Source organism: Aristolochia californica, unplaced genomic scaffold (genome assembly GCF_029961685.1).
Source record: "Aristolochia californica isolate CCGP_79_NKW_82.1479 unplaced genomic scaffold, dmAriCali1.0.hap1 SCAF_11, whole genome shotgun sequence".
Taxonomy (NCBI): Eukaryota; Viridiplantae; Streptophyta; class Magnoliopsida; order Piperales; family Aristolochiaceae; genus Aristolochia; species Aristolochia californica.
In genome coordinates, this window is record NW_027181782.1 from 24,293,320 (window position 1) to 24,365,408 (window position 72,089).

At 37.5% G+C, this 72,089-nt stretch overlaps 3 protein-coding genes across 3 annotated transcripts in view; 1 reads left to right on the forward strand and 2 right to left on the reverse strand.

The window, feature by feature from the left end:
- Nucleotides 1-21,483: 21,483 nt before the first annotated feature.
- LOC137944208 (uncharacterized) lies at nucleotides 21,484-33,743 on the forward strand. Its single transcript, XM_068789788.1, has 15 exons — nucleotides 21,484-21,703; nucleotides 21,900-22,270; nucleotides 22,455-22,575; nucleotides 22,707-22,821; nucleotides 23,050-23,159; nucleotides 23,279-23,350; nucleotides 23,817-23,885; nucleotides 24,007-24,087; nucleotides 24,182-24,301; nucleotides 24,554-24,628; nucleotides 25,030-25,110; nucleotides 31,521-31,594; nucleotides 31,706-31,766; nucleotides 32,188-32,243; nucleotides 33,471-33,743. Exons 1-15 carry the CDS (start codon nucleotides 21,614-21,616, stop codon nucleotides 33,547-33,549), a joined length of 1,575 nt encoding a protein of 524 aa, XP_068645889.1. The 5' UTR covers nucleotides 21,484-21,613; the 3' UTR covers nucleotides 33,550-33,743.
- An 8,996-nt stretch (nucleotides 33,744-42,739) lies between these two features.
- Nucleotides 42,740-43,440, reverse strand: LOC137943657 (uncharacterized). The gene is made up of 2 exons (XM_068789099.1): nucleotides 43,126-43,440; nucleotides 42,740-43,006 (listed from the first exon to the last, which is right to left on the reverse strand). Exons 1-2 carry the CDS (start codon nucleotides 43,438-43,440, stop codon nucleotides 42,740-42,742), a joined length of 582 nt encoding a protein of 193 aa, XP_068645200.1.
- Nucleotides 43,441-69,296: 25,856 nt separating this feature from the next.
- LOC137943658 (uncharacterized) overlaps nucleotides 69,297-72,089 on the reverse strand; it is a 2,885-nt gene continuing 92 nt past the window's right edge. The window contains exons 1-8 of the mRNA XM_068789101.1: nucleotides 71,907-72,089; nucleotides 71,418-71,781; nucleotides 70,940-71,111; nucleotides 70,747-70,888; nucleotides 70,526-70,647; nucleotides 70,418-70,441; nucleotides 69,928-70,120; nucleotides 69,297-69,477 (exon numbers count right to left, since the gene is read on the reverse strand). The exon at nucleotides 71,907-72,089 is cut by the window's right edge and continues 92 nt beyond it. Of these exons, the coding sequence (XP_068645202.1) occupies nucleotides 69,297-69,477; nucleotides 69,928-70,120; nucleotides 70,418-70,441; nucleotides 70,526-70,647; nucleotides 70,747-70,888; nucleotides 70,940-71,111; nucleotides 71,418-71,781; nucleotides 71,907-72,089 (1,381 nt within the window). The remainder of the gene's footprint in view (nucleotides 69,478-69,927; nucleotides 70,121-70,417; nucleotides 70,442-70,525; nucleotides 70,648-70,746; nucleotides 70,889-70,939; nucleotides 71,112-71,417; nucleotides 71,782-71,906) is intronic.

Here is a 72,089-nt window from a genome sequence, read left to right on the forward strand (position 1 = left end):
GTCATTCCTTATAAAAATATAGCTTGTTATGCAAGGTAAATCACTTTACAATAATCTATGATCGTTAGGTGAGCCTTTTATAAATGGGCAAAATAATGGCTTGTTTGACTCGGATAAATATCCCATCCCATGTTCACTTGAGAATTCAATGAGCGTTTGTTATTCTCTTTAGAAGGTTCGGATCCATAGGTAATTTGCATCTTTAATATGTTTCAAGCATGTATATCCATAGGTAATTTGCATCTTTCGTATAAAATTTCAACCTATTTGGGTTTAACTAGTGGAATTTCCCAAACTTGGATAACAAAACTTTTGTGTTCATTTGTGGTGTGTGAATAAATTTTCTTTCCTTACATTTGTTATTGTTTTAAAAAAATTTCATACATAAACTCTAAAATTTTTATTTTGTTGTGATCTATTTGCCTTTTATCTCTTTTTTCTTTACAAGACAAAGGGAAAGTGAAATCTCAAGTTTTGATTTAAGAAAAAAGTACACATGAAAAATGGAAATGCACAATGCACAAATGTAGAGAGATATAATTCCAAAAAGTGTTTGTAGGTTTTATGGATTGCAATCTCTTTTTAGTTTTTACATATTAGGTTTTATAATCGTCGGGAAAAGGGGGAGGCAGAGGATTTTTAACTGAGTGTTGACTCCCAATCCATAAGTCATTATTTAAAAAAATATAGCCCGTTACGCATGATAAATCACTTTGCAATCATCTATGATCATTAGGTCAGCTTTTTGTAAATGGGAAAAGAATGGCTTGTTTCACTCGGCTAAATATCCCACCTCATGTTCACTTGAAAATTTAATGAGCTATTGTAATTCTCTTTAGAACGTTGGGATCCATAGGTCATTTGCATCTTTAGCATGTTTCAAGCACAAATATCCATTTTTAAAACATGTGTAGAAATCTCTTTCTTTTAAAATTCCAAGCAATTAGGGTTGAACTAGTGGAATTTCCCAAACACTAATAACAAAACTTCTGTGTTCATTTGTGGTGTGTGATAAATTTTATTTACTTACATTTGTTATTTTTTAAAATTTTTTCCATACATAAACTCTAAAATTATCATTTTGTTGTGATCTATTTGCCTCTTATCTCTTTTTTTGTTTCCGAGACGAAGGGAAAGTGAAATCTCAAGTTTTGATTTAAGAAAAACATATACATCTAAAATGGAAATGCACAATGCAAGAATGTAGAGAGAGATAATTCCAAAAAATGTATGTAACTTTTAGGGATTTTTATCTGTTTTTAGTTTTTTTATTTTAGGTTTTGTAATCGTCGGGAAAAGGGGGAGGCGGAGGATTTTTAACTGAGTGTTGACTTCCAATCCATAAGTCATTCCTTACAAAAATATAGCCCGTTACTCATGATCAATCACTTTGCAATCATCTATGTTCATTAGGTCAACTTTTTGTAAATGGGAAAAGAAATGACTTGTTTCACTCGGGTAAATATCCCACCGCTCGTTCACTTGAGAATTTAATGAGCTATTGTAGTTCTCTTTAGAAGGTTTGTATCCATGGTTCATTTGCATCTTCCACATGTTTCAAGCACACATATCCATTTGTAAAACATGTGTAGAAATCTCTTTCTTTAAAATTCCAAGCAATTAGGGTTAAACTAGTGGAATTTCCCAAACACTGATAACAAAACTTTTGTGTTCATTTCTGGTGTGTGAATAAATTTTCTTTACTTACATTTTTTATTTTTTAAAATTTTTTCCATACATAAACTCTAAAATTTTCATTTTGTTGTGATTTATTTGCCTTTTATCTCTTTTTTCTTAATGAGACGAAGGGAAAGTGAAATGTCAAGTTTTTATTTAAGAAAAAAGTATACATCTAAAATGGAAATACACAATGCACAAATGTAGAGAGAGATAATTTCAAAAAGTGTCTGTGATTTTAAGGGATAGTAATCTTTTTTTAGTTTTTATATATTAGGTTTTGTAATCGTCGGGAAATGGGGGAGGCGGAGGATTTTTAACCGAGTGTTGACTTCCAATCCATAAGTCATTCCTTAAAAAAATATAACCCGTTACACATTATAAATCATTTTGCAATCATCTATGACTGTTCGGTTAGGTTTTTGTAAATGGGAAAAGAAATGGCTTGTTTCACTCGGCTAAATATCCCACCGCATGTTCACTTGAGAATTTAATGAGCTATTGTAATTCTCTTTAGAACGCTTGGATCCAAAGGTTGTTTGCATCTTTAATATGTTTCTAAGCACACATATCCATATTTAAAACATTAGTAGAAATCTCTTTCTTTTAAAATTCCAAGCAATTAGGATTGAACTAGTGGAATTTCCCAAACACTAATAACAAAACTTTTGTGTTCATTTGTGGTGTGTGATTAATTTTCTTTACTTAAATTTGTTATTGTTTTAATTTTTTTCCATACATAAACTCTAAAATTTTCATTTTGTTTTGATCTATTTGCCTCTTATCTCTTTTTTCTTTCCGAGACAAAGGGAAAGTGAAATCTCAAATTTTGATTTAAGAAAAAAGTATACATCTAAAATGGAAATGCACAATGCACAAATGTAGAGAGAGATAATTCCAAAAAGTGTCAGTAACTTTTACAGATTTTTATCTGTTTTTAGTTTTTATATATTAGGTTTTGTAATCGTCGGGAAAATGGTGAGGCGGAGGATTTCTAACTAAGTGTTGACTTCCAATCCATAAGTCATTCCTTACAAAAATATAGCCCGTTACGCATGATAAATCACTTTGCAATCATCTATGATCGTTAGGTCAGCTTTTTGTAAAAAGGAAAAAAAATGTCTTGTTTCACTCGGATAAATATCCCACCGCACGTTCACTTGAGAATTTAATGAGCTATTGTAATTCTCTTTAGAAGGTTTGGATCCATAGGTCATTTTCATATTCAACATGTTTCAAGCACACATATCCATTTTTAAAACATGCGTAGAAATCTCTTTCTTTTAAAATTCCAAGCAATTAGTGTTGAACTAGTGGAATTTCCTAACATTGATAACAAAACTTTTGTGTTCATTTCTGGTGTGTGAATAAATTTTCTTTACTTACATTTGTTATTGTTTTAAATTTTTTCTATACATAAATTCTAAAATTTTTATTTTGTTGTGATTTATTTGCCTTTTATCTGTTTTTTCTTTATGAGACGAAGGGAAAGTGAAATCTCAAGTTTTGATTTAACAAAAAAGTATACATCTAAAATAGAAATGCACAATGCACAGATGTAGAGAAAGATAATTCCAAAAAGTGTCTGTAATTTTTAGGGATTGTAATCTCTTTTTAGTTTTTAAATATTAGGTTTGCAGTCGTCATCAAAAGGGGGAGGCATGGGATTTTTAACTGAGTACTGACTCATAATCCATAAGTCATTCCTTACAAAAATATAGCCTGTTATGCATGATAAATCTCTTTACAATCATCTATGATCGTTAGGTCAGCTTTTTGTAAATGGGCAAAATAATGGTTTGTTTGACTCGGGTAAATATCCCACCGCACGTTCACTTGAGAATTTAATGAGCATTTTTTATTCTCTTTAGAAATTTTGGATCCATAGGCCATTTGCATCTTAAACATGTTTCAAGAATGCATATCCATTTTTAAAACTTGTGTAGAAATCTCTTTCTTATTAAATTCCAAGCAACTAGGGTTGAACTTGTGGAATTTCCCAAACTTAGGTAACAAAACTTTTGTGTTCATTTGTGGTGAATGAATCAATTTTCTTTACTTACATTGGTTATTTTTTTAAATCTTTTCCATACATAATCATTTTTTTGTGATCTATTGGCCTTTTACCTCTTTTTTTTTTTTTTTACGAGATGAAGGGAAAGTGAAAACTCAAGTTTTTATTTAAGAAAAAAGTATACATCTAAAATGTAAATGCACAATGCACAAATGTAGAGAGAGATAATTCCAAAAAAGTGTTAGTAATTTTTAGGGATTGTAAACTCTTTTCAATTTTTATATTTTAGGTTTTGCAATCGTCAGAAAAAGGGGGAGGCGGGGGATTATTAACTGAGTGTTGACACCCAATCCATAAGTCATTCCTTACAAAAATATAGCCCGTTAAGCATTGTAAATAATTTAACAATCATCTATGATCATTAGGTCAGCTTTTTGTAAATGGGCAAAATAATGGCTTGTTTGACTCGGGTAAATATCCCACCACTAGTTCACTTGAGAATTTAACAAGATTTTATTTTTCTCTTTAGAAGGTTTGGATCCATAGGTCATTTGCATCTTTAACATGTTTCAAGCATGCATATCCATTTTAAAACATGTGTAGAAATCTCCTTCTTATAAAATTCCACGCTATTAGGGTTGAACTAGTGGAATTTCCCAAACTTGGATAACAAAACTTTTGTGTTCATTTGTGGTGTGGGAATAATTTTTTTTTACTTACATTTTTTATTGTTTTAAATTTTCGATACAAAAACTCTAAAAGTTTCATTTTGTTGTGATCTATTTGCCTTTTATCACATTTTTCTTTACATGATGAAGGAAAAGTGAAATCTCAAGTTTTTATTTAAGAAAAAAGTATACATCTAAAATGGAAATGCACAATACAGAAATATAGAGAGAGATAATTCCAAAAAGTGTCTGTAATTTTTAGGGATTGTAAACTCTTTTTAGTTTTTATATGTTAGCTTTTGTAATCGTCAGGAAAAGTGGGAGGAGGGGGATTTTTAACTGAGTGTTGACTCCCAATCCATAAGTCATTCCATACAAAAATTAGCCAGTTACGCATGATAAATTACTTTACAGCCATCAATGATCGTTAGGTCAGCTTTTTGTAAATGGGCAAAGTAATGGATTGTTTGACTCGTGTAAATATCCCACTGCACATTCACTTGACAATTTAATGAGCGTTTGTTATTCTCTTTAGAAGGTTTAGATCCATAGGTCATTTGCATCTTGAACAAGTTTCAAGCATCCATATCCATTTTTAAAACGTGTAGAAATCTCTTTCTTATAAAATTCCAAGCTATTAGAGTTGAACTAGTGGAATATTCCAATCTTGGATAGCAAAACTTTTGTGTTCATTTGTTGTGTCTGAATAAAATTCATTTACTTACATTTGTTATTGTTTTAAATTTTTTCCTTAAATAATATCTAAAATTTTCATTTTGTTGAGATCTTTTTGCCTTTTATATCTTTTTTTTTTTTTACAAGATGAAAGGAAAGAGAAAATTCAGGTTTTAATTAAAGAAAAAATATACATCTAAAATGAAAAGGCACAATTCGCCAATGCAAAGAGAGATAATTCGAAAAATTGTCTCTAACTTTCACGAATTGTAAACTCTTTTTAGTTTTTAAATATTAGGTTTTCCAAACGTCGGGAAAGGCGGAGGCGGGGGATTTTTAATTGAGTGTTGACAGCCAATCCAAAAGTCATTGCATACATAAATATAGCCCATTATGCATGATAAATCACTTTACAATCATCTATGATCGTTAGCTCCTCTTTTCAAAAATGGGTAAAATAATGGCTGGTTTGACTCTGGTAAATATCCCACCGCACGTTCACTTGAGAATTTAATGAGCGTTTGTTATTTTCTTTAGATGGTTTGGATCCATAGGTCATTTGCATCTTTAACATGTTTCAAGCATGCATATCCATTTTTAAAACATGTGAAGAAATCTTTCTTATAATATTCCAAGCTATAAGGGTTGAACTAGTGGAAATTCCCAAACTTGAATAACAAAAGTTTTGTGTTCATTTCTGGTGTATGAATAAATTTTATTTACTTACATTTTTTATTTTTTAAAATTTTTCTATACATAAACTCTAAAATTTTCATTTTTCTATGTTCTATTTGCCCCTTATCTCTTTTTTGTTTACCAAATGAAGAGAAAGTGAAATATCATGTATTGATTTAAGAAAAAAATATACTTTTAAAATGGAAATGCACAATGCACAAATGTAGAGAGTTAATTCCAAAAAGTTTCAATAATTTTTTGGGATAATAAACTCTTTTTTGTTTTTATATATAAGGTTTGGCAATCGTCGGGCAAAGGGGGAGGCGGGGGATTTTTAACTGAGTGTTGACTCCCAATCCATAAGACATTCCTTAGAAAAATATAGCCCGTTACGCATGATAAATCACTTTACAATCATCTATGATCATTGGGTCAACTTTTTGTAAATGGAAAAAAAATAGCTAGTTTGACTCGGGTAAATATCCCACCGCACGTTCACTTGAGAATTTAATGAACATTTTTTATTTTCTTTAGAAGGTTTGGATCCATAGGTCATTTACATCTTTAACATGTTTCAAGCATGCATATCCATTTTTAAAACATGTGTAGAAATCTCTTTCTTATAAAATTCAAAACTATTAGGGTTGAACTAGTGGAATTTCCCAAATTTGGTTCACAAACCTTTTGTGTTCATTCGTGGTGTGTGAATAAATTTTCTTTACTTACATTTGTTATTTTTTAAAATTTTTTCCGTACATAATCTCAAAAATTTTAATTTTGTTGTAATATATTTGCCTTTTATCTCTTTGTTGTTTACGAGATGAAGGGAAATTGAGAACTCATGTTTTGATTTAAGAAAAATGTATACATCTAAAATGGAAATGCACAATGCACAATTGTTGACAGAGATAATTCCAAAATGTATCTATCATTTTTAGGGATTGGAAACTCTTTTTAATTTTTTAATTTTAGGTTTTGCAATCGTCGGGAAAAGGTGGAGACGGTGGATTGTTAACAGAGTGTTGACTCCCTATCCATAAGTCATTCCTTACAAAAAATATAGCCTGTAACGCATGATAAATCATTTTAGAATCATCTATGATCGTTAGGTCAAATTTTTGTAAATGGGCAAAATAATGGCTTGTTTGACTCGAGTAAATATCCCACTGTACTTTCACTTGAGTATTTAATGAGCATTTGTTATTCTCTTTAGAAGGTATGGATCCATAGGTCATTTGCATCTTTAAGATGTTTCAAGCATGCATACCCATTTTTAAAACATGTGTAGAAATCTTTCTTATAAAATTCCAAGATATTAGGGTTGAACTAGAGGAATTTCCCAAACTTGGATAACAAAACTTTTGTGTTCATTTGGGTTGTGTGAATAAACTTTTTTTACTTACATTTGTTTTTGTTTTAAAATTTTTTCGTACAAGAACTCTAAAATTTTCATTTTGTTGTGATCTGTTTGTCTTTTATCTCTTTTTTGTTTACGAGATATAGGGAAATTGAAAACTCTTGTTCTAATTTAAGAAAAAAGTATACGTCTAAAATGGAAATGCACAATGGACAAATGTAGAGAGAGATAATTTCAAAAAGTTTTTGTAATATTTAGGGATTGAAAACTCATTTTTGTTTTTATATATCTGGTTTTGCAATCGTTAGGAAATGGGGGATGCGGGGGAATTTTAACCAAGTGTTTACTCCCAATCAATAACTCATTCCTTACAAAAATACAGCCTGTTACACATGATAAATCATTTTACAATCACTTATGATCATTAGGTCAGCTTTTGTAAATGGGAAAAATAATGGCTTATTTGACTCGGGTAAATATCCCACAGCACGTTCACTTGAGAATTTAATGAGCGTTTGTTATTCTCCTTAGAAGGTTTGGATCCATAAGTCATTTGTCTCTTTAACATGTTTCCATCATGTATATCCATTTTTAAAACATGTGTAGAAATCTCTTTCTCATAAAATTCCAAGCTATTAGGGTTGAACTAGTGGAATTTCCCAACCTTGGATAACATAACTTTTGTGTTCATTTGTAGTGTGTGAATAAATTTACTTTACTTAAATTTGTTATTGTTTCAATTTTTTTCCATACATAAACTCTAAATTTTTCTTTTTGTTGTGATCTATTTGCATTTTATCTCTTTTTTCTTTACGAGATGAAGGGAATGTGAAAACTCAAGTTTTGTTTTAAGAAAAAGTATACATCTAAAATGGAAATGCACAATGCACAAATGTAGAGAGAGATAATTCCAAAAATTATCTATAATTTTTAGGGATTGTAAACTCTTTTTTTATATATATTAGGTTTTGCAATTGTCGGGAAAAGGGGGAGTCATGGGATTTTTAACTGAGTGTTGACTCCCAATCAATAAGTCATTCCTTACCAAAAAATTATAGCCCATTATGCATAACAAATTACTTTACAATCATCTATGATAGTTAGGTCACATTTTTGTAAATAGGCAAAATAATTGCTTATTTTAATCGTGTAAATATCCCGCCGCACGTTCACTTGAGAATTTAATGAGCGTTTTTTATTCTCTATAGAACATTATGATCCTTAGGTCATTTGCATCTTTAACATGTTTCAAGCATACATATCCATTTTTAAAACATGTGTAGAAATCTCTTTCTTGTAAAATTCCAAGCTATTAGGGTTGAACTAGTGGAATTTCCAACCTTGGATAACAAAACTTTTGTGTTAATTTGTGGTGTGTGAATAAATTTTCTTTACTTACATTTGTTATTTTTTTAATTTTTTTTATACTAAAACTATAAAATTTTCATTTTGTTGTGATCTATTTGCCTTTTATCTCTTTTTTGTTTATGAGATGAAGGGAAAGTGAAAAATCAAACTCTGATTTAAGAAAAAAGTATACATCTTAAATGGAAATGCACAAGCACAAATGTAGAGAGAGTTATTTCTAAAAGGTGTCAGTAATTTTTAGGGATTGTAAACTCTTTTTAGTTTTTCTGTATTAGGTTTTGCAATCCTCGGGAAAAGGGAGAGGCCCAGATTTTTAACTATGTGTTGACTCCCAATACATAAGTCATTCCTTACAAAAATATAGCCTGTTATGCATGATAAATCACTTTATAATCATCTATGATCGTTAGGTCAGTTTTTTGTAAATGGGCAAAATAATGACTTGTTTGACTGGGGTAAATATCCCACCACACGTTAACTTGAGAATTTAATGAGCGTTTCTTATTGTCTTTAGGAGGTTTGGAACTATAGGCCAATTGCATCTTTTACATGTTTCAAGCATGCATATCCATTTTTAAAACATGTGTAGAAATCTCTTTCTCATAAAATTCCAAGCCATTAGGGTTGAACTAGTGCAATTTCACAAACTTGGATAACAAAGCTTTTGTGTTCATTTGTGGTGTGTGAATAAATTTTATTTACTTACATTTGTTATTGTTTTAAATTTTTTCCTTACTTAAACTCTAAAATTTTCATTTGTCGTGAGCTATTTGTATTTTATCTCTTTTCTTTTTACAAAATGAAGGGAAAGTAAAAATTCTAGTTTTTGATTAAAGAAAAAAGTTTACATCTAAAATGGAAATGCACAATGCACAAATGCAGAGAGAGATAATTCCAAAAATTGTCTCTAATTATTAGGGATTGTAAACTCTTTTTAGTTTTTATATATTAGGTTTTGCAATCCTCGGGAAGATGGGGAGGCGTGGGATTTTTAACTGAGTGTTAACTCCCAATCCATAGGTCATTCATTCAAAAAATATTGTCCGTTATGCATGATAAATAACTTTACCATCACCTATGACCGTTAGGTTAGCTTTTTTTAAATGGCCAAGACTATGGCTTGTTCGACTCGGGTAAATTTCCAACCGCAGATTGACTTGAGAATTTAATCAGCATTTGTTATTTTCTACAGAAGTTTTGGATCCATACGTCATTTGCATCTTTAACATATTTCAAGCATGCATATCCATTTTTAAAACATGTGTAGAAATCTCTTTCTTATAAAATTTGAAGCTATTAGGGTTGAATTAGTGGAATGTCCACCTGTGGATAACAAAACTTTTGTGTTCATTTGTGGTGTGTGAATAAATTTTCTTTACTTACATTTGTTATTGTTTTAAATTTTTTCTATACATAAACTCTAAAATTTTCATTTTGTTGTGATCTAAATGCCTTTTATCTATTTTTTGTTTACGAGATGAAGGGAAAGTGAAAACTCAAGTTTTGATTTAAGAAAATAGTATACATCTAAAATAGAAATGGACAATGCACAAATGTAGAGAGAGATAATTCCAAAAAGGGCCTATAATTTTTTCGGATTGTAAACTCTTTTTAGTTTTTATATATTAGGTTTTGCAATCGTCAGGAAAAGGGGGAGGTGGGGGATTTTTAACTGAGTGTTGACTCCCACACTAAAAGTCATTGCATACATAAATTTAGCCCGTTACGCATGATAAATCACTTTACAATCATCTATGATTATTAGGTCCGCTTTTCAAAAATGGGCAAAATAATAGCTTGTTTGACTCGGGTAAATATCCCACCCCACGTTCACTTGAGAATTTAATGAGCGTTTTTTATTCTGTTGTGAAGGTTTTGATCCATAGGTCATTTGCATCATTAACATGTTTCAAGCATGCACATCCATTTTTAAAACATGTGTAGAAATCTTTCTTATAAAATTCCAAGAAATTAGGGTTGAACTAGTGGAATTTCTAAAACTTGGATAACAAAACTTTTGCGTTCACTTGTGCTTTGTGAATAAATTTTATTTACTTAAATTTGTTATTTTTTAAAAAACTTCCCTCACATAAACTCTAAAATTTTTATGGTGATCTATTTGCATTTTATCTCTTTTTTGTTTACCAGATGAAGAGAAAGTGAAATCTCATTTTTGGATTTTAGAAAAAAGTATACATCTAAAATGGAAATGCACAATGCACAAATGTATAGAGTTAATTCCAAAAAGTTAATGTAATTTTTTGGGATAATAAACTCTTTTTTGTTTTTATAGAAAAGGTTTTGGAATCGTCGGGAAAAGGGGGAGGCGGGGGATTTTTAACTGAGTGTTGAATCCGAATCCATAAGTCATTCCTTAGAAAAATATAACCCGTTATCCCTGATAAATCACTTTACAATCATCTATGATCGTTAGGTCAGCTTTTTGTAAATGGGAAAAAAATAGCTACTTTGACTCGGGTAAATATCCCACCACACTTTCACTTGAGAATTTAATGAGCGTTTTTTATTCTCTATCTTTGCATACTTTTTCCATTAAACCGTATACCTCGTCCAGAATAATCCATCCTTTTGGGGAAAATGAATAGCCCATTGTGTTCCTACTCTGATACCAGTTGTTACGATCCTGGATCTGACACAAGGATTCTTTGGGATGATCTGGGATCTACCACGGGTTACGGGTCTTCCAGGCATTACTGTAGGGATAGTAGGAAGACATGGGGAAGACAAAGATCAATGGAGGATGAGACAATACGTGGGTTTTTAGGAAAACCCTAACCTTGAGATCAAGAAGGTGATCTCAAGCCTCTTAACGCTAGATTTAACCTAATTCTTAATACTTCAGTCCTCCCCTCTCTCATTAATCATACCCCTTAAATAGGGTGCACCCTATTAGGGTTTAAGATAAAATATTACAAAAATACCCCTATAAATAAAATATTCCAAAAATACCCCTATGGTAGTGATCCGTGCGTATGAGAAAAGCCCGGCCCCAGAGATAAGGCCTCTAATGTTGGACCACTTTGGCCAACCCAATCAATTCGCGCTCATAGACTGCTAGCTTGTGATGACGGACTGCCAACTGTCTGCTAAAATACGCAATATGATGGCCCAACTACTGTAAAACGGCCCCAATGCCCACGCCCGAAGCGTTGCACTCTACCACGAACAATTCGTCAAAGTTAGGAAGTTGTAATACTGGCGCGGATGCGAGGGCAGCTTTGAGTGCCGCAAACGACTTGGTGGCCTCCTCATTCCAAATAAAGGATTTTTTCTTGAGTAGACTGGTCAATGGTGTTGCAATTGGCCCATAGTTCTGAATAAATTTGCGGTAGTAGCCCGCAAGACCCAAAAAACCTCGTAATGCAGAACAAGATTGTGGCTGCGGCCACTTGTGAATAACTCGGATCTTCTCGAGATCCACTGTAACCCCCTCATGTGAAATAATGTGTCCCAGATACCCCACATGTGAAGCTGCAAAAGAACACTTTGAATGTTTCAAATAGAGTTGAAGTGCTCGTAACAAGTCGAAAACTATCCTCAAGTGTGCCAAGTGCTTCTCAACCGACTTGCTATATATAAGAATATCATTGAAAAACACAAGAACAAATTTTCGAAAATAGGGGCTAAATATCTCGTTCATCAAAGCTTGAAAAGTGGAGGATGCATTGGATAACCCGAACGGCATGACAACGAACTCAAAGTGGCCATGGTGCGTGCGGAACGTCGTCTTCTCGATATCGAAGGGGTGCATCCGGACCTGATGGTATCCCGAACAGAGGTCAAGTTTAGTGAATAACCACGACCCATGTAACTCGTCCAGGAGCTCATCTACTACCGGAATCGGAAACTTGTCTTTTACTATCTAGACGTTCAACTCCCGATAATCTACGCAGAACCTCCATGTCCCATCATGTTTCTTCACAAGTAAGACGGGTGAAGAGAACGGGGAGCGACTGGGACGAATAAGACCCTGTTTCAACATCTCTTGGCACTGACGCTCTATCTCGTCCTTCTGAAGGTGTGGGTAATGGTACGGTCGCACGACCACTACCTCAAATCCTGGTTTCAGACAGATCCTGTGGTCACAGTGCCTCAGGGGAGGCAAATCCGACGGCTTCTGGAAGAGGTCAGAGAACTCCTCAACCAGACTATCACTAGTATTGTCAGGTTGTTCCTGTGTCTGCAAAGTGTGCATGCGGTGGGCCATGTCCACCTGACAGCCCTATAAGAGCACCCGACTCCCGGCCAAATCAAAGCTCATGGTTAAAGCCAAAAAGTCCCACAGAATGGGCCCCAATGTTTGTAACCATTTAATGCCTAATACCATATCAAATCCCGTCAGGGGAATAACAAAAAATTCAGCATTAAACGAAGTAGAGCCAATGGAAAAAGTTACTACCTTACTAATCCCATAGCTAGGGACCTTCTCACCATTGGCCACTGAGACGGTGGTTGTCGGATGAGTGTGTATCTGAAGCTGGAGATGTTGTGCAGCTATCAAACTCAAAAAATTGTCAGTACTCCCCGAGTCGACTAGTCCCACCAGTTCTCGGTCGATGACATGAGATCAGACTTGCATTGTATTAGGCGATTTCTGCCCAGTAATAGCATGCAAGGATATCTCTGGTGATTCCTCCTCGATAATATCCTCTGGATCCTCTGAATCCTCCACCTCGAGCCAAAACAATCGTTTACATTAGTGCCCTACCCGATACTTCTCATCGTAGTTATAACATAAATTTTTGGATAGCCTTTCTGCCATCTCCGCACTCTTTAATTTTTTTATAAAGTTCGGTAAGGGATTACCAGGGCCGGGATCGGCTACCCGAGTCGTAGTCGGAGTGTGTTTGGATGGGGCTGTTGGAGATGCTCCCTGAGATGAATTATAGTGGCGCCCTTGCCACGTGGAGGAAGTGTTCCTCTCACCCGACCAACCTGGCTTACATTGCTACAACTGATGTCATTGTTCCATTGCTCAGGCCATATTCATTGCATGAGCTAAATCCGTAGGCATAAGGAGTTCTACCTCTAGTCGTAGATACTCATTGAGACCTGCTGTGAATAGGGAGACCTGTTGGTCAACCAATACCCTCTCACCAGCACGAGCCAACTTTTCCTGGAACAGTTTTTGATATTGTTCCACCGAACCAGTTTGTCGCAATAGGACTAACTCCCCCAGGGGGTTGATGTTGGTGGGAGGGCCAAATCTAATTGTGCATAGATTTTTAAATTCTCCCCAAGTCATCCATGGTCCATCTTTCTCTACTTGAGTAACCCATAATATGGCTTCATCTGTCATATGAAAAGAGGCTAGTTGCACCTTATCCCATTCAGTAGTCCCTTGGTTCAAAAAAAAATTCACATCTTTGCAACCAAATTAAGGGATCAACTGAACCATTGAAAGAGGAAAACTCTAACTTGGTGTACCTTGGAACTGTGCCTCCATGCTGGGGTCCTTGGACAGCAGTGCGCCCAAGCCACTACTCCCCTCTTCTGTGATATGGTTGAGCAACCTCTCTCACCTCTGGACTATGATGTCTCTCTGCCCTCAACTCCGTTAGCATGCTGATGACTCGGCTCATCTCTTCTTCCAAACCACAAACCTTCCCCAACACTGGTTGTGCTGTTTCAAGACTATCTTCTATCTTTTGTATCATGATTTGGATTTCTTCATTGCTGAGAGTATCCCCCATGTTACCCTGCTCTAATACCAAGTTGTTACGGTCCCAGGTCATGGATCGAGTAACACGGCGTGGGATTTGTGAATCTAGCACTGGTACTGAGTTGTTGGACTCGGTAAGGAGGGTTAAAGATCCCTTCTTTGGCTAATCTTCCACCAGTGATCAGTCTCCCTTTTTATGAACTCACTCTAATGCTAAAGTTATAGCTAGAATGGAATTAATTCAGGTGGAGAGATAATGGAAGAAATACCTGTTCTTGCTCACGTAAATCAGCCCTGATTTGGTGCAAGTCGTGCTAGGATTGAAGGCCTAGCTTAGGGGGGCAGCCTTGGCTCACGTTGATGGTTGTTCTTGCTCTGTTTACTTGATGATTCCCCAACAAGAGGAGTTGCTCTAGTCCTTCACGTGGAAGAACCAGCAACTCTTCCTTTTTGCTGCTCGTCAAGAGGGATTGAACCCCTACTTGTTGTTGACGCTGAAGAGGAGGGAAGACCCTCTCTTTGGGCTCGGAAAAGGGGCAGGAAGCTCCTCTTCCAACTAGGGATGATGGTGGATGAAGTTGGATGAAGATGGATGGCAATGGAGGGTGAAGGATAGGTTGGATTTTTTGAGTAAACCCTAAACTCGGGATCAAGAGGTGACCTCAGCTTGTTTACACTAGGTTATTCTAAAATCTCAAAGCTTACCTATTTCATTCATTCCTTTCCCTTAAATAGATCACGTCATGGAGTTTTAGGGTTAGGGTTACAATAATTCTCCATAATGCCCCTACATATAAAGTAATTAGAAATAACTCCTACTTAAAACAATATAAGAAATAAATCCTACTCAAAGTAATATAAGAAATAAATCTTATTGAGTGAGTTGTTGTTGCCTTCTTCGTTGTGTGACTCGGTGTACTATTGAGTCCATAACAGGTTCCAAATTTTTAGTTTGTCTGGTGCCCTTTGTTCTGCTTGTTCTATACCCTTGCAAAACCCAGTTTTCTTTACAATTGTTGATTTTTGTCCAATGGCAGACAAATGCATCTCTAGTAAAACAACCCGACATCATTAAAACCAAAGTTGTTGTTGCTTCAAGAAAGCCGTAAGTGTCCATGCACATAAGCCGATCCAGAAATAGGAAGCAGATGCAGAAGAGCTTTGCTCGGCGGGGACGGATGGAGCAGTGCTGCTCTCGTGTCTCTGGCATTTATATAGCCGATGAGCACCGCCAAAAATTACAGACATTGGTCGCCGAAAACCCTAAACTCTTAAACTCTTATTCCTCTAGTTTTCTCCCAATGGGTGTCTCTCTTTTTCTCCGTGATCTAAATTCATGGAGTCCTAAAAATCAACAAAACATAGTTCAACCTAAGGTAACAACTTTTGTCATTGCCTTCAAGAATTCAAGAAAGAAAGGGGGGTGACGAAGACGACGCGCGCCGTGAGGAAGACAAAGTGGTTTAATATTTCCTAAGTTAGGAAAAATTAAACCAGCGTCAAAAAAATAATAATTAATATTTTTTTTATAAAATAATTATTTTTATTTATTCAATATATTCATTTTATAATTATTGTATTAAATTAGTGATTTAATAGTCATAATTAAAATATTATTAAAATAAATATTTGTTGTGTACTTGAACTCGTCTATACTAGCACCCAAGGATGAGTTGAAGTTAAATCAATTCATTTAAGATGAATTATAATCTTTACTTCATTTCAAATTCATTGTGGACTAACGCCCCCAAAGGTATCACTTACACCTAGGGGCGGCATCGAACCAAGCTGGTTCGCGAGCGGCTCGAGCTCGTCTTGGTTCCGGTTCGATTCGATTCGATTTTTCTGAATCTCAAACCAAGTTTGAGATCCAGGAGGCTCATTTAAGGTAACGAGTCGAGCTCAACCGAACCATGGTTCGTTTCAAAAGCTCGCGAGTCGGCTCGTTAACTTAACGAGGCCCAGGAGGCGGGAGCAGGACAGGATGTCTTCGAGTTTCGACTCGTATCACCGATTCATCCCGACCAAGTAAGTACGTTTTGCCATCCTTCTATCTTAGAGTTTATAAGCCCTCCTCTCATGTGATTCTCTTCTTGTTACCTATGTGGGACTAATAAGCCTCTAGTGAAGAAGGGAAGGAAAAAAGAAAAGGAAAATGAAGGGGATAAAGAAAAATAAGGGGAAAAAAAGGAAAAAAATGGGAGAATAAGGAAAAAATGGAAAATGAAAAAAATGGAGGAGAGGGAAAAAGGAAAATAAAAATAAATAAGAGTTGAAGGACAAAAGGAAAAGGAACAAATAGCAAGAAGAGGAGAAGAGTGAAGGAAAAAATTAAAAATTAAAATATATATTTAAAATTTTAAAATGAATTAAAATTATAATTAAAGTGAAAATGAGGAAATAAATATAAACTATTTTATAAAAATATAAAGAAAATTAAGTGAAGAAAAAAATGAAAAATGGGAGAATAAGGAAAAAAGGAAAATGAAAAAAAAGGAGGAGAGGGAAAAGCAAAAGAAAAATAAATAAGAGTTGAAAGACAAAAGGAAAAGGAAACAAATAGTAGGAAGAGGAGAAGAGAGAAGGAAAAAAATTTAAAATAATATATATTTAAAATTTTAAAATGAATTAAAATTATAGTTAAAGTGAAAAATGAGAAAAAATAATGTAAACTATTTTATTAAAAATATAAATAAAAATTAAGGGAAGAAAAAAAGGAAAATGGGATAATAAGGAAAAAAAAAGGAAAATGAAAAAAATGGAAGAAAGGGAAAATGGAAAAATAAATAAATAAGAGTTGAAGGACAACATGAAAAGGGAACAAATAGAAAGAAGAGGAGAAAAGTGAAGAAAAAAATTAAAATATATATTTAAAATTTTAAAATGAATTAAAAATATAATTAAAGTGAAAAATGAGGAAAATAAATATAAACTATTTTATAAAAAGATATTTTTATACATGAGAAATATTTTGTTAATATTTTCTAGTACAATTGAGTCATGTACTTAAATCTTGTTCTTAGTTTGTAAGTTTCTCTTGTTCATAACTTAGAATGTATTTCAAGTATTTGTGAGGGCCAAATAGGTCCAAACCAGAAGAAAGTAGGGAGTAGTAGGTAAAGGAGATGAACTTGGTCCTATTAATTGAGATTCAATTATTAATATGGATTTTAAAGTAAATAAGAGTCATCGAGAATACCCTTTCAATTTAATTGACCCATCACAAAGATAAATTTCATGACATACAAAATAATTTGTAGTATTGGTAATAAAAAATTATTAAAAACGAAGCCATATTAGTAGTTTTTTCAAGAAATGTTAAAAAGATATTTTTAGTAGAAATACATTTCCAGGGACTATTAGTGCCTCGTGTTTTTTGGAAATATTTTTCTAATTGGAAATTTTTATTAAAAAAATCATATAATTTTCTAGGTAAGATTTTTCTGCTAAGATGGGATAGAAAACCGTATAGAAAAATTTGAATAAGTATCTGACTGTTGATGCTGCAATACTTTTAGCATGAGGCAATTTTCATAACAATTTCGTGTTTGACATTTTATTTGATTAAAAATTTATCGATAAGTATAGTAATATATTAGATTGATTATTAATTTTTATTTATTTCCCTAGAAGAGGCAATAAGAGGTCCATTTAACTTTGTTAAGAAAATTTTAAAATATTCTTGTAAATTTCTAGTAAGTCACTAATAGGATTTTATTTAAAGGTTTTTTTGGAAATATGTATCCTAAGAAAAATATTTCTAGTTTTTCCTAGAATATAAATTTTCAACCTAGGGCACTAAGGAGGCCATAGTAAATTTATGGTCAGATTCAGAAATTACAAAATAAGTTAGACAACATTTGGGGTAAAAAAGATTAATATTGGTGTGATCTAATCCATTATCAAGATTCAATCCCGAACCTTCCCTATCATTCTTTTTTTTTTAAATGTATGCATAATTTTATATATATATTATTTTACATGTATTTTATGCAGAGTATTAAATGTAGGTTGAAGCTCGAACTTGGTTAAAATTATTAGGCTCGAGCTCGATTACAATTTTAGGTTCGGCTCGAGCTTGAGTTCGAAATATTTAAATCAAATTCGGCTCAAACATAGGCAGGTTCGGGCTTGGCTTGATTCGATGCCACCCTTACTTACACCTATGCAAAATGTAACAAAAATGCTGCAAATTTTTGGGCACATTTGAAGTGCACTTATTGCGGATGTAAGGGTCAAACAATTGATTTTTGTAAAAAACTCAAGAATGCAGAATCAACTTAAGCACACAGATAAAAAGAATATCTCCAACTCTTTCCCTTTTACTCGGGAGCAATGCCAACAAATCCTATAAATGCTCAGTAATAACAAGATTAAAATTACGTAATATATATTTTACATTTTGTTATTACAAAAAGGTTAACATTATTTTTTTACAAAAAATTGTATGAAATTAAGTAATATCTTAATAATATAAGGTATTAATTATATTAGAAAAATAATTTTTAAATAATTAATAAATAACGTATATATATTATATATTAAATATAAGGTAATGGAATATATAGAATTTTTATAACCAAAAATTAATATTTTTAAATTCAAAAGAACTTAAAATAAATAATAAAAGGAAAATAGGAGAAAAATTTATGAGTGGTGACATAGATGATGTGATATGATTACATGTAGGGGTGGCATCGAGCCGAGCCGAGCCCGAACCTGCTTATGTTTGAGTCGAGCTTGATTTAAATATTTCGAGCCAAGCTTCGAGCCGAGCTCGAGCCTCAACATACATTTAAAACTTTTCAAAAAATATATATCGAATAAAATGTATATAAAATTATGCATACATTTTACATAAAATTGGGCATGACCTCTACATAAAATTGGGCATAACTTATATATATAATATGTGTATAAGATTGGGCATAACCTCTACTTAAAATTGAGCATAATCTATATATATAATACTTGTATAAAATTCGGCATGACCTTTACTTAAAATTGGGCATAATCAATATACATAATACTTGCATAAACATTTCATAAACACTCCATAAAATTGTCTATACATTCCATAAACACTTCATGAAATTGTTTATACACTCCATAAAATAATATAAACACTCCATACACTGCATAACATTATAAATAAACTCCATACAATAATCAAACACAACAAAATTAAATAAAATATCACTATCAATTTACAATCACCCAAATAAAAACTATAAATCCTTTAAATAAAATCCTATTACAATTACAGACTTACTAGAAAATTACAAGAAATATTTTAAATTTTTCTTAGGAAAGTTAAATGGACCTCTTATTGCCTTTTCTAAGGAAATAAATAAAAATTAATAATTAATCTAATATATTATTATACTTATCGATAAATTTTTAATCACATCAAATGTCAAACACAAAATTGCTATAAAAATTGCCTCATGCTCAAAGTATTATATCATCAACTGTCAAATACTTATTCAAAAATTTTCTATATGGTTTTCTAACTCATCTTGGCAAGAAAATCTTACTCGGAAAATTATATGATTTTTTAAAAAGAATTTATAATTAGAAAAATATTTTAAAAAATATATGAGGCATGGTCCCTATATTTCTATTAAAAATGTCTTTTCAACATTTATTGAAAAAACCACTAATAGTCTCTAGAAACGTATTTCTACTAAAATATTTTTTCAATTTATTTAAGAGCCATGAGGAAGAAACAAAAAGTTTTTTTTTCCTTGTTTATGATCTCGCACGTAGGGGTGGCTTTGAATAAATTATATATAAAATTATGCATACATTTTTAAAAAATATAATGATAGGGGAGGTTCAGGATTGAATTTCAATAATGGATTAAAATGCACCAATATTAATATTTTTTACTCCAATTATTGTCTAGCTTGTTTTGTAATTTTTGAATCTGGCCATAATTTACTATGGCCTCCTTAGTGCCCCTAGAGAAAAATTTATATTCTAGGAAAAACTAAAAATATATTTCCTATGATACATATTCCCAAAAAAACTTTTAAATAAAATCTTATTACTATTAGTGACTTATTAGAAAATTACAGGAAATATTTTAAAATTTTCTTAGGAAAGTTAAATGGACCTTTTACTGTCTCTTCTAGGGAAATAAATAAAAATTAATAATCAATCTAATATATTATTATACTTATCGATAAATTTTTAATTAAATAAAATATCAAACACAAAATTGCAATGAAAATTGCTTCATGCTAAAAGTATTACAGCATTAACTGTTAAATACTTATTCAAAAATTTTCTATATAGTTTTCTACTCTATCTTGGTACAAAAAATCTTACTTAGAAAATTATATGATTTTTAATAAAAAATTTCAATTAGAAAAATGTTTAAAAAAACATGAGACACTAATAGTTTATAGAAAATTATTTCTATAAAATTTATTTTTAATTTTTTCAAGAGGAAAAAGTTTTTTTTTATTTTTTTATTTTATGATCTCGCACGTGCGAGATCATCTTCTCGCGAGGGAAGGGGGAGATTATTTCTCCCCTGTTCTGGTTTTTCGCCGAGACGACGCAGAGGGAAGGGGGTTACGACGCCGGGGATGACGGCCACGACGGAGTCGGCGGTGATGGAAGCGGCGGCGACAGAAACAGAGGCAACGACGAGGAGAGGAAGAAATCGAACGGACGGCCACAGAGGCGGCCGACGAGTAGCTGCGATGGCGGTATAGACGTCGGCGAACAGCTACGACGGCGGTAGAGGCGGCGACAACAACCGATGGGAGGGGTCGGCGGTGACGAGGGGGGAGGAAAAATTTTTCCCCCCCTCGCTCTAGCTCCCGCTCCCGCTCCCCCGCTCGCTCGCGATCCGTTACCAATTCATTTCGAGCCGGCTTGCGAGCTGACGAACTGAACCTAGCTTCGATCGAGCTCGGCTCGTTAAGGTAAACGAGCCAATTTCGGTGCTCGAACTCGGCTCGAGCTCGATAAATGATGAAATGAACCGAGCCGATACCGAGCCGAACCGAGCCGGCTCGCGAACCGGCTCGGTTCGAAGCCACCCCTTTTACATGTTGCACGATGTCCCATGACATGGTGATGTAATGTTATGTCATGACATTGCGTTAATTCCTCTAGATATTGATGTGGCACGATGACAGGGTACCGCTTTAGCCGTCAAAATTGATGTGTATTTTTAATGTACACGTGTAATTGACGGGTTAAATTTAGGTATTTTTATATTAAGTTTAAAAATTAAGTTATTTTTGTTAATATTTCTTAAAAAATATGTAATTTAGTAAAAGTTCCTATCTTTTCTCTACAAAAACCATTCTCCGGTTGCCTCGAACCTGCTATAGTTCCCCGTTGTTTTACACTCCCTTCCCTCCCAAATTGCAGAGCGAGCAGCAGGAAAGTTCAGCTACCGGTGAGCTGAAGAAGAAAGTGACGGCAGCCGGCCGGCCGATTCCGGGACTTTATGACATTGCTACTCTGCAGTTGATATGGCGACCGAATCGGCTGAGTCAGAACTCATCAAAGAGGCAGTATCCTCTGTACCACGCCAAGCTCTGGAATACCTCCTTGCTGTCGGGGTTCGTATTTTCGTCTTCCTTCGGTCTTCTTTCTGCGTCTTTCAATGCAAACTACTGTTTCCGCCATGTTGCAACTATCGCGCCATCCATATGTTTTTTTTTTTTTTTTGTTAATCTCTCACCCTGACGTTTTTGTTAATCTGGAGGCCGTCGAACGACATGATTTTCTATTTTACTTTCTTTTCCTGATGCCCAGGTGTGTGCCCGCTGCATTTTTCGATTGTTCGGAGTCCATGGTCGCGTTTATGCTTCGTCCAAATTGTCTACTTCACTTATAAAATCAATCCTTGAAGACCCAAAAGATTGTAATATGCAAGAAAATGGATGTGATAGTGTTAATCATGCATCAGAGAGTGTCTCAATGATTTGCAACGTATGTTTGGGCATACTTCAGTTTGTTCGTAAACAGGGGGGAGAAATTCATCTTCTTCGTGAGAGAAAAGCTACATTAGTCGAATTTTTGGAATCAGTCACTGAATTAGTAAAAGAGGAGGGGCATAAGGCCGATAGCTTTTCATTGGAAGTATCTGTACCGGCAATTATATTGGAAAATGAACAAGAAATAAGGTTAGCAGCTCTGTTTACTGTACTGATACTGGTCCTTATGACAGAAATCAGCTGTTTTGAAAAGTTCCCAATTGTTAACTCATTCCTTGCATTCTTGCGAGTTGCATATAATTATTTTCAGTTTCCAATTCTGATATAGTGGGATTTTCCATGGCAAGGGTCTCTAATTACTCTCTTTTTCTAGCTCCTATGTGAAAAAGAAGTATGAATCCGAAGATTGGTTCCAAGAGAAATTTCTCAACAAGTGTTTGTCAGTTAAAGATTGCCTGAAATTATCAATAAAAGATTCCCTTGAGACCTTACTGGTAATAGATGTATTTCTGTTCAGTTTTTTTAAGTGCTCTATGTTTCTTTCTTTTTTTCTTCTGAATGATTACGTTGTACTAAATATGGAACTCTTCTCCATCAGACAATTCTGAAATTTAAAGTTTTGCAGGGTGTTGGATCTGGAGTTGGCTCTCTCCGTATTCGTCTTGCTTATTCTCATTCTAAAGAGTCATCGAAGCTACAAAACCTTTCAGAAAAGGACATTGTAAAGAGAAGGAAAACAGGCATGTGATAATTCTTGCTGACAGAGCATTATTTTTTCTTCTGGAATTAGCTTCTGATATTGTTTGGCTTGTTGTATGATGAGGTAAACTACTCTTGAATAGTTCTATAAAATATGTATTGGAAAAGTATCATTTTTCTTATTTTATACTTTTTAAAATTATGGAATGCCGAATAACTCATACACTTCAATTTTCTTAAAATTTTTTTATATTATGCTAAGGGAACAGATACTGGATTCACGGGACTGTCCAGAAATGAAGCAAATCAGCTCTTTCATAAATGTCAGGATAGTACCACCACTGAGTCTTCCAAGAATTCTTTGGCACTTCCAGAGAAGGTAAATCTTTTCCATTATAAATTCAGTATGTGCATTAGTGCACAAATGTGTACATTTACAGTATCAGATACTTGGGGTTTATTTCCATCACATAGTCATGGAGTTTTATTTCATACTAGGTTTCCGAGCCATGCATCTTGGCATATCATTGCTATCACCTGCCTATTTATATTGGAGGGAGATATTTGAAGGTATGCTCACTAGCCATGTCATGAAAACTTCGGAGTTTGACTTAAGCTCACAAACTTGATTCTTGAAGGCAACGGTGTGGTAAGAGCCTGGCTAGACTTGCTGGTCAAACCACGCTGAACTGTGGCCTTATCCAGCATCTACATGGATAATTCCACTTATCCATAGAAAACCATATGTCTAGCCAGGTGGATTGGTTCAGTTCAAATTGGTAGGTTGAGTCTACTTAGCTGTTTGAAATTGCAAAATTGATGGGCGTATTACTTTACTTCTAAGAGTATATATAATCATTTCTTTAGTCATTATATACCTTAATATAGTACTAGATCAACCAGTATGTGTAGGTTGAACTGAGTTAAACTGGAATAAGCCACACCGCTGATTTGATGGCAGGTCCTCTTTTTCCAACTCGTACAGATATATAGCTAGATATAACATGCGACTCATATTATATTTTACTTGTCACAGTTTTCTAGAAATGTAAGTCAAACACGCTGGATAATTGATGATGAAAGAATGGGTGAAGCTTCTGTTGAGGTAACCTTTTAGGCTTAACTTTATGTGTATATGAAACTATTTGTACTTGAGATGCAAGAACTTGTTTTTTTTTTCTTTCAAAGAAAAAATATTGTTCAACTTCTCTGGTGAGTTTTCATAGGAGATAATAGGAAGCAGCGTTCTTCCCATCTGTAGCGGCGACGCCTACAAGTTTCATGCTGCTGGTAGAGAAGATATTGATGTATAAACCCTTGTGCTCCTGTGATTTTCTTTTTGTTTAAATTGCCTGTGAATTTAATTTTTATGGACATTGCTTAGATCTCTCTTTTGTGCAGGTTCGGATGTTAGGGTCTGGCCGGCCCTTTTTGGTTGAAGTTGTCAATCCACGCCATATTCCTACTGCATCTGACATTATAAGTATAGAATACGCGATAAACAATTTAGAAGGGAGATTTGTAAGTAGTGAAATCCTTATTTGACATTGATGAGTTAATTGCTTATTTCATTAAATTTACCTATTTGGTCTGCATCATTGGCAAAACTGAAAAGCTTTTATAAGCTAATAAATTACTGATAAAGGATGATTATATTTGTGCAAGTTTTTTGCAATTATCAGGTCCCCGTTTGAGTTTCCAGACCTAATAAAAAATAGTCATCTAATAACTCATCTCATCAGTTCTTAAATGTTTTTGCATCCTTCTCTTCAGGTTTGTGTAAGAAAACTTAGATTGGTGGGAAATGAAGTTTGGAACCTCATGCATGAAGGGGAGGCAGAGAAACAGGTTGTTTTTTTATTTGAAATTATTCGTTTTATTACATTGTTTTATAACCCAGACTGGGTATTGACTCTGTTGAATGGGCCTTTTATGGCTGAATTGGTACGACCAGTTTCACTTCTTGGATAAAAATATTACTGAAATCTCAAGATCCCAAATTTATCTCTGTTTATGTAGTTCTCTGGTATCATGTCTCAAGACCTTCATAACTTGGCTACTGGTTGAATTTTCTAATATGGTCATGTTCTATTGGTTTTGTGTTCCCTGATTTAGAACCTGATTTAACCAAGGTCTACAGATCCAGTTGAAGCTGTTCATCTGGCCGACATGAACCAGATCCACACAACTGGTATCTAGAACATGGGTTTTAAGCTGTTCAATTTACCATTTGTTGCATTTTTAAACAGAAACAATATGCGGCACTTGTATGGATTTCTCGCCTTGTGAAGGATGAAGATTTGCAAAGTATATCAGCCATTAGAGACATGGTGAGATGTTAAACATATCTCTATTTAACATTTTTTTTCTATTGAATTATATGAAAAGAATAGTTTGGTTATTTCATATTTATCAGGTTGTTTATCTTGGTGTATGTCTGATATGGTTCAAGGTTATTTCACTCGAAGGTTGTAATTTGGGAGTTAAGGTGAATTGGGTATAGAGGGGTATTTATGTATGTTGAAGAACAACTATGGAAGAGTCTTACATGTCTACCATGGAAAGGAGTCTCATGGGAAGAAGATTTTGCCAAGGAGGAATTTTAGTATTATTAGATTTCTACTTTGTTAGACTTGTTTAATTATTGTGGGACTTTTTTTTTTTTGAAAAAGATGTATATATTAACAGAGAAAATTACAAAGGGGATATGAGCAAATTCCTATCAATAAGAGATTGAAAGGTTGCTCCCATCCTGGCAAGCACATCTGTTGCCGAATTTGTAGATCTCGGAATGTGAGACCAAATACAAGAAAATAGAGAAGCAATTTCAAGAGTCTCCCCAAAAGAGTCCCAATGCCGCCACGAGGGAGAGGATGCATATTCGCACCAACCAATTATCATCTCTGAGTCTCCTTCAATGTGAAGAGGGCCATTACAATTGTCTTTTAAAACGCGAAGCCCATTGATTAAGCCTTGGAGCTCAGCCGACATTGAGTCAGCAATGCCTAGTGGGCCAGTATACAAGAAACGCTGGTTTCTAGAGGGGTATGAGATTATTCCCCCAAAGCTAGCAATATCGAGATTGCCAAGAGAGGAACTGTCAAAATTCAAATTTAGGAAACCGTGCTCTGGGGGGTCTATTTTTGCATAACTAGGGCCTTGGATGCAAACCTCATTTTTGCCATTGTGCTCCAGTTGTCGCGGATAGAGGAATCCACATAGGAAGAGAAAGGCTTCTTGGTAAGAAGCCACGTTGAGATTTGATCCCCAACATGCTCAACTACTCTCTCCTCTGAGCAACTTTTAGATGTATCTTTCATGGGTGATCCATGAATTGGCTTGCCACATTAACTGAGAATGGTATATCAAGATGGATGATTGTAGTATAGATCAGTTTTCCAACTAACCAGCGATACACAGTCTTGTACTTGAGTTCATCACTGTTTTCATTGTGAAGATCATGTCCAACTTCCCTAGGGGTCTCCACTGACTTTGCCCCTGATAGTCTATGCTCCTGTAACATATCAATGACATGTTTTCTCTGAGTAAGTATGAGTCTTGCTTTGCTTCTAGCTACTTCAATTCCATGAAAATACTTCAAGGAACTCAAGTCTTTAGTTTGAAAATGATGTGAGAGATGTAACAATACCCTTTACATCACTTTTAGATAGGATGATATCATCCATATATATTTGCAAGACAACAACACCAGATGATCTCTTCATGACAAATCGAGAATGGTCATAGTGACTACGATAGAATCCATAAGACAAAAACTTGGCTGAATTTTTCAGACCATGCCCTTGGGCTATGTTTCAGTCATAGATTGCCTTTTTGAGTCTACACACCTTCCAAATCTCCCCTTGAGAAACATATCCAGGAGGTTACTCCATATACACCTCCTTATCTAGGTCACTATACAAAAAATACATTCTTTATATCAAGCTAAAACAATGGCCAGCTTTGTTAACAGCAATAGATATAAGAATGCTTATTTTTAAGAGACACTCACGTGTGTAGGGGTAGCATGACTAGTAAATAAGGAAAACTTTCATATAGATGGCATAAAATTGTAATTATGCAAGTTGGTGTATGTCTTCTTATGTCTTTTTCCTTTTGAAGGATGTAGGCCTAAGGGCATTATAGTCATTGTAAATATCTTTACACAACTATAAATACAACTTCAAGGCATGGGGTAGAGCATTCAAGCCTCTTCCTCTTGGCTCAAATTCGTCCTTATACCTCTTTCTCTTTTCCTCTTTTCTTTCCCATGGTTTCTTCTCTCCTCTTTCCCAAGAGCTAGAGTTCTTCTCTTCTCTCATTCCCTTTAGATCACTTGTGTTTATGTGTCGTCCCTAGAAATTTACATGGTATTAGAGCCGGTAAAGATCTGACATGGAAAAGGAGAAGAAGATGGAGAAAAAAGGGAGGAAGAGGAAGAAGAAGAAGAAGAACAAAGGGGAGTTTCTCGTTTTTCCTTAAGTCTTATTTCCCAATTCCTTTTTTTCGTTGGATGTTTCACTTTCTTGCCGTATTCTTCATATAGCAAATTATATACCGTTGGAAAGATCTTTGAGTCTAATTTTGAACTCAAAAAGAATTGTTGCAATCATATTTTTTCTCGAGAGAGAAATCGACATTTGAAGGAGAGAAGGTCAAGCAATAGAAAAGTTTGGAATAGCAGCAAAAAGCCTCAACTTTTTGAACGGTTAGCACCAACATTACTTAGGATCCAAATTTAAGCCGAATTTTATGCTTCACTTTTTGAGTTGCTAATGTTGGTTAAGTTTTTTTTTTGTTTTCAAAATCTAGTCAAAATTTTACCAACTTGAGTATCTTTCTTTTCTTAAAAGTTTATTTTGTTTGATCTCATATTACATTAGTTTCCTTAAGAGAAGTGTTGAACATTAGGATTCCATGATGTATAATCACAATAGAAGAGGAATAAGTGGTTAGAAGAAGAAGAAGAGTTGTGGAGAGAAGTCTTTTAGATAGAGATATCAATCTCGGAAGAGTCAATGGTTATGTTGGCCAAAGAAGAAAGAGTACTCAGTTCGACTAAATTATAGAGTCCTCAATATATCGGATAATTTATCTCAAAAGAAGTATATTTTCTGAAGAGAAGTTATACTTGGTTAAAAGGTATTTAAGTCTAGTTGTAGAAGGAGAAAATTTCATGTCAATCTGATTTATATTTAAGGAGATATTCGCATTGGAAGAATCAAAGTTCATGCTGGAATACTAATGCATGCGAAGATCCAGATTTAAGCCGAATTTTTTGTTTAACTTTTTGAGTTGCTGTAATTGATCAAAAATATCTAGAAAGTATCTCATGATCTACCCTTGGAAAGTTTCTGTTTGTTAACTAACAATATTTGGAAAGAATATACACACCTTTTTACTAAAAAAATATCTGGAAAAAATCTTTATAAAATCATCTTATTTCATAAATTTTCCTTGATTTATTTTTCAAAGATTGCCTTGCCTAAAGATTTCAAGAAAAAAAAGGGAAGGAAATATGTCTTCTTTGATTGCGAAGTCAACACCAATTGAATGAGAAAACTACCTTATTTAGCATATTTTTTCAGCCACAAATTTTGTGAGATTTTATTGGTATTTTGAAAGATTATAAAGAATTTGATTTGGTATCTTTTTATAAAAAATTAAGGTAAGAAAAAATTGAAATATTTGGCTTGGCTTAAGTTACTTGGTTTACAATATTTGAGCTAGCGAAGTTGTTGATGCTAGCCTTCTTTTACTTGATCATAGAAGAGGTGGATTAGCACTTGAGTTTACAAAATATTTGTTGACTTTAAGTTGGGATCATTGACATTATCTCCCAACTTGAGGGCGAGAATAGAAGGAAAAGTATGGAGGATGAGTACATTGGAGATTGTTTGATTTATTGATTATCAGACAACAGTTGGTTCAACTTATAACTCAAAAGGAGAAATGGTTGAATAGTTGAAAACTAGACTCAAATATCTTTCCAACGATATATAACTTGATATATGAAACATACTGTAAGAGAGTTAAAAATCTAATGAAAAACATGAATTGGGAAAAAAGACAAGGAAAAACGAGAAAATCCTTTTGTTTCTTTTTCTTTTTCTTCTTCTTCTTTTTCTTCTTCCTCCCCTTCATCTCCATCTTATTCTCCTTTTCCTTCTCAGCTCTTTCCCCGCTCTGATACCATATTAATTCTGGCTTTGTGAGACTTCTTACTATGAGAGTCATGTAAAAGTCTTCCATATTTTCTCTTCAACACTCCCCTTCAAGATGGAGTTTATAGCTCCAGTTTGCAATGAAAAGAATTTTTGGTTTTCAATTTTCTTCGCAGCAAAAAGTTCTTCATAGATGCAAAAACTTCATCTTTTGTGTTGTCCCTTTCTTGAATATTGTTGTCACATAAAAATTACCACAACATGTGGAACAAAATACTTTTTTCTTGTATTTCTTTTTCTACCTTCTCCCCCTCAAGCTCGGGATAAAAAAGACATAGAGACCAAACTTGGACAAAACACAATATGGGAGAACAAAATACCTCTTTCTTGTATTTTTTCTTCTACTTAACGAGAATTTATATGAAGAATTATATATCAAAATAAATATCTGTAAGTTTATTTTCTTACCTATTCAACCAGTTCTCTTTTTGAGTTTTTTTTTTGGAGAAAAGAGGAGGAAGATTATGGTAATGGACTTGTCGAAACCCTCCCTCTTAAGTTGTATTTATAGATAACAAAAGTACTAATATTACAAGAATACTCTTCACCCTAGTAAGAGTTAAACTAATTACATCAGTGCTATCTTTATGAGATAACTCTTTAATTACCATCATGCCACTATTGTGTGAGTCTCTGAGCCCATCTTCCACACACTTGGACATGTGGGCCTTCTTTGGTTGTGTGGGTTTGGGCCCATCTTCCAACAAAAAGTCTTTCCCATTATGAGTTTAGTTTCTTTTTTTAACGAAGTCTGAAAATTTTGAAATAGAAAGTCTTGTTTGCTCATTCTAAATTCCAAATTTTAGAGTCCTAAAACCTTTCCCATTCCAGAAATTATCTCGAGAATATTTTTTTTGCAAATTGGTCAAGTTGTGTTAAAAAGTAATTGCCTTATATGAGAAGTCTATGTATAGAAAGTTTCCATTATTATGTTCCATCTCAAAACTTTCTTCTTGGTTTTTTTAAGTTTCCTTAATCATGGAGGAATTATTTTTTTTCCTTCCTCTCTTGTAAAACCTAGTCACTTTTTATCCATCTATTGGTCTCAAAGCGCTTCCTTAGAAGTATGAAGAGCTGCATTGTGCGCCTCCTTCCTTTTGAAGTATGAGAGCTATTATCTTTTTATTCACACCCTTAATTCCTCAAAGTACTTTCTTCAATTTGTTTTTGTTAAAATCACTTCAGAGCAATGGCTATACACCCACTACCTAAAAAGTATAGGAGTGTGCCCAACATCCAACTTGAGTCAAATATTTTTATTTTTCACCCAAGAGGTGTTTTTTGTTTGAGCTACCCTTAGAAAATGAATAGTCTCTTTGTTGTGCCCTATAGTTGGGCTATTTTTCTGCCTTTGAAATTGAGCAGAGTGTGTTTCAGACTATGACCGTTTTAACTAGTGTATGGAGCTTTGTCGTACGGCTAGGAGTATTTTTCTTTTCTCACCATTATGTTGTGCAAGCTAGGTCTCTTGGTATAGAAAAAAGAGATCCCCAACTTGAGGGGGAGTAGTAGAAGAAGAAGTACAAGAAAAAAGGTAACCAATAATGAAGAATTCCATGAGCTGTGACAATCAAGTCTTATCTGGCTAGAATATCCAAGTAAGGGGGAGACAAAATGAGAACAAGATGAAAATTACAAACAAGATGTGAACAAGAACAAAATGAGTCAAAGCAAGTCAATCAAAATTTATTTTTCAAGCACACAAGTTTCTTGACCAAAATTATTTGCAAGTGAAGTTACAAACACCAACTTGAGGGGGAATACCCATGTGTGTAGGGGTGGCATGACTAATAAATAAGGAGAATTTTCATGGAGATGGTATAGAATTGTAATTAAGCAAACTGGTGTATGTATTTAGATTCATTATGACTTAAGCGAGGATTAATAAGAAAAAGGGGGTTGACTTCCAGACCTCTCAACTAGTGATGTGGCTGTGCACTCTACTCTCTATCATGCTCTGCTCTCTCTCTCATGTTCTCTTTATTTCTTCTCAATTTTTCACTTTGACATTTTCTTTTTCAACATGCTGTATAATTTCAGCAAAAGAAAATATCTTCTATGCATGGCTTCCAGCTATATCATCACTATGTGCAGAGAGCGCAACCATTGTTGAGAACCTTTTCTTATCCTCAACCACACTGTTTGCTTGCTTTATGCATTTTTAGCTCATGGAGCATATTTTGTGAAGGATAAATATAATTCAATTTCGATTCATTTATTCCATCTTCTTTCCAGGTAAATAGAGCACTATGCTTACTGATTGAAGTGACAAATGGGCCATAATTCATATGATGTTCTCTATTCATTGCATATTCTTGTCCTTCTCTGGTGTCTGGAAAGATTTATTTCTCTGCAATTAGCTATCTTATATTTTATGTTTACAGTTTGGCTGCTAATGGATATTGTAGGTGTTGTTTTCCTCTTTCTCGTATAAATATTTATTCTATTAAAGTTTTTGCAGGTCAGTGACAATCTTGGTTTTTTCTGAAGTTTGGCATCTTTCTTTGTGTTGTCAGGATATTCTGCAAAGAACCCCAATTAGAGTGCTGCATCGCCGAAGTCCATTGGAACGTAAACGGACAATCCATTGGTAGAGTAGATTCTCAAATTTGTGCCTTTTTTTTATTTTTTATCATAGAGTGTGCATTTGGTTTGTTCTTTTAACCAAACTGCATTGTTTTCATTTCTGTTTTTGGGCTAGGATGAAGATTGAGAGAATATCTGGAAGCTGTCAATATTTTCTATTGCATCTCTGTACTCAGGTATCATTGTTAACTTTCCTTTCAGATTTAAAAGGCTTACTTTTACAACATTTTAGTTCTCCTGTTTTAGTTGCTATGTTTTGTTCATCTCAACTTGTTGCTTTCTTCAAAAGTTTTGTATTGCTATATATGAACAGTGATTTCCATGTTTAAACCCTCTGTAATCATTGAAATAACAATAAAAACTTGTTTATTTTAGTGTTATTGAGGATTATTTGTTTTCCAACTGAAGAAAGAGAAAAATAGATACTGACTTTGAACCTGATACCAGAATCATAGATTTTGATCAACCCTACTATTCCTGCTTTATGATTTTCATGTATCAATTAAGTAAGCATACTCAGTTTTGCTACAATAGTTCTTTTATTGAGTAAAAACACAGCCTTTCATTTTTATGAATTCTGGTGGCATTCATTGGCAGGCTGGAACATACATAAAGGAATTTGTACACGGTGATCTTGGACGCACACACCCCAGGTAGAATCTGAAGCCAGATCTTTTATGACATGATATTAGTAGATCTCTTTGTTTTCCAAAAGATGGAGAAAAGTAATTTTCTACTGTTTATTTTTTTAAATGTGATTTCTCTTTCACTTGAGGTGGCTAGAGTAATCTGGCTGACACTTTTTAGCACCATGATCTGTCAAAACGGGTATGAACGGAAATAAGACAGCTGCTCCCTGCCACCCCGGTGAATAAGACCCTTTCAATGCTCTCACTCAAGGGTTGGGAGCACAATTTGCTGGTGTATGCGAACTGGCAAATCCAAACTTATTATGAACCAAAGTTTACATTTATTTCTGATAATCTTGATGTCAGCCATTGCTCTGTTACAAAGAAAGAAAGCAGCCACTAGAAGATTTTCAGATTCATGGTTGTGTGTTTCATTGAATCAACTCATGAATTGGAGGAATTAACAATGATTTGGAAGAGGATGATTGGTTTTGGGGAGTCTGATTCAGTTGGACCCTTATCTTTCGCAAGAAAATATATTTTGTGTCTGATTTGGGTTTGGCTTGGCTCCGATCACTTGTGCTATTCCAGTCTGATTCTGTCTACCTCAATTAGACATCATCTTTTGAGGAGAGTACTTGTTTCTGCTGAATTGACTGGGATTTTGAGAGGTCCATCTACAAGACCGTGGTCTAAGATGCTTAACTCTGGCTGGACGAGAAAATGAAAATCCATATTGTGTTTTCTCAGAAAAGAACTTAATAACTATACCAGTCTGAAATTGTTCTAGGGAAGTTGCTTGTTTATATGGATCCCCTTGGTCAAGTCTACTTGGATTCTGAGGGGTCCATTAAGGGGATCCGAGACCCGAGACTTGGAATTTTGGATGGATGAAGAAAAATGAAGATTCACAATGAGAAAATAAAGATCCACGTTCGTGTTTCCAGAAAATAACCTACTACTAGATCAATCTGTTACTGTCCTAACACAGTTGCTTCATTAGATGGATTGTTTTGGCTGAGTCAGCTCAGATTTTGAGGGTTTCGAGATGGGACCCTTCAAAGATTCAGAAAACTGATTGATTGAGAAAATGAAGTTGCTTCTGTAGACTAGTTTCATATATAGTTGCGTCTTAGGCAATTGCTTCTTAATATCTGTTAACGCTATATCTTACTTTAGACAAAATCTTTCCATTGTTTAATTCTGTATATCACCTGAACTCTTCTAAATTTAGTTTTTCTATTCTTGTAGCATCGGTTCAATTTTTGGGTGCAGAGCAGAGATTTTGCAACTTGATGTTACTGATGTGAAAATGGACTCTTTCAACTAAACGAATGCTATATTGGCTTTCCAAATTTCTGTGGAACAAGACTCAAAAGCGGGTGTGGAGGCCCGTGCTTATTTGTTACCATCTGAACTTATTATCTGAACAAAAGTTTTTACTAGTTGTCTTTTGCATTCACAAAGACAAGGAAGAAGATCCCAGATTTTCCAGTGGTAAATTTATTGAACTTAATTCTCAAAGATGTGTACATGATTATTGGTAACCCATGCAGTTCAAAACGAAGAGTCGCATACATAAAAGTTCTATTTTATTCACTCAAACAAATGGTAGGACCCTCCATTACTGAAGAGAATAAAAGAGTAACACTCCATACCAAGATGCCTAGGGGTGAGTTGAAAAAAACCAAAAGCAATTCTTTTTCCAAAAAACCTTGCTCAAAACTTTATAATGTTAAAGTTAATGCGCATTGCTCTCAAATAGTTTTTATTTTAAATGACGAATTTTGTGGCAATGAAAAGGTGCTTGAAATGAATCTACTCAACACAAATGCTTAGAGCGAGCCGAATCAATTTTTTTATATGATCTTCAGTATGTCAACGGGGAAGTAGCATTAATTTTGTAAGACACATTTCACCAAATAATACAGCAATAATCACTATGCTTTGAGTTCCTCAGCTTTGAAACCCTAAGTTTAATTCATTGTCATCCATAACGCTGAACTGCTCAAGAAAACGCAAAAACTTGCTTTTGCTTCAACAAGGGAAATCAAGATAGAACACGAGGGATTTGAATATTGTAAGATTTAGTTAGAAACTATCATTTAACATATGAATATCTTATATATATATATATATATACACACACACACACACATGTATATGTACATAGAGGCGTGGTCAGGTACAAAACCTAGTTTCGTGTAAAAAATACGAAACGGAGGAGAAAGGCTATGCTCCCTGCTCACCTCCCCTTCCCCGTTCTTTCCCTCTATTCTCATTTTGCCTAATCGCTTGCCTAATCCATAGGTTGCCTCACTCCCATTCGCACGCCGTCGCCTCATTACTGCTATTCGATTTTGATCAATGGTGAAGGCAAATCCCTACTCATTCCTTCTCTTTTCGCCTTCACTTTCTCCTTCACCTAACTCATTACCTCGCTCCATCGCCCCATGTTAGAAATCAGATGTCCTAATTCAATACTAACGAGAGAAATAATAATTACAGGATAAGAAATAATCAAATATTAAAAACACAACATTTATACAAGTTCGCCTCAAAGTGAGACTATGTCCTGTCTTTTGCTGTTGCAATAATTTATTATGACGATGAAGTAGTTTACAAGAGAAATCACACACACTCAAGTGTTTTTCTCTAACCTCTCACAACCGCAACCGATGATCCTCCTCGATGATTAACCCTAATAGCAATGCCCCCAAATATAAAGAGAAAATTGGGGCAACTGTAATACAAGAGTGAAATCCCCAAACTGCCTTTAATGAAACAACAGTCAATATATCGTGGACCTTTCGGGGGCTCCACTCCCTTCCAACCCCCACTTCAACCTTACTGCGAAGGTTGATCCGCATACCGACTCAGTATAAAGCTTTAATTAGGCTCTACAACTTAACACCCTGCCCTTGCCTAATCCATCTGTCCTAGTCATTGTTCGCCCCATGCACTAGAGAGCCTCTTCCTAGCCTTCACTGCCCCTCACGTCTTATTCAAAAATCCTTCTCAGTTGCTTCTCATTCCCTCCCGCACAACGTCTCCATTGCTGTCGCCATTCATTGAACCCTGCCTCTTCCTCAAAAAAGAAAATCCCTCTCACTTTTTCCGTCTCAGCTTCGTGAGCCTTCCTTCGTCCTCATCCACAAGCGTGACCTCCACACCGGCCCTCACTTCTTCCTCCCATTCTTCTCTTTCATTCTATCTTTCCCTTCCACCAGTGCTTCTCACTCAAACATTGGCCCTCCTCCATAGTCTTCTCATTCATACACCAACTCATTGAAAGGTAAGTGAGGCAGATCATTCATCAAATCTTATGGCTGGATTGGTTTTAGTGGATTTGTATAGGTTAATTTGCAGCTTTATGGCTTTGATGTTGGATAATCTGAGAAGGGAAATGTTCTTAAAGGCTTAGATCTTGGGGTTGAAGGCATGCGTGTCTGAGGATAGGTTCGATGTTGTTTTGTTTTTAATTTGTGGGTCAATAATAATTCTCTGATTTGTCATGGGAATTTAAGCATTGATGTTTATTAATCAGAATGAATGATCAATTTCAAGTAGATCCATATGAAAATGTGCTTTATTTCCATGTAGATATGGGTTCTCCCCTTGCTTGGGATATTGACCACTGGTTTCCTCACTCGAGTAATGATCAAACTCCCATTAGATATTCCTCTACTCGTCTTTCTTAGTTATGGCCTCATATTCTGATGAAATCAATCTTCCCTTGATACTGGAGGAGGAAGAACAGTTCCCAACAATCTCAGGATACTATAATGGCAAGTCAATCGAAAATAGCATGACAAGCTGGAATTTCTTGTTCCATGGTGGGATCTTCAATTGGGTATATTTTTAAACCAATTCAGGTCAATATTTACATCCGCAAATTCAGATCTCAGGTTAGTTGGTTTAACTCAAAAACTAAAGATTTTATTTAGTACATGAACTCTCAAAAGAAGTGAATTGTAAAATGTTCTTTGGGGTACTGTGCAGGAATAGAGCACTTTCATGTTTGTTCTTAGAGGGCGAGAATGAAGAGCTGAGTAGCACAAGTACTGGAGTCTCATACTTTTCCTCAACATTTCGTTGAGATAGAACAAAAGTTGGGTTCTTCACCAACTGCCATTGTGTACACTCGAGGAGATATGGATTCAATAGACCTTAGGTCAATTAATTTCAACAGAAACCTAACACCAAATTCCCCTTCCTTCGGTTAGTTGAAGGAATTTATTCTACACAATTCAGTTGTTCTGGCCAAGCATGTGACAAGAAAATGAAAATTCTGACAAATGTAGTAACCAATATATGGCCATTGAAATGGCTAGAGATTCATTAATACAGAGAGAAGAGAAAGAAAATAAGCTATTAGAGATAGAGAAACTGGAAAATTGTTGATTTTCAGGACTCCATGGATTTAGATCATGGAGAAAAACATAGACAACATGTTGGGAGAAAAACAAGAGGAAGGTTATGGACTTATGTGCTAACCCTCTCCCCGAGTTTCAATTTATATATGAATAAGATTATAATATTATAATAATACCCCTAAAACATAAACTAATTACATCAATGCCATATTTACGAGATGACTCTTTATTTACCATCATGCTACCACTTTGTGGGCTTGGAGCCCATCTTCCACCTCTCTTGGATGTGTGAGCCTTCCTTGGTCTTTTGGGCTTGGGCCCATCTTCCCCCTCAAGTTGGAGGTGAGAACATGAACGTTCAACTTGCAGCAAATGGTATATAAGATTTTCCCATATCAAAAGGCAGTCCACCATATCTTCCAACATTCCTCCTCAAGCTAATGGTCAACTGGCATAATATAAGAGAGTAAAATCATTAATAGTTTTAAGATATTGCTCCATACTTCAGTCAAATGGTCATAGTAAAAAATTCTTTCTACTCAATTTCACAAGCGAAAAAATAGTCGAGCACAAAGTCTACCAACTTTCTCGGAGTAGCTGAAAAAACACTTCTTGGGTGAACAATTGACTTGACTCACCCTGAATGTTGGGCATACTCCTATCCTTTACAAGTAGTGGATCTGTTAAGCACCTAGCCAATACTACCCAAAAGATAGACCTGTTAGGAGCGGAAGACATAGGTACTTAACCCAGGATCCAGCTGTCTGAGGCACTGTAATTGTTGTCCCATAATAGTACTCCCACCGTTACGAGCCGACGACCACGACAGCCAACAACATTGGCCCAACCGCAACCTACTAGTAATTTTAATCCGGCCTTTGCGCCCTACTAGTAATTTTAATCTAGCCTCTATGTGCCTCGGGAATTGAACTCGCAACGTGGCGCCCGCTCTGATACCAAATGTTAAGCACCTAGCCAATACTACCCAAAAGACCGGCCTGTTAGGAGCGAAAGACATAGGTACTTAACCCAGGATCCAGTTGTCTGACGCACTGTGATTGCTGTCCCATAATAGGATCTATAGGCATTGCTCAGAAGTATAGTAATAAGCTCCTCCATCACGGTGTCCCAATATAGGGCACCGACTCTCAAATGGTCGGAGTAAAACTGCCAAGTAAGGGGGTAAAAGGTAATAACCAGAAGATAATATTTTGGGGCCACCATGTGCTTTCTTCTTCATAAGAATAATCAATGCTGACAATAGTCAACAATTGAGAAGTCCTTCTTCAATAATAATGTTTCAATCGGAGAGACAATAGTAGCAGCTGAAATGGGCATGGGTCCAAATAACACAATCAAATAATAAAAATCCTTTAAAAATGGCACATAAAATAATCCATTGTGAGTCCATTAGAAGGTTGTGCACCAAATAATACGCTGACCAAGGAATTGGATGTCAATTAATTCAAGATAATATCACGCTAGAGCCAAGGAACTGAGTGGAGCCGAGTCAAGTAGTACACCAATATAGTCGAGTGGTGTAAGAAATTGGTATAGAACTCGGGACTTGGACTTGTATAACAAAGGCAATAAGCAAGTGTGCCGAGTTGGCTCAAGTTAACCCAAGGGGGCAGAAACAGTATGCGGCGCTTGGGTCACTGGGTTAACTTGGCAAGGTTCGGTCCGAGTCTTGGCTAGAAGATTAAAATCAAGTTACCTAACTAGAAAAATTTTAATTTGAAACCAGAGTCTCCTTCTTCCCCATGACGCTGGTGATTGCCGAGACTCCAGATACTGCAACTAAATTGTCATCCAGAAATGGCAACACAACATCATGAGACAGTAGATTGAACTCTCAAAAATAATTAGAGTAGAATCAAATAATCTTGCGGATTTCCTGGCTTGCATCTCCATCTTCCTTGCGATGCTAGTGCAACAATAGAACTAGGCGAGCCAGTGATTACTGGGTCTCTGTTATGTACCTAGCCAATACTAACCAACAAACCAATCTGTTTGGTAGTGGAAGGCCAAATACTTAACCCCAGGATCATAACAATATTCCCACCGTTATGAGCCGACGTCCATAGTGGCCCACTCTAGCTGTCCACTCTAGTGACACTGGCCCGACCCACTTTTTGAGCCTACCAGTAATTTTAATTTGGCCTCTATGTCGCCCCCTCTAGGATTTGAACTCGCAACCGTGGTATAGCTCTGATACCAAATGTTATATACCTAGCCAATACTACCCAACAGATCGATCTATTTGGTAGCGGAAGACCAAGTACTTAACCCCAGGATCATAACAGTCTCCAGAAACAATAACTTGACAGTGCGAAATTGATTGGATATCGGTGTTGTATATATCATCTACAGAATAAAGATCATAATCTTCTAAAAGTAGCAACATCCCAAAAACAGAGCTGGTAATTGATCTCAGACAGATCTTCCAAAAATAAATAGAAAGATACTCCGTTACTCTGCGTCAGATGTAGCTGAAAGACTGTCTGAAACAAATATCAAATGCCAGTAGTGAAGCTCCTGAGTAACACTAGATTAAATAGCAGCTGATGAGATTGATGAAGAATAATACCAGATTGGCAACTTTGATAATATTGGCAATGAGAGGAATGAAGATAATGTTGCCAACACAGTAAGCTGAATATTTGATCCAACGTGAGTCTAGTTCGGATCACAACAGATCACCACGATTCACCAGACAGAAGGAGCGCTTCAGGGTACAAAAAAAATGATCTCGATAGCAGAACCACTGGCGTAATATGGACTCGATCTTGGCTTGCACTTTTCCAATGTCCGCGCCTTCTTTTTCATGGGATTCTTCTCTATTTACGTCCGCCAATGCGTTGGCCAATTCAATTCAGCCAGTGGTGGCGTCTCTCAGGCCAGCCGTGGCGATCAATCGCGCCTCGCCGCCCACCAGCCATCATGGCGGGAGGTGGATTTGGTTTCACTGCAAGTTAGTTGCTGCTGCACCTCCTTCTTCAGACTCTGGTTCTCCTTTGTCAGATTCTCGTAGCACCATCTCAGAAACTCGTTGTCCACTATAGAATATAAGAATAAAGAATAATATTATTGCAATTATCATTGATGGTGTAAACTATTTATAGAATTACATAGGGACAGTAGATGATTAGAACTCTACAATTTGAGTCTGTCTCTAATTCAATTACTATTTATCTTTATCTCTATCATTATCTTTATCTTTATGTTTATCTCTATCATGCCCCTACAAAATGAAGCTTCGAGAGGAGAGTCCAATCTTGATCTTCAAAAATAGGAAGCGTGTTATCGGAAGTGGTTTGGGGAGAACAACGACACTGGTAGCGACTGAGAAGTGCAAAGGCTGGGAAGTGGCTGGGAAAAGCAGTGGCACTGGAGGCGGCTGGTAGGGGTGGCTTCGAACCGAGTCGGTTCGCGAGCGGCTTGAGCTAGGTTCGGGATCGATTAAATTAGGTATACCTGGATCTCGAACCGAGTTCAAGATTTGGGATCAGCTCGTTTAAATTAACAAGCCGAGCTCGATGAATCGAGGTTCGGCTCGAAAGCTCGCGAGCTGGCTCGTTAACGGGTTGAGTCGGGATCGGGAGCTGGGAGCGGGAGCGAGAGCAAGAGCGAGGGGGGGGGGGGGGGATTCTTCCTCCCCTCGTCTCCATCGAGCCCCTTCTATCTGCTGTTGTCACTGCCTCTGTCGCTATCGACAACTGCTCGTTGGCCGCCTCTGTGGTCGTTGGTTCGATTTCTTCCTCCCCTCGCCTTCACATCTGTTTCCCTCGCCGCCACTTTCGTCTCCGTCGCTTTCGTCGCTGTTGCCTCCATCCCAACCATCATCCTCGATGACAGGTCCTCACTGGCACCATAACCCCCTTCCCTCCATGTCATCTCAGCAGAAAACTAGAACCAACAGAGATACCTAAGTACCCCCCTCCCCCTGCGAAGATGATTTCTCACGTGCGAGATCATAAAGTGAAAAAAAAACTTTTTCTTAAACTAACCTTCCTCATGGCTCTTGAAGAAATTGAAAATATATTTTAGAAGAAATAAGTTTCTAGGGACTATTAGTATCTCATGTTTTTTGTAAACATTTTTTTAATTGAAAATTCTTATTAAAAAATCCTACAATTTTCTAAATAAGATTTTTTGCCAAGATGGGCTAGAAAACCGTATAGAAGATTTTTGAACAAGTATTTGATAGTTGATGATATAATACTTTTAGCATGAAGCAATTTTCATAGCAATTTTGTGTTTGACATTTTATATGATTAAAAATTTATCGATAAGTATAGTAATATATTAGATTGATTATTAATTTTTATTTATTTTCCTAGAAGAGGCAAAAAGAGGTTCTTTTAACTTTCCTAAGAAAATTTTAAAATATTTCTTATAATTTTCTAATGAGTCACTAATAGTAATAGGATTTTATTTAAAGGTTTTTTTTTGGAAATATGTATCATAGGAAAAACATTTCTAGTTTTTCCTAGAATATAAATTTTCAACCAGGGGCACTAAGGAGATCATAGTAAATTTATGGCAATATTTAAAAATTACAAAATAAGCTAGACAACATTTGGAGTAAAAAGATTAATAGTGGTGCCTTCTAATCCATTATTGAAATTCAATCCTGAACCTTCCCTATTATTCCTTTTTTAAAATGTATGCATAATTTTATATATAATTTATTTGACATATATTTTATTTAGAGTATTAAATGTAGGTTAAGCTTGAACTCGGCTAGTGCTCGAGTTCGAACTCGATTAAAATTATTAGGCTCGAGTTCGATTAAAATTATAGGTTCGAGGCTAGGGTCGGATCGAGCTCGAGTTTGAAATATTTAAATCAAGCTCGGCTTGAACAAGGTTCGGACTCAGCTGGACTCGATGCCACCCTTATGCCCAATTTTAAGTAGTGGTCATTCCCAATTTTATGTAAAATGTATGCATAATTTTATATACAATTTATTTTACATGTATTTTTTGAAAAAATTTAAATGTATGTTGGAGCATAAACTCGAGACATGTATTTTTTTGAAAAGTTTTAAATGAATGTTGAAGCTCGAGCTCAACTCGAACTCGGTTAAAATTATTAGGCTCGAGCTCGATAACAATTTTAGGTTCAAGCCTAGGTTCGGCTCGAGCTCGAGCTCGAGTTCGAAATATTTAAATCAATCTCGGCTCGAACATAGGCAGGTTCAGGCTTGGCTCGGCTCGATGCCACCCCTAACTGCTGGGCCAAACAGAATCAAATTGTCTGGCCGAAGGGCAGCGGCAGGGGTGGATGGAATCGCATCATCTGGTGGAAGATTAGCGGCTGGGTCGGATGGACTCACATCATCTGGGGCGAACGGAATCGCATCATTCGGTGGAAGGGCAGCGGCTGGAGTGGACAGAATCGCATTGTCCGAATAGGATGAAAAGGTTCATTTTTTTTTAAATAAAAAAATGCCTCAAGTGCGAAGCTCACGCGTGTAAAAGCCACGTGCGTGTTCACACGTATGTTCGCGTCCAATTACACCCAAACTCTAACACTTAAAGATAAGTCTTGACATAATTCAAAACCTAATATAAATAGAAGACTAATGTTACAGTCTCTGGTCATGGATCGTGTAACATGACGTGGGAAATGGGAATCCAGATTTGAGGGTGAGTTCTGAGCACTACCGTGGGGTGGTGCTGGAATTCTGGTCAACCGTGACAACCGAACACATGTCCAGCTGCTGTGCTCTGGTTGGACTTAGCAAAATGGAAAGTAAAAAGGGAAGAAGATGGGAAGAATGGGAAGAAAAAGGGAAGAAGAGGGAGCTCGTTGAGGAGAACTCCTAAACCCTAGAGCTCACGAGGGGAACTCTCTACCCAGAGCTCATCAAGGAGAACTCTACACCCTTCTTTGGCTAAAATGAGACTTGACCTTTCATATTCCACCTTCCTTCATACATAAGCCTGGCGCCAACATGAATTCAGGCAAAAAATTACAAAAATGCCCCTATGGTATATTTACTCTTAAACTGAGATAAAAGTGTAGTAAATTAAAAATAAAAGAATTAATCCTTAATGGCTCAGTAACAGTACCTCTGGATGACTTGGCTCGCTATCGACTTCATAACATCACACCCCCCTGGAGAAAGAGCTTGTCCTAAAGCTCAAATGTAGGATAGCCCTGGCGGAATGTCTCCATGTCTTCCCGTGTTCCCGCTGCTGAATCTGTGTCCGCCCATTGTATGAGAACCTCCCACTTGTTATGACGTTGTCGGGCCTGCAATGCTGTGGTTGGAGAGAGAATAACAATCCCCTCCCTCACTTGGGGTAAGAATCGAGGTGGAGGTGGTGTTGGACCCTTGAAGGGTTTGAGGAGGGACACATGAAAGACATTGTGCAATTGAGAATCTAGGGGAAGTTGCAGCTAGTACGCCACCTGGCCAATGCATTGTAAAACCAAGAAGAGCCCAAAGAATTTTGGGGACAGCTTGTGCCGGGGTCAAACAATAGGCTGTTGACGATAGGTTGGAAGTGAAGCCACACATAATCACCAGGTGTGTAAGTAACATCTCTGTATGCCTTGTCATAATATTCTTTCATCCTGGTCTGAGCTTTCTTGAGACACTGGGTAGCTGCTTGAAGTACCTGATCATGGTCTAGTAGTGCCTGGTCAAGAGTTTCAACTCTGGTGGAACCGGCCATATAAGATAGCAGCTTCGGTGGATCCCTACCGCAGAGGACCCTAAATGGAGTATCTTGCAATGCTGAGTGGAAGGATGTATTGTAGCAATATTCAGCCCAAGGAAGCCATTCAATCCACCGATGAGGGCGGTCGCCCACAAAATATTGTAAGTACATTTCTACAGTGCGGATAACAACCTCAGTCTACCCATCGGATTGTGGATGATAAGAAGATGATAAGTTCAGCTTGGTACCACATAATCTGAAAAGCTCTCTCCAAAAGTGGTTGGTAGGTATTGCATCTCGATCGCTCAATATGGACTCCGGAATGCCGTATAGACGAGCAATATTTTCTCAAAACACTCGAGCTACTCATGAGGTTGTATACAGATGAGCCAAAGGAATTGTTGAATTTATGGGAAAGAGAAAAATACTTCATTGACATCAATAAATTGTTGTAATCAGAGTAAATGAATCTCTATTTATAATAGAGGAAGGTAGTAGAGTCCAATTACAATAAAACTACCCTTATCCCAATTACACCCAAACTCTAACACTTAAAGATAAGTCCTAACATAATTAAATAACTCAATATAGATAAAAGACAAACATAACTCAAACTAAAGCTCTTCTTTGACGTGACCATAAGATAAATTACTTTTGTGAGTCCTTCTTGATCTTCCAATTGATGTGATAAGGATGCCAGCTCATGGTAATCATTGTGGGTCCTACTTCTTATGGGCTTGGGCCCATCTTGTGGGCCTTCCTTGGTCGTGTGTGCTTGAACTTATCTTCCAACACCCCCCCTCAACCAGGGGTTGAGAGAACAACATGAACTCCCAGCTTGCTGAAAATGATGTATAGAATATTTTTGTATAAAATGGCACATCTTCCAATATGCCTTCATCTTCCAACATTCCCCCTCACGTTGTTTCATCCTTCCATGAGGCCCTGCTGGCATAATATAAGTGAGTAAAAATCACTTCTAGCCGGTAAGCCATTGCTTCATACTCCAGTCCTAATGCTGGATGTAGGGCACACTCCGTCTGCTATCGATAGTGTATCTATCGGCATTGCTTTGAAGTGTCCACCACCGTGTCCCTCCACAGGACAACGACTCTCAAGTGGTAGGAGTCATAAAAGCCATTATAGGGGAGCGGGATAACATAGATGTAATAATAAGTTCCTCCGTCTTGGTTTCCCAACCATGGTTTCCCAATAGTGATATTTTTTGTAGGGTATCCTCCGTCATGGTTGCCCCACTGTGATATTTTTTGACGGGGTAAAATAAATGATTATATGAGGCCACCTCTTCTTCAATAATAATGTCCCCAAAGAGACATAATAGCAACACCTATATATACACGACCATCTTCCAAAACATATAACACGAACCAAATAATAAACTTTGTAAAAGAACCCATGAAATAATCCGATATAAATTTTTTTTCTTAGATGCACAAACTTCATCTTTTGTGCTCCCCCTTTCTTGAATATTTTGGTCACATAAACTTATTCACTACATTTGAAATAAAATACCACTTTCTTGTACTTCTTCTACTTCTCCCCCTCAAGCTAGGAGGTAATGGCAGTGATTGAACCAAATATCATAGATGTAGCAATAGGCCAAAATAATAGAGATGCATAAATAAGCCCTCAAACCAGGGAGAAGTGAGATATTTTCCTGATATATTGTTAGGATCCTCACGAGCCATGGATCTTGTCACCCTCCTCTCTTCTCTTCCTTCCATTGCCTTGCTTGACGTTGAGGTAGAATGATGGAGTGATGAAGAAAGAATTTCGGAAAGGGGATTTCGGAAAGGAATTGGGGAAAAACGGGAGAGAGCTTGAAGGAGCTCTCGACCTGTTTAGCTAAAGTAGACTCAATTGCTATCTTTCATTAACCTAGCCGTCCCCTTAAATAGGGTTGAGGACGCCCAATACAATTCAGACCCCTTGGGTCAATGGTTCAAACTAATAAATGCTAAACCAACCCAAACCAAATTCAATTACATAGAAATTGAAAATCACATTAATTATTTCCTACGCCTGCTGGTAACTCGTGATGCTATAGAGTCCATAACATCACCCCCCTCCTGGAGAAAGAGCTTGTCCTCAAGCTCGAAGGAAGGATAGAGAAGTCGAAATGCTGATAACGGCCCCCATGTCGTGTCACTGGGACGAGAATTTCTCAATCGCCTTGGATGTGGCGTGCTTTCAATACCTGAACTGGAGTAGAAAGGACCCTGCCCTCATGGAGTGGTGGCAGAGGAGTGTACAATAGGGGCGAGTCACCCTGGAATGGCTTCAGTTGGGATACGTGAAATACATTATGTATCTTTGCCTCGGTTGGTAGCTTCAAGCGGTAGGCCACTGGGCCAATTTTGTCCAACACCTGAAATGGACCATAATATTTTGGAGACAGTTTATGGCGCTTGGAGGTCGTTAGGGACAGTTAGCGGTAGTGTTGAATCTTTAACCACACATAGTCTCCTGGGGCATAAGATACCTCACGATGCTTCTTATCATAATAGAGCTTCATAGGGTGCTGGGCCTCCTGGAGATGAGTACGTACCTCAGTGATCATAGCGTCTCTTTCAGCTAACGCTTGGTCCAAAGTGACGACTTTGGATGCCCCAAGTTCATATGGTAATAGACGAGGTGGATCTCTGCCATAAACTACCCTGAAAGGAGTAGTTCTCAGTGCGGTGTGGTAAGAGGTGTTATAGCAAAATTCTGCCTAGGAAAGCCACTTCACCCACCATTTAGGTGAGTCCCCCACAATACAACGAAGATACATTTCAATCGTGTGATTGATGACCTCTGTTTGTCCGTCAGTTTGTGGATGATATGCAGACGAAAATGCCAATTGGGTGCCCTGTAATTTGAATAATTCCTTCCAAAAGATACTGGTAAAAATGGCATCCCTGTCGCTGATAATGGATGTGGGAATTCCGTGTAATCTGACAATGTTGTCCATAAATAACTGAGCGACCTGAGCAGTAGTATATGGATGCGCCAAAGCAATGAAGTGACCATATTTTGAAAAATGATCTACCACAACGAATATCATTGATTTATCGGATGAAGTGGGAAGGCCATCAATGAAGTCCATTGAAATGTCGGACCAGATTTGAGACGGTAGTTGCAGAGGTTGCAGTAGGCTGGCTGGACTTAAAGATTCGGCCTTGTTTCGTTGACAAATCTAACAAGCAGCTACATAATCAACAATTGTGCTCTTCATGCCCTTCCAATAAAATTCCCGACTGATTCGGAAATATGTTTTCTGTCGACCCTCATGTGTACTATCATGGATCGAAGACAGGATGGGGGGAAGAAGTGGGGACGTATGATGCATAAAAGACGATCTTGAATCGTCCAATGATGAGCTGCTGTCCCCTGCTGAATATCCTGATATAATGACATGAGTTCCGGATATTGATGTGTTTCCTCATGAATAGAATCCAACAAAAGTGAATGTGGGTTACTGATAGTATAAACTTGTGTTGCTGAAATATCTCGACGTGACAAAGCATCAGCCCCCAAATTCGAACTACCTGGCTTATAGTGAACAGTAAAATCGAAGCCCATGAGTTTAGTTAACCAATGCTACTGTGGGGATGTGGTGAGGCGCTTTTCAAGAAGATACTTGAGGCTGCAATGATCTGTACGAATGAGAAATGGTCATTCCCATAGATAAGGTCGCCAATGTTGGATAACCTTGGCTAACCCAATCAGTTCCCTCTCGTATGCAGCTAATGTATGGTGGTGTTGTCCCAACTGGTGGCTAAAATAAGCAATGGGGTATCCCAATTGTTGTAACACTGCCCCTATACCTCCCCCGGATGCATCACATTCCACCACAAAGTCTTCATCGAAATCTGGTAATTGTAGTACTGGCGCTGAGGCTAAGGCCTCCTTTAACAGCTGAAAGGCCTGATCCGCTGAAGAAGACCAGTTGAATGCATGTTTTTTGAGAAGGTTGTTGAGTGCTGCTGCTATCTGGCCATAAGATTGGATAAATTTTCTGTAATATCCCGCTAGGCCCAAAAATCCCCTTAATGCGGTGATGTAGGTGGGAATCGACCAATCTGTTACTGCTTGTATTTTGCTCTGGTCAACTTTCATGCCCACAGCTGATATGACGTGGCCCAAATATGCCACCTCGGAGGTACCCATAGAACATTTGGATTTATTCAAAACCAAATGATGAGAGCGTAGAATGGTAAATACCTGATGGAGGTGTTGGAGATGTTCGACCCAATTTTTACTATAGACCAGGATGTCATAAAAAAATACTAACATATAGTTGCGCAGAAGCAAAGAAAATACCTCATTCATGAGGGCCTGAAGGGTGGAGGGTGCATTGGATAGATCGAAGGGCATGACGAGGAACTCGAAATGACCGTGATGCGTGCGAAAAGCAGTCTTCTCCACATCTGTCGGGTGAACTCTAATTTGATGATAACCCGATTTCAAATCTAACTTGGTAAAAATCGTAGCACCATGTAACTCATCCAGCAACTCATCCACCATTGGAATGGGGAACTTGTCTTTAATTGTCTTCAAATTGAGTTGCCTGTAGTCGACACAAAACCTCCATGATTTATCCTTTTTACGTACCAGTAACACAGGTGAGAAGAAGGGAGATCGACTGGGCTGGATCACTCCCTGTGCGAGCATATTCATGCACTTTCTTTCTATTTCATCTTTCTGTATATGTGGGTAACGATAAGGGCGCACCACTACTGGATCCATTCCCAACTTTAAACGAATGAGGTGATCACAGTGACACACTGGTGGTAGACCCGTAGGGTCATTAAATAAATCCACAAATGCTGTAGGTAAAGGAGCTAACTAACCATCACCATTGTTTTGAAGCTGTAAAGTGTGAAGTACGTTAGGTACCTGTGCCACAATACCCTATAATGTAATCTGGCTCTATGGTGCTGTAAATGTCATAGTTCGAGCCTGAAAGTCCCATAATATAGGGCCTAATAACTGAAGCCATTTGACCCCGAGCACCAAATCAAATCCGGCTAAAGGAATGACTAGTAAGTCCGCCTGAAATGAATGTCCCTCAATGGTAAAAGGAGTGTTTGCACATAACCCCACACTGGCAATTTTAGCCCCATTGGCCACTGAAACTGAGAGACCCCTTTGCTATTGAATTTCCAATCCCAATTGTTGCCCTACGGGTTCACTGATAAAATTATGTGTGCTGCCAGAATCAACTAAAGCAAGTAGCATGAGGTGGTGTAACTTGGCCTTTACATGCATGGTATTAGAACTACGCAAGCCATGCATGGCATGGAGGGAGAGTTCTGGTTCTTGTTGTTCCTCTTCAACAAATTCATTTTCAGGAAGCTCTTCTGAACCTTCTTCCCAAAGTTCAATACTGAATAAACATTTACAGGTATGTCCTGGAAGGAATTGTTCATCACAATTAAAACATAGGCCCTTGGCCTTTCTAACCTCCATTTTCTGTCTAGTCAAAAATTTACGTGGAAGAGTGTGTGTGTGTGTGTGTGTGTGTGTGTTGGGGGGGGGGGGGGGGGGGGGGGGGGGCGCACACTTGTAGACTGGTCTGCTCGGTTAGGGGCAGAGGAGCCAAAACGTTGGCCAGATGCAGTACCCTGTATTCTGTTGTTCCAAAATGGTTTTCTGCCTAAGGATTCTTTTAGAACTCTTTGTTTGTGTTCCACAGCTCTGTCATAATTCATGGCTGAGTCCAAGTTTGTCAGACCAAGTAATTCCACTTCCAATCTAACCGCCTCAGTCAATCCAGCATTAAAAATCTGAACATGTAGGTGAGGAGGAACAAATTCACTGGCTCGGGCCAACCATTCTTGGAATGTTTTTTGGTACAATTTTAAGGTGCCAGTTTGTTTAAAGTTAATCAATTCCCCCACTGGGTTGCTGCTAGCTGGAGGCCCAAACCTCATCTGACAAGCATGTTTAAAGTGTAGCCAATCCGGAGTGGAATGGACATTTCGGTAGTGGTGGAACCACATGAGCACTTCATCGAGCAGGTGGTAGGCGGCCAGTGTAACCTTGTCCATATCCATCGTTTGTTGATGATAGAAAAATTGTTCACATTTCGTGAACCACAGTAAAGGATCTTTAGAGCCATCATATGTAGGAAAGTTGAGTTTAAAGTACCTGGGAACCGTAGTTGGTCCTTGTGCGTGATTAGCCATGGGAACAGGTTGTTGGCACAGTGGTGGGGGTGGTGGCGGCGTGAAGTGTGGGTGATGTACTGGCTGGGGTTGAAAGGTGGTGGCTGGTGATGGCGTTGGCTATTGAATTGCAGCAAGTTGGCGGATGACTATCTAGAGAGAGGATTCCAGTGTGTGTAATGTATTGTGGATGTTAGTAATTTTAGTACCTTGAAGAGTGGATCGTTGTTGAAGTTCTGAAAGCACTTGAGGTATATCCTCTGGAGAAGAGGAGTCACTGAGGGTGGACTTGTCTGATACCACATTGTTAGGATCCTCACGAGCCATGGATCTTGTCACCCTCCTCTCTTCTCTTCCTTCCAATGCCTTGCTTGACGTTGAGGTAGAATGATTGAGTGATGAAGAAAGAATTTCGAAAAGGAATTGGGGAAAAATGGGAGAGAGCTTGAAGGAGCTCTCGACCTGTTTAGCTAATTTACTCTAGGCTAAAGTAGACTCAATTTCTACCTTTCATTAACCTAGCCGTCCCCTTAAATAGGGTTGAGGACGCCCAATACAATTCAGACCCCTTGGGTCAATGGTTCAAACCAATAAATGCGAAACCAACCCAAACCAAATTCAATTACATGGAAATTAAAAATCACATAAATTAATTCCTACACCTGTTGGTAACTCGTGATGCTATAGAGTCCATAACATATATCAACTCAAAAAGTGACACAAAACAATCGGCTTAAATTCGGATTTTCAATGTAACAGAATACCAGCATGACCTTTGATTCTTCCAATGCGAATATTTATTTAAATATAGATCAGATTAACATGAAAATTTCTCATTATAAAATTAGACTTAAATACCTTTCATCCAAGTATAACTTCTCTTCATAAAATATAATTATCATAAGATAAATAATCTGATAGATTTCGGTCTCTGTCATCTGGCTGAACTAAGTATTGTTTCTCCTTTTTTTTCCAGAATGACCATCGAATCTTCCAAGAAAAATATATCCTTATAAAAAAATCATATTGAGAATTGGTTGAATAGGTAATAATATAGACTTACGTATCTTTCTTTTGATATATATTTTTCCATATAAAGTCTCTTTCTTGATTGCATAAAATACCTCAGAAGTTGAGGCTTTCTGTTGCAGCTCGAACCTCTTTTCCAATCTGATCTTTGCTGTTTCAAATATCGATTTCTCTTTGTAGATAACTTAGATTAAAAATTGGTTGAATAGGTAATAGAATAGACTTATGGATATTTCTTTTGATATATTCTCCATATAAAGTATAATTCTTGATAGCAAAAAATACCTCGGAATCTGAAGATTGCTGCTGCTACTTGAACCTTTTTGCAATATGACCTTCGCTTATTCAAATATCAACATCTCTTTGTAGATAACTCTGATTGGAACAAATTATTTTTCTTTGGAAATTAGACTCAAATATATTTCCGTCAATATATAATTTTCAATATTAAAAACTCCTTATAGAGGTAAACAATTCAAAGAAATCTACGGGTATAGGGATTGGAAAAAAATAATTATGAACCTAGACTTAGGGTTTAGAGTTTAGAGAAAAGGATCACATTATCTCCGTGAGTTGACCAAGTCAATTCATAGAACCTGCTCTAATACCAAGTTGAATTTATGGGAAAGAGAAAAATACTTCATTGACATCGATAACTTTTTGTAATCGGAGTGCATGAAGCTCTATTTGTAATAGAGGAAGGTAGTAGAGTCCAATTACAATAAAACTACCCTTGTCCCAATTACACCCAAACTCTAACACTTAAAGATAAGTCCTAACATAATTAAATAACTCAATATAGATAAAAGACAAACATAACTCAAACTAAAACTCTTCTTTGACGTGACCATAAGATAAGATACTTTTATGAGTCCTTCTTGATCTTCCAATTGATGTGATAAGGATGCCAGCTCATGGTAATCATTGTGGGTCCTACTTCTTATGGGCTTGGGCCCATCTTGTGGGCCTTCCTTGGTCGTGTGTCCCATATTATAATAATATTAGATATGTGGGTCTTCCTTGGTCATGTGGGCTTGAGCTTATATGGCCGGTTCATGCCTTGTTGTGATCTTCTGAGATAGCTCCTGGAGTGCTGGATTAGTCTGTTGGTCCTCTTTTATGGAGTCGACCAGGAAAGGCTTTGGCTGGTTAGTCGCATAGACTTGGTGCTGTTTATCTAGTCGTCACCGCCTTATTCAATCTGCCCGGCTTGTGTTCCACTATGAAGTCAAACCCCATTAATTTGCTAAGCCAGTGCTGCTATGGAGACGTCGAGATGCGTTGTTCTAAGAGAAATATGAGGCTGTACTGATCCGTGTGGATGAGGCAGGTTTGTCCCCACAAGTAGGGCTGCCAATGTTGCACAACCTTGGCCAACCCAATCAGCTCTCGCTTATAAGTAGGTAATTTCTGGTGATGTGCTGCTAGTTGTCGGCTAAAATATGCAAGGGGATGTCGTTTTGTTGTAGCACTACCCCAATACATGGATGCCATTCTTGTTGTAGCACCGCCCCAATACCTCCCTCAGAAGTGTCACACTCGAAAAAAAATAGGGCCTCAAAGTCAGGCAATTGCAGGACTGGGGTGGAAGCTAGAGCCTGCTTGAGCGCATTGAAGGAGTCCGTTGCTGCATCGCTCCAATGGAAGGCATTGCGCTTGAGAAGACTGGTCAATGGCATGGCCAATGCTCCGTAATTTTGTATGAACTTCCGCTAATATCTGGCTAGCCCCAAAAATCCGCGTAAGGCTGAAATGTTGTGTGGTTGAGGCTAGTTGGTGACTGCTATAATTTTTTCTAGGTCCACTGTGACGCCCTTTGCTGATATTATGTGGCCAAGGTATACGACATGGGGGTTCCCAATTGAGCATTTGGAGCGTTTCAAGAAGAGATCATGTGCTTGGAGGAGTTTGAAAACAAGTAGTAAGTCTTCTAAATGTTTTTCTCTTGATGTGTTGTATATCAAAATGTCATAAAAAATGAACACAAACTTGCAGAGATAGTCACAAAATACCTCATTCATCAAAGCTTGAATTGTGGAAGGTGAGCTGGATAACCCAAATGGCATCACCAAGAATTTGAAGTGTCTATGGTGAGTGCGGAATGCCTTTTTCTCAATATTGGGAGGATGCATTCTGACTTGGTGATAACCCGATCGTAAATCCAGCTCGGTAAAAATATGAGACCCATGTAATTCATCCAATAGCTCGTCCACCACTGGTATGTGCAACTTGTCTTTTATGGTTTTTTCATTTAGCTCCCTGTAGTCCACATAGAACCTCCATGTGCCACCATGTTTCTTGACTAATAGGACTGGTGAAGAAAATGGGGAAAGACTGCTGCAGTTGAGTCCCGGTTCTAGCATGGTTTCACACTGCCGTTTTATTTCATCTTTTTGAAGCTGTGGATACCTGTATGGTCTAACAACCACCACTTCTGATGCGGCTTTTAAACAAATTATGTGGTCACAATGCCTCATTGGGGGCAGCCCTGAAGGTTCCCAAAACAAGTTAGTGAACTCCTCTAGTAACTTGTCTATGTTGCTGCCTGGTGGTGCCTGCTTGTGTAGTAGGTGGATGTGGGGGGCTGCTGCTGTTTGACTGCCCCTTAACATCACTGGGCTGCCTTCCGACACAAAACTCATCGTTAGGGCCGAGAAATCCAAAAAAATGGGCCCAAGGTTTGTAACCATTTGAGTTTTGTGTATCCAATGGAAAAATTTACCGCCTTACTGGGCCTATAGCTAGGGACTTTCTCACCATCGGCAACTACAACCGTAGAAATTGGGTGAGGCTGGATCCCAAGTTGAAGATATTTTTCCGCTGTTATGCTTAGGAAAATGTGTGTACTCCCCGAGTCCACTAACCCCACAAGTTCCTGATCCTTAACCCTTGCTCTCACCTACATGGTTTTGGCTGACCTTTGTCCAGTAGTGGCATGTAAAGAAATTTCTGGTTCCGCCTCCCTAGGAGGAGCCTCGGTTGGTTCTTCTTCCTAGTCCGTTGCATCTAACTCCAACCAAAACAACCTTTTACATTGGTGGCCTGCTTGGTACGGTTCGTCACAATTATAACAAAAGTTCTTTGCCCTTCGGTCAACCATTTCCACTCCGATTAATTTTCTGATATATGGGGTTGGTGAGTTGCTGGTTTGAGTGTCTGCTACCACCAGTTTTACCAGACTATCTTTGGGTGTCTGCACTGTGAGCACATTCCATTGAGGTGAGTAGTTCCTCCCCTCTACCAACCTGGCAAAGTGGTCCTTCCCTCCGCCAACCAGTCTTCTGAGTTCGCATTTTCTATTTGGCTTCCATAGCTCGAGCCAAATTCATTGCTCGGCCCAGGTCAGCAAGAGCGTGGAGCTCCACTTCCAACTTCAGGGAGTCATTGAGGCCTGCTGTGAAAAGATTTACATGCTGGTCTTGTCTGACCATGTGGCTGGCTCAGACTGAATTTTCCTGGAATTGCTTTTGGTAAAGTTCCACTAAATCGGTGTGCCGTAACAGGACCAAGTCCCCCAACGGGTTGTTGGATGCTGGTGGTCCACACCCGTATAGTGCTAAGCTCTTTAAATTCCTCCCAATCAAGGACCAGTCTCTCCAATTCCACTTGATGAACCCATAGTTGTGCTTCATCCAGCAAGTGGAAGGCAACTAAACCCACTTTATCAAATTCAGTTGTGCCTTGGTTGGGAAAAACGTTTTCACATCTATGTAGCCAAATTAAGGGGTCGTCAAACAAGTTGAAGGTAGGAAAGTCATGTTTTGTGTACATGGGTACTGACCCTCCACTCTGTGCCGGTAATCTATTGCGTCCAAAGTGTTGCTCTCCCTCTCTGTTGTAAGAGTTTATCTTCCATCCTTCATGTGATGTCTGGGGGTCTATTTAATCCAGCCACAATTTCAGAAACTCTGCTCATGATCTGCTCCATTTGTTGTTCGAACTTCTGCTCCAACTCTTTCTCTCTTGCTGCCATTCGGTCCTCATTCCTCGTTTGCATCTCTCTAGCTATTGTTCTCAGCTCTTCAACGTTTGATGCCTCCCCCATGTTACCCTGCTCTAATACCAAGATGTTAAGGTCCTTGGTCATGGATCATGTTACATGACGTGGGAAGAGGGAATCCAGATTTGAGGGTGAGTTTTGAGTACTGTCGTGGGGTGGTGCTAGAACTCTGGTCAACTGTGACAATAGAACACACGTCCAGCTCTACTGTGCTTGGGTTGGACTTAGCAAAACAAAAAGAAGATGGGAAGAAAGGGAAGAAAAAAGGGAAGAAGAGGGAGTTCGTTGAGGAGAACTCCCAAACCCTAGAGCTCGTGAGGGGAACTCTCTCTCCAAAGCTTGTCAAGGAGAACTCTACACCCTACTTTGGTTAAAATGAGACTTGACCTTTCATATTCCACCTTCCCTCCTAAAAAAGCCTAGCGCTAGCATGAATTCAGCCAAAAATTACAAAAAATGCCCCTATGGCATATTTACTCTTAAATTGAGATAAAAGTGCAGTAAATTAAAACTAAAAGAACTTAATCCTTAGTGGCTCAGCCACGGTGCCTCTGGATGACTTGGCTCGCTATCGAGTCCATAACAACTAACATGATTAAAACACCTTTAAATTGAAAATCTTCTGTGATACCTCCTTCCATAATAATTGTGGCTCTATAAGACTTATTCTTGTGTAAGACTCATAATGCAACTTCATGTGATCATGGTGGATCCCATATCTTATGGGCTTGGGTCCATCTTCCAACACTCTTTGATATGTGGGTCTTCCTTGTTCTTATTGGCTTGGGCCCATCTTCCAACACTCCCCCTCAAGCTGGGGGTGAGAAAACATCATGAACTCCCAGCTTGCTGCAAATGATGTATAGGATCTTCTCGTACAAACTGGCAGTCCTCCGTATCTTCTAACACTTCCCCTCACGTTGGTGCTCTCTCCCATGAGTTCCAGCTTGCATAAGATAAGCGAGAGTAAAATCACTCCAAGCCGGACATCGTTCCATGCTCTAGTCATAACCCATGCTAGATGTAGGGCACACTCCTATTAAATTTTAGATAGTGTCACTCCTATCTTTTGCTAGTATTGGGTCTATACGTAGTGCTCAGAAGTGTAGTAAAAACTCCTCCATCACCATGTCCCTCCATAGGATAATGACTCTCAAGTGGTAGGAGTAATAAATGCCAATTAAAGGGGGTAGCATATATGTAGTAATAAGCTCCTCCATCACGGTGTCCCAATCCGGGCACCAACTCTCACAGGTAGAAATGGGTGATAAATGCATGTCATTCACAAGACAGTGATAAAAGACCCACATGCATTCTCAATGGACTTAAACACCCAACCATGATGGACTTAAACTCCCTACCAAAGCAACATGCAAAAGGTTGGCTAAAAGATGTATGCGAGAGTCAAATAAAGGATTGTAGGATTAAAGTTCTCAAATAATCGATAGGGAATGGGTAAACTGGAAGATAGGATGTTGAGGACGCCACTTCTTCAATAATAATGTCTCTTCCAAAGAGACACAATAGCTATAGCTGGAATGGGCCTGGGCCCATATAACACCAACCAAAATAATGAAAATCCTTGTAAAAAGGACCCATGAAATAATCCAATGCAATATGTTGACCAAGGAATATGTTGCGAATACCTCAAAATAATAATCCAGCCGAAGAAATAGAATTGAGTCGAGCTGAGTTAGGTATCACCAATAATTACCACAATTATTACTGAGAGTCAGGATTCTTGATCTTCAATTTTCTTTACTGCAAAAAAATTCTTCGTAGATGCAAAAACTTCATCTTTTTTCCTCCCCCTTTCTTGATTTTTTGGTCACATAAAACTTGCCACAACATATGGTATAAAATACCTCTTTCTTGTACTTCTTGTACTTCTCCCCCTCAAGCTAGGAGGTAATGGCAGTGTTCTTGAAAAAAATAACATAGATGTAGTAATTTAAAAATGGGTAAGTGAGATACTTTCCTGATATAGTTGATCAGTAACAACAACTCAAAAAGTGACGCAAAACAATCGGCTTACATTCGGATTTTTCAATGCAACAGAATACCAATATGACCTTTGACTCTTCCAATACAAATATATCCTTAAATATAAATCAGATGTACATGAACATTTTTCCTTCTGAAACTAGACTTAAATACGTTTCATCCAAGTATAATTTATCTTCATAATATATACTTCCTATTGAGATATATAATCTGATAGATTTCGGTCTCTACAGAACTAAGTACTCTTTCCCTTTTTTCAGCATGAGCATGTCCCAATTACAACCAAACTTTAATACTTAAAGATAAGTCCTAACATAATTATATAACTCAATATAGGTAAAGACAAATATAACTCAAACTAGAACTCTTCTAGGATGTGACCATAAGATAAAGATGCCTTTGGGAGTCCTTCTTGATCTTCCAACTTATGTGATAAGGATGCTAGTCTGTGGTAATCATGTCGGGTCCTAATTCTTATGTGCTTGGGCCCATCTTGTGGGTTTTCCTTAGTCATGTGACCCATCTTATAATACTCCTAGATATGTGGGTCTTCCTTGGTCGTGTGGGCTTGGGCCTATCTTCCAACACTCCCCCTCAAGCTGGGGAAGAGAGAACAACATGAACTGCCAGTTTGCTGCAAATGATGTATAAAATCTTTTTTGTATAAAATGGCACATCTTTCAATATGTCTTCATCTTCCAACAGTCCCCTCACGCTGTTGCGTCCTTCCATTGAGCCCTACTGGTGTAATATAAGTGAGAATAAAAATCACTTCTAGTCGATAAGACATTGCTCCATAATCCAATCATAATGCTGGATGTAGGGCACACTCTGTCTTCTGTAGGTAGTGTGTCTATTGACATTGTTTTGAAGTGTCCACCACCGTGTCCATCCACAGGACAACAACTCTCAAGTGCTCAAGTGGTAGTAGTAAAAAAAACCAATACAGGGGGGGGGGGGGGGGGGGGAGGTTAGTGGTTTATTTATAATGGTGTCTCAATCCAAACACTGACTCTCATGGTATCCCAACCGTGATATTTTTTAGAGTTAAATTTATCATGTTGTCCCAATCCACGCGCCGATCCTCATGGTGTCCCAACCGTGATATTTTTGAGAGTCAAATAAATTATGGTATGAGAAAAGGTACTGAGGTCACCTCTTATTCAATAATAATGTCTCATCCAAAGAGACATAACAACAACAGCTGTAATGTAACACGACCATCTTCCAAAACATATAACACGAACCAAAATAATAAACCTTGTAGAAGGACCCATGAAATAATCATAATCTGATATAAATATTTTTTCTTAGACGTAGAAGATTCATCTTTTGTGCTCCCCTTTCTTGAATATTTTGGTCATATAAACTTATCCACAACATATGGAATAAATACCTCTTTCTTGTACTTCTTCTACTTCTCCCCCTCAAGCTGGAAAATAATGGTAGCGACCCCATCTTGAACCAAATATCATAGATGTAGCAATAAGCCCAAATAATAGAGATATATAAATAAGCCATCAAACCAGGGAGAAATGAGATATTTTCTTGATATATAAACTCAAAAAGTGACACAAAACAATGGGCATAAATTCGTATTTTTCAATACAATAGAATACCAGCATGACCTTTGAATCTTCCAATGCGAATATATCTTTAAATATAGATCAGATTGACGTGAAATTTTCTCCTTTTGAAACTAGACTTAAATAATTTTCATCTAAATATAATTTTTCTTCATAAAATATAATTATCAGAAGATAAATAATCTGATAGATTTTGGTCTTTTTCATCTGGCTGAACTAAGTGTTGTTTCTCCTTTTTTTCTAGAATGATCATTGACTCTTCCAAGATCAATATATCCTAATGAAAAATTATAACGAGAATTGGTTGAATAGGTAAGAAACTAGACTTACATATATTTATTTTTATAGATAATTATCCATATAAAATCTCCTTCTCGATAGCATAAAATACCTTGGAAGTATAAGCTTTCTACTGCTACTAGAACCTATTTTGCAATCTGACATTTGCTGCTTCAAATATCGATTTCTCTTTGTAGATAACTTAGATAAAAAATTGGTTGAATAGGTAAAAGAATAGACTTATAGACCTTTCTTTTTATATATATTTCTCCATATAAATTCTAGTTCTTTATAGCATAAAATACCTCGGAAGTAGTAGCTTGTTGCTGCTGCTAAAACCTTTTTTGCAGTCTGACCTTCGCTCATTCAAATATCGATATCTCTGTAGATAACTCCAATTGTAAAAAAATAAATTTTCTATGGAAAGTACACTCAAATATCTTTCCATCAATATATAATTTTTAATATAAAAAACTCATTATAGAGGTAAAAACCACAAATAAAATTACAGGTGTAGGGACTAAAAAAAAATAACTATGAACCTTGACTTAGGGTTTAGGGTTTAGAGGAAAAGATCTCATTATCTCTGTGGGTTGACCAAGTCAACTCACTCACTGAACCTACTCTGATACCATGTTGAATTTATGGAAAAAATACTTTATTGACCTCATGAAATAATCAGAGTACATGAACCTCTTTTTATAATAGAGGAAGGAAGTAGAGTCTAATTACAATAAAACTACATTTGTCTCAATTACACCCAAACTCTAACACTTAAAGATAAGTCGTAGCATAATTAAATAACTCAATAGAGATAAATACAAACATAACTCAAACTAGAACTCTTCTAGGATGTGATCATAAGATAAAGATGCCTTTGTGAGTCCTTCTTGATCTTCCAACTTATGTGATAAAGATGCCAGTTTGTGGTAATCATGTCGGGTCCTACTTCCTATGTGCTTGGGCCCATATTGTGGGCCTTCCTTGGTCGTGTGGCCCATCTTATAATACTCTTAGATATGTGGGCTTTCCTTGGTCATGTGGGCTTGGGCCTATCTTCCAACAAAGAGGTTTTTCACTCATCTCTTATGTTTATTTCATCATAATTATTTCTGATTTCATAAACTTACCTGAACTTAAAATGAAAAATGGGCTCAATTTCTGAACAATTTATGTTGCCAAACTTTTTGATTCTTAATGTTGATATACAATGCTAATTAATGTACTGGGTTACTTTTTTTGTGTGTCTATAGGCTATAGTCCGTGTTTAGCTCAGATGTGCTATATTCTTCTTATAATTGATCTAATAATCTTCTCTTTTGTACATTTATCTGGTGTTTTTTTTCCTATAACATGAAGGGGTCTGTTGAAGTTTAGATTAGATTTGGATATGCAAACTTGAGGTCTCTTTTGGTTTTACAGGCTTCGTAAAGTTTTTATCTTATCATTTTGCACTTCACAGGTCTTAAGTATTAGAAGTATATAAAGGTTTATTTGTGTGGACAATAAGTAGTGATCACTAAGAAACCCCTTCTTCTTCAATCATTTTTGAGATTCTGAAGGGGTTTCTTATATGTATCAGTTGTCGAGCAGCAGTAAATTTCTAGGGATACTTTCAGCAATGAAGAAATTCAAACCAAAATGCAAAAGATGGAAGATAGCCTTGAAACAGCACAACCATTGCTGGGGAAAGTTTGTGGGTTGGAAGTAGAGATGAAGCAACATAGAGAAGAGATGAAGGAAACAAGAGAAGAGTTTAAGAAATTCAGAGAAGAGATACAACACCTCATTGGCATGTTAGCTGGGATGCAGCATAGACTAGAGACGAGGGCAGAGTTGCAGCAGAGCCCATAGATGAGAGAGGTTGCTCAACCGTATCACAGGAGAGGGGAGCAGTGGCCTGGGCGCACTGCTATCCAAGGACCCCAACATGGGGGCACAATCCCAAGGTACACAAAGTTATAATTTCGTACTTTTAATGATTCAGTGGATCCCTTAATCTGGTTGCATTGATGTGATTTTTTTTTAAATCAAGGGACTGCTGAATGGGATAAGGTACAACTAGCCTCTTTCCATATGTTAGATGAAGCTGTTATGGACTCCATAGTATCCCGAGTTATCAACAGATGTAGGAATTAAATTATGCAATTTCCCTTTGCATGTATGTTGAATTTAGTTCGGTTTGGTTTTAATGTAATTTTGTGTGAACCATCTGACCCATGGGTCTGAGTTGTAATTTCGTCCCCAAACCTATTTATTGGGACAAAGAGCTGAATGAAGATTAAGCATTTAATCAATTAATTAAGCCAGGTCGGATTCTCCCTCAGAGGTCCAGGTCATATTCTCCCTCAGAGGTCCAGGTCGAGCCTCCTCAAGGCTCAATCCATTACCACCATTACACGTTCCAAGAACAGGAGTTCTCTTCTAGCATCAACAGCCAATCTGGAGGGAAGAGAGGGAAGAAGGGTGACAAGATCCATGGCCCGGGAAGATCCCAACATCTTGGTATCAGACAGGTCCACCCTTGGGGATTCCTCTTCCCCAGAGGATTTGCATCCACTGATTGAGCAAAATCTTCAGAGGACAGAGGGTCAATATCAATCCATTGCCGAGGTTCATCAGACCACTGCTGACCTGCGTTCGGCCATGGCAGCCATGGATGCATCAATCCAGCTCCTCCTTCGGCGACAGGAGGACAGTGGGCTTCGATCGCCGCCGTCGGGAAGCTATACACCACTGGCAAAGCACCACCCCCCATAGCTGCACCACCCACATCCCCCATTGGGACCTCACGCTGTTGCCCTTAATTCGGTTTCCAGGTATGTGAAATTGGACTTTCCTACATTTGATGGGTCTAAGGTTCCCATGAAACTCTATTATGATAAGAAGCACCGGGACGTGTTCTTCTCTCTAGGGGATTATGTGTGGCTACGTCTCCACCATTACCGGTAGCTTTCACTGACAGCCTCCAAACATCACAAACTCTCCTCGAAATATTATGGGCCCTTTTAGGTGTTGGACCGCTTGCAGCTTCCACCAGAAGCCAAGATCCATAATGTGTTTCACGTCTCCCAATTGAAGGCCTTCCAGGGACACTCCCCATTCCTGCACACACCTCTACCACAGCTACATGAGGTTTGGGTCCTTTCTACTCTAGCACAGGTGTTTCAGGTTCGCCGCATTCAGGGCGATTGGGAGGTTCTCGTGCAGTGGGCTGATACTGACCCCATTGACACTACATGGGAGCCCTTAGCCGCTTTCAGGGCCCTCTACTCCTCTTTCGAGCTTGCGGACAAGCTCTTTCTCCAGGAGGGGGGGGGGGGGGGGGGTGTTGTTATGGACTTCATAGCATCTCGAGTTATCAACAGACGTAGGAATTAAATTATGCTATTTCCCTTTGCATGTATGTTGAATTTGGTTTGGTTTGGTTTGGTTTGGTTTGAATGTAATTTTGTGTGAACCATGTGACCCATGGGTTTGAATTATAATTTCGTCCCCAAACCTATTTATTGGGACAAAGAGCTGAATGAAGATTAAACATTGAATCAATTAGTTTAGCCAGGTCAGATTCTCCCACAGAGCTTCGGGTCGAGCCTCCTCAAGGCTCAATCCATTTCCACCTTTACACGTTCGAAGAACAGGAGTTCTCTTCCAGTGTCAACATCCAATCTGGAGGGAAGAGAGGGAAGAAGGGCGACAAGATCCATGGCCCGGGAAGATCCCAACAGAAGCCCTGTTATGGGTTCACCAGGTGGAAAAAGAGAGACAAGGGCTGGATTGGGGTGCATTTAAAAATCTATGGACAATCAGATTTGTCCCTCCCGCCCACAACAACCCTTTGGGTGATTTAGTTCTATTGAGACAGACGGGTTCGATTAAGCAGTTCCAAGAAAAGTTGGCTCGTGCTGGTGAAAGGGTAGAGGTCGACCAACAGGTCTCCTTATTCACAGCGGGTCTTACTGAGTCTCTGAGGTTAGAGGTTGAACTTCTGGGCCCTATGGATTTGTCTTGGGCAATGAATATGGCACGAGCAATGGAACAACAACAATGGTTGCAGAAAAATAAACGGGGTTTGTCAGAGATTCTGAAGGAGTTGATAGGCATCTGGCCCCATGCGCCGAAGAATGGGGAAAGGCCCAAAAAACTTGGGAGAGAGCTTATGTCAAAGAGGTCCCTCAAGTGACTGCTGGCAGTATGGTTGGAGCCATAACCACACATAATCCCCAATGGCAAAGGAGACCTCATGGTGGCCTTTGTCGTATACATCTTTAATGAGAACTTGGGCGTGTCGTAGGAGTTTTGTAATATTCCGTAACAGCAGATCACGGTCCATGAGTGTCTGATCAATCACGTCCACGTGGGTGGACCCTGGAGTATACAAGAGAAGGCAAGGGGAATCCCGGCCATATAGAACTTGGAAGGGAGTGGATTGCAAGGCGAAGTGGAATGAAGTGTTGTAATAGTACTCGACACACGGAAGCCATTGAACCCATTGTCGCAGACGATCACCCACCAAGCACCGTAGATACATCTCGATGGTGCAGTTAACCACCTCTATCTTCCCATCTGTCTGTGGATGATAGGCGGAGGAGAACTTCAATTTAGTCCCACTCAAGCGAAAGAGTTCCTGCCAAAAGGTGCTCGTGAAAACCGCATCTAGGTCACTCACAATCGATTCCGGAATACCATGAAGCGGACTATCTGCTCCAGGAAAGTCTGAGCAACCCATGTTGTTGTATAAGGATGAGCCAGCAGAATAAAATGTCCGTACTTGGAGAACCTGTCAACCACCACGAAGAGTACTGATTTGCCGAAGGATAGTGGAAGACCTTCAACAAAATTCATCAAAATGTAGGCCCAAACTTGCGTAGGAAGGGCCAAAGGCTCGAGAAGACCGGCTGGACTCAAGTGTTCGGCTTTGTTGCACTGGCAAACCTGACAGTCGCCTACATAAGTTGCAATAGAGGGCTTCATGCCTTGCCAATAAAAGTCATCCCGAATTCTGTGCAATGTATTCAGTATGCCCTCGTGTGTGCTGTCATGGTAGGCAGAGAGAATAGCTGGAATCAACTCAGACTCAGGTGGAAGAAAAAGTCATTGCTTGTAATAAATAAGTGAATCCAGGATGGACCACTTCAAATTCATTGTCTCCTCATAAATTTTTTGATGTCGCTCTTGTAGCTCAGGGTCAGTGGCATGTACATCTCTCACCAAGTCAAAGATGAGGAATCTCGGCTGACTGAGAGAATAGACCGACTGCTGATCCTCAAAACACTGCGACAAGGCATCTACCGCCTTTTTCAATCTTCCCGCACGGTATTCCACCAAAAAATCAAACCCCAGCAACTTACTGATCCAGCGCTGTTGTGGCGATGTCGTCAAACACTGTTCCAGTAGGAATTTAAGGCTATAGTGATCAGTGTGTATGACAAATGCCCGACCCCATAGATAAGGCTTCCAATGTTGGACCGCCTTGGCCAACCCAATCAATTTCCCCTCGTATGCTGCCAGTTTGTGATGTCGGACTGCTAACTGTCTGCTAAAATACGCAATAGGATCGCCCAACTACTGTAAAACGGCCCCGATGCCCCCACCCAAAGCGTGACACTCCACCACAAATAATTCGTCAAAGTTAGGAAGTTGCAATACAAGTTAGGGCAGATTTGAGGGCCTCAAACGATTGTGTGGCCTCCACATTCCAAATAAAGGAATTCTTCTTGAGAAGACTTGTCAAGGGTGCATTGGATAACCCGAATGGCATGACGACAAACTTAAAGTGGCCATGATGTGTGCGAAACGCTGTCTTCTCTATATCCGCGGGGTGCATCCGGACCTGATGGTATCCCGAACGTAGGTTCAATTTAGTAAATAACCACGACCCATGTAACTCATCCATTCTGAAGGGGTTTCTTAGTGATCACTACTTATTGTCAAAAAGTAATAACCGGTCTCGGATCTAACACAAAGATTTGTTGTTGATGTTCCGGTTCGGCCATGGAAAGACATGGTGGAATTGTAGGGAGACATGGAGAACGAAGATCAAGCCAAAAGGAAGCTTGAAAACCCTAGAGCTCGTTGAGGAGAACTCTAAGCTTGTTTACACTAGATTTAACCTAATTCTCAATGCTTGTCTTTCTCGTTACTCTTACCTCTTAAATAGGGTTCACCCTGTTAAGGTTTAATATAAAATATTACAAAAATACTCCTATAAATAAAATATTCCAAAAATACCCTATGGCCTAAACTGAAATAAAATAAAGTAAATTAAATAAAAATAATTAAAATAATAATGTTATTGTGTTCATAACAGTTTAGTTCCTTGATTCTATTATATAAGTTTTAATTGAAACAATGTTACACATATTTTTTTTTCTGAAATCAACATTGGATTAATGGAACTCGTTAATAAGTTTAATATTTTATGTTACAAACCTTGTTATTTTAATTAAATTTTCATATTCTTTGGTGGGAAAACAATGTTTCAAAATTATACTATTATGTGGCTTGACTTCTTTCTCTTATTTCCTTGTCAACAATGTTCTGTGCAGGAATTTATGATTGTTGCTAAAAACATTATACTCTTTTGTTAACCAGTAATGTGAGAATTTATCCCCCTTCATTGTATGCAATTGAAACCAAGTTTAAATAAATAAATTGAGACTTCTTCTTTTATCCCTCTATTTTTGTGATTTTTTATGTCAATTTGGTGCATGATAGTTTGGTAATCAATCCCATAATGAAGGTAAATGGGAGTCGACACCTTAAATACTAGTCTTTAAGTAGAATAAGAACCACATAAGAAAATGAAGGCAAAGATGGGCTCAACATCTCAAAATGGAAACAACACAGACTAGGGATAGAAGAGAATTTGTAAAAAATATCAAATAGAAAGAATAACCATTTGAATTGTTTAAACTTGTGTGGCTAAGGTCTACTACTTGGTTCCCAACATGTACCTCAAACCCTTTCAATATGTGTCATGCGTGGGAGAAGCACCTAAAAACTACAATTATATTTTGAAGAACTAGTTTATGTTGATGTCAAAATTTGATGTGTATTTGCCGATATCTAATCCATATCTGCGTCAGCAAGGCCTTATATTCTCAAAACAATATGCTTTTTGCAAATACCAAATTTTGAATCCCTCCCCAAATGCAAAAGTCTGGAAATATGATGGTTCTCTTCTTTTAATTATATGGACACTATGTTTTAGGCTGGTTCTATAGGGATCGAAGATGTTTTTATGAGGGAAAATAAGCCAACTTTTGTCTGGGCTTGAAAGATCCTTAACTTTTAAGATGGAAAAAGGCCTCCTAATTTTGGCAAGTTATTTTGGGAAGCACTGTTCAAATTCAAAATAATAAATATAATTGCTCATGTTTCCATTTTGTACTTATTAAATACTATAATATCTTCAAGAAACTCGTGCTATTCTTTTGGAAAAGTAAACCTCACGAAAGACTTTTTGATTTTGAGCCTCTAAGTTTAGATAAAGAATTGGTCTGATAGTGACCCTATAATGTAGGATTAAAGAGAATGAAGCTACTCAAGTATCTTAAGGTGATCAAGTTTGATCAATACACACCAGGTTTTGCTTATCCTCTTCACATTTCTTTGATTTATTTACTTTTATTGTTAAAATTTTATTTTATCCAGGATTTTATCTTTGTTTTTGGTTTTTTCCTCATAAAAGAATGAATACTATCTAAAAAGATTATACATGTGGTGCTTATTTGAAATCCTTTTGTGCATAAGTTGTACAACAACATCTATCTATGTGCTATTTTCTACACCAGAACATGCCTTCTTGCTCGTGCCTCAATTTTTTCTTTCCTTTTTTTATAGGTTGAAATATGTTGAAAGATATAGAGAAGCTTAGGAGTCATTATTGCAGATATCTTATGTACACTTTCAAGGGTGAAGAGTATACTTGTAATTTATGTACTTTTGACGTCTATAAATAAAGGTTAAGGGGGAGGGTTTGGAAACAAGTCTACAACCCTAATTTTGCTCTCAATTCTCTCCTCTACGTGCTCATCAATGTCTCTCAGTTGTCCTCTCTCCCAGCTATCCTTTCTCTTATTCATTCTCTCTTCTCTTCTTTTTTTTCTCTTCTTCTTCTTCCTTCTCTATTCCATTGTCTTAGGTTGAAGTAAGGAATCTTGAAATCAACATGGTATCAAAGCTGTGATTTTAGAAATTCCAATTTTTTTTCTACTCGGATTATGATTCATAAAGGAATTGTTGGGCATTGAGAAGTTGCATGACAAAGATAAGCTCTTTCCATGTTCTTGGATCTGAAATAGTAGATACCCCATGCTTCCCTTATAACTAATTATTGTTGTTACTACTAATCTGCTACTTGTTCATAATCCTGAACTCATTTTTCTTCCGCTGTCGTTTACTACTAACAATGGTGAAACAATAGAATAGAAGATAGTACATGGCTAATATCGAGAGATTCTGTTGTCTTCTTGAATCTTAGATGCAGAAATGTGAAACGCATAGATAGGAAGAGCTGGATTGATAGAAGTGGTGTTGCTATTCCAGAAAAAATATTGAGGAGTTTTTGGAAACTCTTGTCTGTCCTGTTTTGGTGTTGTCCTAGCCAGGTTTTTGCTTAGTTAATTATTGAAGAGCAGTTGTCTTAGAGAATACCTGACTGTTGTTCTTGAAAAAACTGGACCTCTAAGCTCTAGGTAAGTTTTTTTTTTGGGATCCTACGTTGATAGTAATCCCCAACACATAGCTGCTACTCAAAAGTAGGGATGGCATCGAACCGAGCTGGTTCGTATGTGGCTCAAGTTCAGCTTAGTTTCGGCTCGGTTCAATTTAGTTTATCTAGAGGCTTGTTCACTTAAATGAGCTGAGCTCAAGCGAACCATGGTTCGGTTCAAAAACTCGCAAGCTGGCTTGTTAACTTAACGAGAGCCTGAGCGTGGTGACGGGAGCCGAAGATCGATTTTGCATTCGTTAGCATAGACGGAGAAGGTCATAAGCGAGTGGAGAAAGTGGAGATTGACACTCATAACCCCGATACCCTCCATTACATCGAGAAGAAGATGCGAGACAAGGGTATCCAGCACATGGAGTGTCACCCTACTGATGGCCTCAGCCTCATTCACAACCCCAAGTCTGGCCATGGCGGCAAGTATACTTGGGAAGGACCAGATGACATTGAAAAATACGAGCTCTCTGATGTCGCACCGACAATCGATGAAGGCAATCCTAACTATGATGATGAGGGAAAGGTGGACTTAGGCGCCGTTGGCGAAGAGTTTAATGACTTGGTGGTGGGAGAGGTAGAGGTGCTGAAGGCAGTGGAGGAGGAGGGTATGTCTAGGGTTGAGGTTCGTTTGCCTTTCAGGTCCGATAGTTCTTGAGTTCATGTTGACTGAATGAACACGTTTGTACCCTCTCAAGTAGGCTTTTCTTATCATGTAATTTCTGTAATCAGTAGAAAGACAAATATATTATAACCAATTACTACTTATCTGACTTCTAAACGAATTCCTCTTGAGATCTATTTTATCTATAGAAAATGGTAATGTGGTGTCTTCTTGGAAGAGAACCCAATTAATTTTGAGAAGTCGAAAATAATACTTCACTTTCAATCTTAATTTCCCATTCACATCATCGGCTTAAATAGCCGTTTTAAAGAATATACATGAAAGATTATGAGTGATTAACGGGATTACACAATCACCGAATTTACAGAATATTTACATGATTTCTCCTTAAGGGAAGAAATCTCAGAGTAAATCTTAACACTCCCCCTCAAGTTGGTGCATAGATATCATTTATGCCCAACTTGTCAAGACATTTGTTAAAAGCTAGGTAAGACACTGCCTTGGTTAGCACATCGGCAAGTTGATCCTCAGATCGAACATGAGGGACTTCAATGATTCTTGCTTCTAACTTTTCTTTAATAAAGTGTCTATCAACTTCAACATGTTTAGTTCTATCATGCTGGACTGGGTTGTGGGAAATATCACATGTTGTCTTATTATCACAATATAATTTCATAGGACTTGTCTGCTCAATATGTAGTTCTTGTATCAGATTTTTGATCCATAATAATTCACATATTGCCTTGGCCATTCCCCTGTATTCGACTTCAAGTGAAGATCTAGCCACCACCTCTTGTTTCTTACTTCTCCAAGTGACCAAATTTTCACCTACAAATGTAAAGTATCCAGATGTAGACCGTCGATCTTCTGTTGACCCAGCCCAATCGGCATCGGTATAACCTTCAATTTTCAAGTCACCTCCCTTTTTAAATAAAATTCCTTTCCCTGGAGATGATTTCAAGTAGCGCAGGATATGATTGACGACATTCATATGTTCTTCACTTGGAGAGTGCATATATTGGCTAACCAAACTTAGTACATAAGCTAAGTCTAGTCGGGTATGTGCAAGATACATTAACCTCCCAACTAGTCTCTGATAACGTTCCTTGTTAGCAGGAACTTGATCTGAATGTATTCCTAGTTTCAGATTTTCTTCCATAGGAGTACTGATTGGACTACATGTTGTCATACCAGTTTCCTTCAATAAATGCAAAGCATATTTTTGTTGAGATAGAAAAATTCCTTCCTTGGATCTGGACACTTCAATGCCAAGAAAATATTTTAAGTAGCCAAGATCATTCATTTCAAATTCTCTAGCAAGACGACTTTGCAATGATTTCTTTTCTTCTGGATCATTCCCAGTTACTATCATATCATCAACATATACAATAAGAGTTGTGATGGCCTCCTTGTTATATTTCAGGAAGAGAGTATGATCTGAGTTGCTTTGCTTGTATCCGATAGATTTCATAAAATTCATGAACCTTCTAAACCACGCCCTCGGGGACTGCTTCAAACCATATAGGGATTTCCTCAGTTTACATACTTGTTTGTATCCTTTGTTTTGCATAATGCATCCAGGAGGTAATTCCATATATACTTCTTCTTAGAGATCTCCATGCAAAAATGCATTATTTACATCAAACTGATATAAGGGCCAGTCAAGATTCACAGCTAGAGATAGTAGAATCCGAACAGTGTTGATTTCGGCCACTGGTGCGAATGTCTCCATATAATCGATCTCGTAGGTTTGAGTATATCCTTTGGCGACAAGCCTTGCTTTGAACCTTTCAATGGTGCCATCAGATTTATATTTAATGGTAAATACCCACCTGCATCCAACTGGTGTCTTTCCTACAGGTAGGTCAACCACTTCCCATGTTGAATTCTTTTGAAGGGACCTCATTTCTTCATTCATGGCTTCTTTCCATTTAGGATCTTTCAAGGCTTCCTGCATACTATTAGGAATAGATATAGCAGATAATTGATTCACAAATACTTCATTTGCCTTTGACAATCTATGATAAGACACAAAATTATGCATAGGATACTGAGATTTAGAGGTGAGAAGAGGTTCATAATTGACTCTAGGTTTTCCTCTTGTGGTTCGATGAGGTAGCACTCTTAGTTGAGTTTTAGAACTTACCTGAGGTTCAGACATGGACTCGGACTCAGAAGGCAATTGATCCATTGGTACATTATGAAGGGGGGAAGATGGCGACTGAGACTCTGGTTGCATCACTTCCATCTGGTCTTGTCTTTCTCCATCCTGTGAATCATGTTGATTTGTATCATTTTGATGTCCACAACTATAATCAAAATATTGACCACTTGTAGTATCCAAGATATCCAAATGATGATAAAGGGTCTTCAATTCAATCCTGTTCTCCCCATGTATTGAAGACTCGGGAGTAGAATAATACATGTTTTCTTCGTGAAATACCACATCAAGAGTGACATACAATTTGCGAGAAGGAGGATGATAACAACAATAACCTTTCTGATGTTGAGCATAACCAACAAAAACACACTTGGGAGCTCGGGGTTCCAATTTATGTCTCAATGACTTATGGAGGTGAACAAAGGCTACACACCCAAAAACTTTAGGTGGATTTGGCACAACAGGTGAACTTATGGTTTTATGAAGAACACTCAAGGGAGTCTTAAATTGTAACACACTCGAGGGTATTCGATTGATAAGGTAAGCTGCAGTTGTGATGGCTTCACCCCAGTAACTAGCCGACATATGAGCTTCAAACAAGGAAGCACGAACAACCTCAAGAAGGTTGCAGTTCTTTCGCTTTGCAACCCCATTTTACTGAGGGGTGTACGGACAAGTAGTTTGATGAGTAATACCATGATCATCTAGATATTCTTTGAAACTTTGATTCACAAATTTTCCACCATTGTCACTTCGAAGAGTTCGTATTGTAGAATGATACTGAGTGACTATTATTCTGTGAAATTTTTTGAACAACGAACCAACTTCACTTTTTGACTTCATTAAACAAATCCAAGTCATACGGGTGTGATCATCAATAAAATAAAAAAACCACCGTTTATCACTAAGAGAGGCTATATTTGCTGGACCCCACACATCAGAGTGAATAATCATAAAGGGCGTTGGGCTCCTATTCATGCTTATTTGGAATGGAACACGATGGCTTTTCGCCAATTCACATACATCACACTTAAAATCTGGAATAGATAATTTTGTAAAAAGTGTAGGAAACAATTTCTTTAAATAACCAAAGGATGAATGACCCAACCGTTTATGCCATAACCAAATGTCAGAATCTGCAGATTTATTCTTCATGGAGAACACTTGGGCTATCTGATGAAAACTTTCTGTCTGCAAATCAAGGTAATAGAGTTTTCCCCTTCTATTACCATACCTAATTGTCTTATGAGTTCGAATGTCCTTAAAAACACAAAGGTTAGGCCAAAAAACCACAATACAATGCAGAGTACGGGTTATTTGAGCAACTGATAATAGATTATGATTGAGGGTTGGAACAACTAATACAGAATCAAGACTTAGATTTTCAGTGAGAGTGATAGAACCTTCTCCAATAACGTGAGATGAAGTACCATTTGTTGTAGATACGATATGTTGTTCAGATGGTTTCATACTTTTAACATGATGATTGTTAAAGGTCATATGATCAGTAGCACTAGAATCAATTATCCATTCACTATTTCTACTAGGAGCGGAAGTATTAAAAACCTTACCAGATGTAGCGATTAAGACTGATGTTTCCTCAGTTGTGTGAGAGGTGGAAGGTTCTGCTACTACAACGGAAGCATGCTTATTTGATTTGGAGTTCCGTTTACGAGGAGCTTTTGTAGGATCCCACCATTCTGGATACCCGATAAGTTCATAACATCGTGTCTTTGTATGCCCAGGCTCACCATAGTGAGTACAAATGTGCTTTGGTTTGGTTGTTCCAACCTCACAGCTACGATTTTGAGATCCTGATGTTCGATTTTGATCACTGTTAGGACCAGTTGGTCGAGCTATTTTAGGCTTAGCCCGACGTGCTACCATTGCAGATGTCTCAACACGATCAACTTCACTATTTAAAGTGGTTCTAAGAACAGAGTCACGACGTACATAAGCTTAGGCTACTTCATGATCCAATATCAGGTCTTTTCTGAGAATTTCGCCACGGACTTGTTCGAATTCTGCATCCAATCCGTTTAAGAAAATATGAACACGACCAATCTTTCAACGGATTTCCTATAAGTGATAACATCATCAGGATCTTTCATTATAGTCCTGTCACGATGATCAAGTTCTTGAAAATTTTCCACAAGATCACCATAATATGTTGATAAAGGACGACCAGTCTGTTTGGTGGAGAAAGCTCTCTGATTCAATGAAAATAATTGTGATTCA

What these genes read in the sequence shown, in the direction of transcription:
- LOC137944208 (XM_068789788.1), top strand. Translation starts at nt 21,614, where the DNA reads ATGGCGACCGAATCGGCTGAGTCAGAACTCATCAAAGAGGCAGTATCC. An exon ending in TTGGAGGGAGATATTTGAAG is followed by an intron (nt 23,351 to 23,816) that starts GTATGCTCACTA and finishes TACTTGTCACAG; the next exon opens with TTTTCTAGAAATGTAAGTCA. An exon ending in CTTGGACGCACACACCCCAG is followed by an intron (nt 32,244 to 33,470) that starts GTAGAATCTGAA and finishes CTATTCTTGTAG; the next exon opens with CATCGGTTCAATTTTTGGGT.
- LOC137943657 (XM_068789099.1), bottom strand. Translation starts at nt 43,440, where the DNA reads ATGTACTTACAATATTTTGTGGGCGACCGCCCTCATCGGTGGATTGAA. An exon ending in CTTACACACCTGGTGATTAT is followed by an intron (nt 43,007 to 43,125) that starts GTGTGGCTTCAC and finishes GTGGCGTACTAG; the next exon opens with CTGCAACTTCCCCTAGATTC.